The sequence below is a fragment of the Malus domestica genome, chromosome 06, assembly GCF_042453785.1.
Source record: "Malus domestica chromosome 06, GDT2T_hap1".
NCBI classification, from domain to species: domain Eukaryota; kingdom Viridiplantae; phylum Streptophyta; class Magnoliopsida; order Rosales; family Rosaceae; genus Malus; species Malus domestica.
Window position 1 is genome coordinate 20,440,052 of NC_091666.1, and position 57,029 is coordinate 20,497,080.

The window sequence follows — 57,029 nt, forward strand, 5'->3', positions numbered from 1 at the left end:
TTAATTCCTCTTGGACCCAACTTGGATCTCTTAGGATCGAGTGCCTTATAAAAAGCTACACAACCCCATACTCTAAAATATGACAAATTTGATTTTCTTCATTTCCAAATTTCATATGGTGACACATGTGTCTTCATAGATGTAATTCTATTGTGTATATGGCATGCAGTAAACAATGCTTCACCCCATAAATATTTTGGAGTATTAGCATTAATCATCATAGAATTAATCATTTCAGTGAGTATCCTATTTTTTCTTTCTGCCAAACCATTTTGTTGTGGTGTATATGGTGCAGTTCTTTGATGTACAACACCGTGCTCTTCACAAAAATTATAATATTCACCACCTTTATCATTATGAAGGCATTTAATTTTCCTTCCCTTTTGGTTTTCAACTTCAGCTTTATAGCGCTTAAAACACTCAAAAGCTTCATCTTTATTAGACAATAAATAAACATAAGTGAACTTAGAACAATCATCTATAAATGTGATAAAATATCTTTTTCCTCCTCTTGTTTAAATACCATTAAATTCACATATGTCAAAATGTATTAAGTCTAATAAATTTGTATTTCTTTCAGCAGTTGGAAAAGGTTTCTTAGTCATTTTCGCTTGAATACATGTTTTACATTTATCATTGTAATCATCATTGCAAGCAAATAAACCAAGTGTATGCATGTATTTTAAAGATCTAAAATTTATATGTGCTAAACGTAAATGCCATAAATGAGAGAAAGATTCAACAATATAAGCAGAAGAATTCACTTTATTATTAATACTTAGTTTGAACATCTCATCACAAGAATACCCCTTCCCAACAAACATTCCATTTTTCGACATTATTAACTTGTCGGACTTTAGAACAGTCTTTATACCATTCTTACATAATAAATTTGCAAACACAAGATTCTTTCTAATTTCTGGAACATGTAGTACATTGAGCAACGTCAATTTCTTCCCAGAAGTAAACTGAATTTCAACGGTTCCTTTTCCTAGAACTTTGGCGGAATTATGATTCGCCATTAAAATCTCTTGATTGTTCGTTGATGCTTCATATGTCGTGAATTATGCCTTGTCATTGCACACATGTATAGTAGCCCCTGAGTAATCGGATGATTTTATTGTTGCTGCCATATTTAGTTCGATAATTATGCCAATATGCATCATTGATTCAATTGCAACAATGTTATCAATTCTAGAGTTTTCCACCATATTTGCGCTATTGGTCTTATTGGCATATTCCTCACTTGCTTTTCTGTGTCTACAATCACGAATGTAATGACATTTCTTTCCACAATGGTAGCAAACACCATTTGCATTCTTTTGATTGTTGTTGGAATTGGTCTTCTTAAACTTCCCTTTGTCAATTTTGACTTTGAAGTTCTTTTTATATTTGTTTCCTTCGACAATGTGAACTTTAGAGAAATCTTGATTTGCAAAATTCTTATCACGATTTCGAGTTTCCTCTTCAATTTGAATACCCTTTTGCAAATCCTCCAAACTAATATCTTCCACCATGTGTAGAAGTTTCTTTCTATAGTCATTCCATGTTTGGGGTAATTTTGCCATAATCGCCCCAACTATCATAGGATTTGGAATAACTATTTTGAGTTCACGAAGCTTTGAGATCAAGACCAATAATTCATGAACTTGGTCTAGGATGAGTTTGTTATCAAACATAGTGAATTCATAATATTTGAACATTAAAAATTTATTGGTACATCTTTTCTCCGTTGTGTACTTGTGTTCAAGTGCTTCTCAAATTTCCTTCGGAGATTGAATGTGGGCGTACAGATCATATAAGCGATCATATAATGTGCCTAAGATGTGTCATCGACATACCAATTCATCTTCTTCACGCTTCTTTCGATTTACAACTATTTTGTCCGAGTCTTTGTCACTTGGTTCACAAATAGACTCTAATTTCGGGTCCAACACATATCTAACATTTAGAACAGTAAGCATGAAACGCATCTTGTCCTTCCATTGGGTGAAATTTGATCCATCAAATTTGTCTAACTTGTAGACATCTTGATTGATAATCTTCAAAGCCATGTTATCAGATTTGTTCTCCATGACGAATATAACACTTTAAGATTGTTAGAGTTAATGTAGAAATTTAGAGAATAATCCGAATAATGACTTTGAGGTGCGACTTGAATCGTTTCCTTAAAGTGTTATTTGCTCCCACTCGAATGAGTTTGCTAAAGGGTTCTTGGCAAATCACTTTCAGGATACAACAAAGTATGGAATATTCAATTAGCAAAACCGAATTGTATTCCCTTAGAAAGAACTAGAAAGAAATTGTATGAATGTGATGGAGAAAATAGAGAGTAAGGAATGTAGAAATAAATTTCTGAAATTGTGTATGAAACACTATGCCATAATAGGTATTTATAGGCATTAATGCACCCGTTCATTGAGTCATTTCAATTCAGTTGAAGATATACAACTCTTCTTAAAAGTGTTGATCCAAAAGACATATCTTTTATTTAGAATTTTCAGAAAATAAATATTGACTAATTATATTTTTTAATTCTACTCATATAATTTGAGTAAGCATCATGTCTTTTAACCAAAAGTTGCAACCATTCAACAAAATATACAAGGGTTGAATGAAACCCAACCTTTTGTGCCGACTGTACATATGATGCACAACAATACAGCACCAAATCATATACATACATACATATATATATATATATATAATATACATATTCATGAAATATTATATACATATATATATTATTATATTCATGATATATATATATATATATATTCTTGAAATATTCAACATCTTTTCCACCTCACAGTTTAATGTCAATTCTCATACTAACATTATAAAATATTGTGCCATAAACATGAGTTAGTAGAGAGTCCAGAAGAGTCTCCTTAGCATTTCTAATGAGGTCAATCTATTAGTATCTTACTCAATTTTTTCAGACTATTGTGGAAGTAAACTTGGCATTCGTGTCGTGTTTCCTATGTTCGTATCGTTTTCGTGTCATATACAATATCTTAACATGTCGTGTTGTGTAACACCCGTTAAAATGAACGGGTAATATGACTAGACCCGAAATCGATCCGTTAATATTAACATGTAATATGACCCGGCTCATTACTAGATCTTTCGAGACCTTTCACGTAGGCTTGGTAATTTCTTGGTAGGTCGAGTCATAGTACGCGTTAATATTAACGAGTTGAGTTCGAGTCGAGTCATATTACCTGTTTATTTTAACAGGTGTTACACGACACGACCATCTAAGATATCGAGTATAATACGAAAAAGACATGAACACGAAAAACATGACATGAATGCCGGTTTCTTAAAACAAACAAACAAAAACAAAACGGCCGGCCGGACAACGAGAAAAGACGTCGACAACATGTCATCAACCAATAAAGTAATCCAATCCATCCTGGAACTAAATTCTTTGTTGTATCATAGGATTCATCGGATTTCCACGTCATTAACTTCTGCGGTTGAGCATTTAATTATTTTTTATTAATAAATAATAATATTATAATTATTCATGTAATCTTCTTACTTGGCTTATTACATTTCTTTTGTCCTCGTGCATTTGACTTCTTAAAACGGAATAAAACTATAAAACTCTGCTTGGAAGACTTTAAATTTCACAATTTTTCCAATTTTCCATTGGCTTTTCACTTTTCCAGATCCTCTTCTTCTTCTTCTCCGATTTTTTGAGTGAGGTGTGTTCGGACGACCAGCAGAATCAATAGCCATGCCGTCGCAGGAGTACATGGACAAGTTGCAGGCTCGCCAAAACTACCGAAATCTCTGGCACTCCGACCTCATGGGCACCATTCAGGCCGACACTCCCTGTAAAAATCTCTCTCTCTCTCTCTCTCTCTCTCTCTAAATTCGATCGATTTAGTATGTGATATGGTATTGTGAATGTTGTTGCAGATTGCTGCTTTGCGGCGTTCTGGTAAGCTTTGCTTATTTCATTGCTACTTTGCATTGTTAATTTTTTTACTGGATTTCTCAATGTAATGTGAGAATATTATTTTCTTGTGGAACCAGATCATAAATTATTCATACTCTAGCCACTTAGTACTACGGTCTAGTGATATTCCTATTCATTTGTAAGTGAGAGGTTTTAAGTTCGATTCTCGCCAAAGACGAATTTGAACCATTATTGCTAGCTTATTGTGAGGCTAACTAAATATTAGTTTGGTACTGAGGTGCTTTTATAAAAAGTGAGTATCATAAAAAGCTGAGCTCAAAAAGGTGTTTGGTAAACATTTAAAAACATCTTATTTTCACAGTTTTGAAGCAGTTTTTTTTTCTTTTCCAAAGTACAGCAATACCAAACCAGCCATAAGTCCACTTCCTCCCCCTTAGTGTAGATAATATCGTTTGTTAAAATTTTTTTTATCTATACTCGAATACTATTTAATCGTTATACATATAGTGTGGCTCGAGTTCTTTTGCACTGGATAGAGGCTAATGATTTTGCAACAAAAAAAAAAGACTTTAAAAATTCATTGCAAATTAATTTAAAAAAAGGCTTTGAATTGTCATAAAACTAGAATTTGATTCAGTTTTTTTCCCTTACTCTTGAATTCTTTTGACTTTATCCTTTGTTTTTTATTAATATTGTTGATGCACAAAACCGGAGGGGTCTTTGAACAATGTAAATCTGACCGTGAATCTGCAAGAAAGTAAAGAACACAAGATGTATCGTGGTTCACCCCCAATGTTGGGCTACGTCCACACTGATGTTGATATTGTTTCACTCTTAATGGTGAATATACAAGGAGGCTAGAGGCAGTGTGCTCTCTAGCCTATTTTCTGTGTTTGCCCTCTTTGAGATGTTTTCTCTCTTCCCATGGCCTAAACCTTGACCTCCCCTAATGAGGAGAGTGAGGAGTCCTTTTATAGAATAAGGGCTCCTCACTTATTACATAGTTGCCCCTTTATTTATTACATAATTACATTTGAGTCCCCCGAGTATTTATACGAGGTCTAAATACGGAGGCCCTAAATATGGTACAAACAAATATATTAGAACACTGTATGTCATTATCTACATGCACATTAATTTACCTATAACAATTATACCATAGGTGTAATATAATATCTCTTTGTTAAAATGATGCAAAATATTGTATATACTAACAACAAAACGTGCCTAACATATGTACTAATACATGGAAAATAATTTACCTATATTAAGAAATGTAGTTTGATGCATGATATTAAAAATATTATGTTACACCCATGTATATACAACAATAAAACATGCCTAACATAACTAACAATACATGGAAAATAATTTACCTACAAGTTAGAGAAATGTTATTTGGTTGGGTGTAGTATAATTTTTTTTTAAATAATTGGAACAAATTAAATATAACTAGGAGTAGTATAATTTTTTTATATAATTTAGAAAAAAAAATAATTTACCTACCTACTATTTGAAATGTTTATATCCAATGATGCAAAATGTTCATTACCTACCTGCAAATTAATTTCCAATAATTTACCTGCAACAATTATACCATGTGTGTAATGTAATATCTTTCTTTACAACGATACAAAATATTGTATATACCAACAACAAAACCTGCCTAACATATGTACTAGTACTCGGAAAATAATTTACCTATAACAAAAGAAATGCAATTTGATGCATAATATTAAAAATATTATGTAACACTCATGTTTATACAACAACAAAACGTCATGGAAAATTATTTACCTACAAGTTAGAGGAATGTTATTTGATTCAAAATATATAATATAGGTGTAGTATTTTTTTTTTTGAATATTTTTTTTAATAATTGGAACAAATTAATTTACCTACAAGTTACAAGAATGTTATTTGATTCAAAATATATAATATAGGCGTGGCATTTTTTTTTAATAATTGGAACAAACTAATATCACAAAAAAACATAAATTTCTAGTATGACATGGATACAATTAATGCAAACATTTTATATATTTTATTTCCCTTTTTCTACTACTTTGAATTTGGCATAAATTTAGGAATTTGGGAAACAGACCATAAAATATAAGTGGTATGGGTGTAAATAAATTGTATTAATAGGTCAATAGTGTTTTGATGTGGTTGCGAATTTTAAATTTGAGCTTATATTGGATTTTTAAAGAAATATGAGTTTTTATTTAGAAATAATAAATTGTAAGGGCCAAAATCTAAATCACCCAGGATTTTGACCATTCGATCAGGCAACGAGTTTTTTATCCCATTGTGGTGATATTAATTTACTTTGTTTTGCTGTAGTGCGCCATGTGCATCATACTTGCTCCGGAAACGAGCACTTTATAATGACATGTCAAGGTGGTTTATACTTTTGATTTTGCTTGAACCCTAATATGAACTGAGTGACCCTCCTTTGATATGAATACAGTGATAATTGTGCTTTTGTTTATCGTAGATATGTTTGCTGTGCTGGTTATATGCCCTGTAGCGGAAGGTGTGGGGAAAGTAAATGTCCTGAATTCTGCCTGGCAACTGAGGTATATATAAAATGAATGTAATTTTATGATTTTTTTATGTAGCCTTCGTCAAATCCTTGGTTTAACATCTATGCCCTTTGTTTCATAGTATTTGTCCTTTTTCTGGTAGATTTTACCACATTCTTGTTTTTTTCTTACTATCTTAGCTTCATGCCTTTTGTATAGAACGGACAGATTAATAGCTAATTATATATGAGTTGAGTATTTCTGAAAGTCCAAAAATCCTGATAGGAGACCGGCCGATAGAAAACGGTGACGATCCTGATGTCGTCCAACGAATTGATTAGCTAAATTTATGCATCTGAAAATGGTTAGATTTAATTTGGTTGCATCCCATGTAGCTAAAAATGCTCAAAGTTCAGCTGTATGGGATAGCACTAGGTGAGTTTGCCTAACGTGTGCTTTTACACAGAAATTTATTAGTAATCAGAAGAAGTATAGAGAAAAAGAAGATTTAAGGTTTTTTTTTTAACTTTTGAGAATTCATAGGCAGAGTGAAGAATAAGGAAGAGAAAAGAGAGTAAGTACAGAAGCAGATATCAACAGAACCAAACCAAGCCTTGAACAACACCTTTGTTTTGTTTAATTCGTCCAAGTTCAAACTTTTAGATGAGATTTCTTGTTTATATGCTTCAAATAGAATCCCTACTGACCCTTAGAAATACTAAAAGACTCTTAACTAGTAGAAGCTCTTAAAAAAAAAATAAAAAAACATAAGTTTTTAATATCACACCTACATTTGCTCTTAATAACATCACTAACTCTTAAGTGACCTCTAAAAATAGACTGAATCCAAATTTTATTCAACGATTATGTAAATTGATGGATATTTTTTGTATTTTTTATTGCCAACGGCGTTTCACTTTGGACTGACTGAAGTCTTCCAATGTGTTTAATCTTTGGCTTTTAGAGAACCTTGGTTGTTTTCCTAAGCAAACTGGTATTCCATCTTCTGATAAATTCTCTTGGCACATGTGGTTTGGCTAATTAGGCTCCTCCGAAACATAGAATGATAGAATATAATGAGAACTAGTGCAAATAAATAAATAAATAAATCATAACAAGTTGCTCAAATTTGGTTCTTTTGCCTATTGGTGCCTGTCTTCTAATGGCGTGATCAGAATCTGGTTCATTTGTTCAATGCTGTACAAACCAATCCATATGTTATCCGAATTTCATGGGTCATGAATATAATGACTTTGCTCAAATGCGGCTATAGTGCAGTTCAATTTATGCCCAATAAAGTAGGGTTTTCAGTTCATGGAGTTTTCCATAAGCAATCAATTATATGGAAAGAGTAAATGAAGCCTTGAAGGTTAATTTGCTTTAGGGATTGAATTTTAGTGGACAGACTGCAATGGACTTGTTTAGGTGTTTTACTCTTTCTTTCATTTGTGTACGCAGACAATCTTATTTAGGGTCAATTGCATGGTTGCCATTATTTTATTACTTTAAGTTGGAGCTACACATAGCTTCTCTTCCCGTAGTTTCTAATTTTCATCCTATGCTCGACGTTCCAGGTTTTCCTGTGCTTTGGGAATTCAGTGGCCTCAACCCGCCATCTGTTGCAAGATGAATTCAATATACAGACAACGCAGTGTGATAATTGCATCATTGTAATCTCTCTTGCAACACAATATTCTGGTTTATAAATCTTTGTAGCAGAGCTCCATTGTGCTTTCTAATTTATAGTAATATGTTATTCAGCTGTTAATTACATTTCTCCTTGTTAACAGGGTTTCATGCTCTTCCTAAAACAAATTGCGTGCATCTTTTCCATAGTTGCGATGATTGTTGGAAATCAAGAAATCTCACGAGCATCTCATTTGTTGAGTTGTCTGTCTGACATGGTGTACTGCACGTAAGTTCCTTTCTTTTTCCATTGTGTTAAAGTTCTAATTGAAGTGTTTTTAGTTGAACGAGAAGTAGAAATAAGGATAAGCTCAAAAACTCAAATACAATGGAGAGAAGATTATGATGGTGGTGCTCTCTGTTGAAACTTGCACAGAGAGTAAACTGCATATATATTTGCTTCACACACTCTGTGCACAACGGTTGGGTTACAAAGCATATAGAAAGAGAATGATCTCTGCCACACATCTAGATGGACACAAGGAGATCTTCACACCTGTTACAAAACCCTTTTTACAATATGACCTCTACACTTGGTTTAATTACCAAAGTGAATACACAATTAGACACAAGACTTATTTACTTCTAATATTCATGTAAGCTCAATAGCTTATACACTAACACTCCCCTTTAAGCTTTGAGCTGATATAACTCCAAGTTTGTCCCTGAGATAGTTGAATCTGTCCTTTGGTAATGCCTTGGTGAAAATGTCTGCCACTTGTTCTTTGGTAGGACAGTAAACCAAGTCAATTATCCCTTGCTGCAAGGCATCCTTGATGAAGTGATATCTCCTGTCAATGTGTTTTGTCTTCTGGTGAAACACGGGGTTCTTGGATATTGAGATTGCAGATGTGTTATCACACTGCAGAGGGGTTGCATCAACTTGTAACTCTCCAAAATCTTCCAGAACAAATCTGAGCCATATGGCCTGAGCTGTGGCTTCAGAAGCACTGATATACTCGGCTTCTGCAGTAGAAAAAGCAACACATTGTTGTTTCACAGAGGCCCATGAGAACACTCCACTTCCAAAAGAAAATGCATAGCCTGAGGTGCTTTTGCTGTCTTCAAGAGATCCTCCCCAGTCACTATCGCAAAAACCAATTAAGACTGCCTTCTTGCCTTTCTCATACTTCAAACCATAGTCCAATGTGCCCCTAACATATCTGAGCACTCTCTTAGCTGTTCCATAGTGTTTATTGGTAGGACAATGCATATATCTAGCTAATAAACTAGCTGCATACATTATATCCGGCCTTGTGGCAGTGAGGTACAACAGACTTCCTACAATCTTCCTGTACTGCTCCTCATTTGCTGCACCACTTCCATCATCTTTACTTAATTTCTCAGAAGTAATGAGAGGTATGGAGACAGGTTTACACTCCTTTAGACCAAATTTATCCAATAAGGAAGAAGCATACTTCCTTTGATGGATAAAAATGCTAGTATATGTTTGTATAACCCCCATCCCCAAGAAATGATGAAGTACCCCGAGATCTGTCATCTCATATTTATCTTTCATGTCTTCTTTGAACTCATCCAGCATCTCCTGGTTATTTCCAGTGTATACTATGTCATCAACATAGATAGAGACAATTAGGATGTCCTTATCTCCCCTTGTCTTAATATAAAGAGTTGCTTCACTCAAGCTCTTTATGAATCCACACTGAGTGAAATAACTATCAATCTCTCCATACCAGGCTCTAGGTGCCTGCTTCAATCCATACAGAGCCTTATACAATCTGTAGACTTTATCTTCTTTGCCATTAATCACAAATCCTTCGGGTTGTTCAACATAGACTTCTTCCTGTAGTTGTCCATTCAGAAATACAGATTTAACATCAAGTTGATATAGTTTCCAGCTTCTCTGTGCAGCAAGAGCTATCAAAGTCCGGATTGTATCTAGTCTAGCAACCGGAGCAAATGTCTCATTGTAATCAATTCCTGGTTTTTGCACATACCCCTTGGCAACTAGTCGTGCCTTGTTCTTTTGTACTGATCCATCCAGGTTCAACTTGGTTTTGAATACCCATTTCACCCCAATAACATGTTTGTCACTTGGTCTATCCACCAATTCCCAAGTTCTATTCTTCTCAATCATGGTCAGTTCTTCTTCCATAGCTTTTATCCAAGCTTGATCTTGAGCAGCTTCTTCGAATTTTTCAGGTTCCACAATACACAAATTGCACTATGCCATAATATCATTTATGTTTCTCCATTTTACTGGAGTATGATCATAAGACTGAGGAATCTCAACAGATTCTTGAATGCTGCTTTCTTGTTCTTCAGTATGAGAGAATGTAGAGGAACTGGAGGCACAGTCTTGAATTTCACCCAACCCATGTGAATTCTGAATGTGGGTCACAGCAACAGAGTTCTCTGAATGTTCCTTCCAATTCCAGGTCATAGTTTCATAAAAAACTACATCTCTTGAAAGAATTAACTTCTTAGTGCATGGATCAAACACTCTGTATCCCTTCTCACATGTAGCATATCCAACAAACACACATTTGACACTCTTAGCATCTAGTTTCTGTCTCATTTCAGATGGTATATGCACATAGCAGATTGATCCAAATACTTTTAGGTGACCAATTCCTGGTTTTCTGCCACTGTATGCCTCAAATGGTGTCAGATTATCCAGTGCTTTTGTAGGTGATCTGTTTAGAATGTACACTGTTGTATGCACTGCCTCAGCCCACAGAAAATATGGCATGCTTTTATCATGAAGCATTGTCTTGGCCATCTCTACAACTGTTCTATTCTTCCTCTCCACTACTCCATTTTGCTGTGGAGTATAGGCCATAGACAGTTGTCTTTGTGTTCCTTCAGCCTCTAAGAATTGGTTGAATTCATTTGATACAAACTCACCTCCTCTGTCACTTCTTAGGTACTTTACTTTGAAACCACTCTGCAATTCTACCATGGCTCTAAACTTCTTGAAACAAGTTAGAGCCTCAGATTTTTGTCTTAGGAAGTAAACCCATGACATTCTTGTATAGTCATCAATGAGAAGCATAAAGTACTTATTCCCAGAAATTGATTCATTTTGCATAGGACCACACAAATCAGTGTGTATAAGCTCTAGAGGACTGCTTGCTCTCCAAGCTTTCTCTTTTGGAAACCAATCACGATGTTGTTTCCCAAACTGGCATCCTTCACATACACCATCAATGTTTTCAAGATGTGGAAGACCATGTACCATTTCATTTTCTCTGAGTTGTTTAAGGCTCCTGAGATTTAGATGTCCTAATCTCTTGTGCCAAATCCAGGTAGAATTTGTATCGGTGCTAGCTTTCAGAACAAGTTGGCTGTTTTTCCACAGAGAAAGAGGATAACATCTATTTTCCTTCTTCTTAACATTGATCACAAGATTATCAAGAGAAGGTCCATCAAATACACTACACAAGCCTCCTCCAAACAAGAGATAGTATCCATGCTCATCCATTTGCCCAACGCTCAGTAAGTTTTCCTTTAATCCTGGCAGATGCATAACCTCCCTGATATACTTCTTGCCTCTATTAGTGTCTATTTCCAATGAACCCATTCCAGCAACATTCACTAACACACCAGTAGGCATTTGCACTTTTCCAGCAACATTTGTTTTTATGTCAACAAGCAGATTAGCATCTCCTGTCATGTGGTTACTACAACCACTATCAATATACCAGTTTCCATTGACATTTGACTCTGAGATCGCACTATTAGCATAGAACAAATTCCCTGTCACTTCCACTTGATTTGCAGAGTTTGCCTTTTGCACAGTCTTCCCTACAGTGCATTCTCTAGCCCAATGACCAAATTTATCACAATTATAACACTTAGGTTTCCCCTTATATCTACATTCACCAAAATGGAATTTGGAACACACTCTACACTGTGGTTTAACTGCATCTTGCTTCACATACCCAGAAGAGTTTGAGTTCTGTGTAGGATTAGTGAATGACCTCTGTTGAAACTTAGGCTTAGATTCCCATTTCTTTCCCTTCGAATTCAAGTGCTTATAGGATTTGAATGTACCAGTTTGAGCATTTCCACTGGTTTGTCCTTTTGGACTCACAGAGAATGAGGCAAAAGCCTTTTCAGTGACATCAACACTATGCAAATCAAATCGTTGTTCTTGACTCTTCAAAATTGCTACAACCTCCTGCAGTTCTACAGTTTCTAAGCACTTGGTATTTTCAATAACTAGACATATGGGATCATATGGTTTACTGAGACTAATGAGAACTTTTTGTACAAGCCTTTCATTAGACAGAATCTCACCAAATGTTTTCATCTGATTGATCAATTCATTTAGCCTAGTAAGATACCCAGACAGAGTTTCATCATCACGCATCCTAGCATACTCAAATTCACGTCTCAGATTTTGTAGTTTCACAGATCTTACCTGATCACCACCATGATACTCACCATATAACAGATCCCATGCCATCTTCGCAGAATCTGCATTGGCTATTCTAGGGAATATTTGATCCGAGACCGCATTCTGGATAATACCCAGAGCTTTTGCATCTTGCATATATGCTGCGACCATTTTCTCATCGTCTTCTTCTTCCTCTGAGCTTCCTTCAACCTTCTTCTTCTTTGTTTCTGAGACCGTAATCCCCTTTTCAACTAATTTCCATAGCCCGTGAGATTTGAAGATCGTCACCATCTTGATTCTCCAGAACTCGTAGTTCTCACCGGAGAAGATCGGAGTTCTCACCTCAGAATTTCCAGATCCAGCCATCTCTTAGCTTAGACGAGACGAACACAAATCGAAATCGGATTCTATGGAATTTCGGCGACTTCGCCTGAACCGGAACGAGCTCGAGTGTAGCTCGATTGCTTCACAGTTTACTCCCAGATCTCAAATGATCGAACAAGGCTCTGAGGCCATGTTAAAGTTCTAATTGAAGTGTTTTTAGTTGAACGAGAAGTAGAAATAAGGATAAGCTCAAAAACTCAAATACAATGGAGAGAAGATTATGATGGTGGTGCTCTCTGTTGAAACTTGCACAGAGAGTAAACTGCATATATATTTGCTTCACACACTCTGTGCACAACGGTTGGGTTACAAAGCATATAGAAAGAGAATGATCTCTGCCACACATCTAGATGGACACAAGGAGATCTTCACACCTGTTACAAAACCCTTTTTACAATATGACCTCTACACTTGGTTTAATTACCAAAGTGAATACACAATTAGACACAAGACTTATTTACTTCTAATATTCATGTAAGCTCAATAGCTTATACACTAACACATTGAACATTCTCAACCAACGTTTGTTGGAAGTTACTAATTTTGCATTTGCTTTTTTCTACAGGGTCTGTGCATGTATGCAGGTAACCAAGTGGTTTTTTTTACTCGTAGTTCAAATTTAAAATTCCGAAATGTGAAACTAGAACGAAAATCAGATGAACATCATCGTCAGCTGACTTCTGACTTGGGATTTTGCAGACACAACACAAGATTGAAATGGACAAACGAGATGGCCAGTTTGGACCGCAACCTATGGTAGTGCCTCAGTTTCTGCAGATGTCTCGCATTGATCAGCGAGTTCCACCCTCAGTTGGATATCCACGATCTGGCCTTTAAGTCTAGCTGATTTTAACACATTTATGCATCCAATCTATGGCGGTCGTTTTGTTCTGTTGTGTTACATGTTGGTTTGCAAGTATTGTCACTTTGAAGTTCCAACTTTTGTGTCTTCTTAGATATACTTGCAAGAGGGTTGACTGATGTATTTGTTATTCATTTATATGTGCTTTGCTTTTTATGATTTAAAATTTAAAACTTGCTCACCCTAAAATACAAATGCGAGCTTCTCGTCCATCTCTCATCTACTTCTTTCCTACTCATGGGTGTTTGTGTGGATTTGTTAAATATGTGAAATCGTCTCTCATACTTATCACGTGTTTACCTATTTGTAATTGGAATCAAGTTTAAATCCGGTTACGAGTATTCAAGTGTTTACTAGTTCTAGAGAAATTAAAAGTAAAATAAAACTATAAAAAAATGGTTTTCCCAAACCATTATCTTTTCTTTTTTGGGTCTTCGTTACATATGTATAGAAGAGGTGTTTGCACACCTGCGCACTTGGGTTGTGTGCATAATCCAGGTGGATGTGTATTAACAGCATATCCCTACCATATTGATATTATATACTTAAGCCAATCAGAAACTTGGACTGTCAGATTCGGGTGATCAATCATATATTGTTAATAAAATGGGATACACCATAAATACGGATCATGTGCAAACCGCAAGTGCGCATGTAAGCATTTGTGAGTCATAGAATATCGAAATATGTAGAGCATAAATCCACAAGCAAGCAAATCATTCCTCAATCCGCCCGACCTCGACGCTGTTATTGTTGCCTATACTGTAATTTAAGGCTTACAATGGGTGATTTAAATTGTTGGATGTGTTTTTTTTTTCCTACATAAGCTTCTTTGATTGAAAAAAAAAATTGTTACAAGAGATAAACATAAAAACAAGTTATAAATAGGCAAGTGGACATAAATGCCCAAACAAAGCACTTGATGGCCCAATTAGACTCAGTCTCGACACAAGTCGTTTCCACCATAATCACCATTGACCTCGCCATGTTACCTATAAATTGTTGCATGTTATAGTGGTGAGAAAACGATCCTTTGCCATGCCCTTTTCAACAATCATATGGTTTGTTCTATAAGATGAAGACGAATTAGAAAACTTACTTGTTAGCGTGCTCATAGATTTTCTCTGTTGAATTTTTGTTCCTTTGTAAGGGACGAAAGTGTCGAGAAAACCCATATTTTTGTTTACATCCTGCGTAGCCATGCTGCAAATAGTGCAAAATGTTGCTACAGATGGCTGCTGCTATGTAAAACCTGTTATCTGTTGTAGAATTATGTCAAATTTTGCATCAATTTTCTTCTCCATTTTTTCCATTTGTGCAGACATGTTAGAAGAACCTACTGATAACTCAAAGATGCCCCTTTTTTATGAATGCTCTGCTGCCCACTGTTGATATTCTGTGGCCATCATATCAAACAATTCAAACGCATCTCTTGTAGATTTATTTGACAATGATCCTCTAGCTGATGCATTAAAATGGCTCTTAGATGTAGGATTAAGTCCACAAAAAAAATATTCATTTGTGTATCTGCATCAATATTAGCACGTGGACATTTCACGTACATATCTGTATATCTCTCCCATGCTTCATGAAACTCCTTGTTAGGCTTTTGAGTGAATGTCATAATCTCTCTCTTGTAATTCAATGTCTTGATGCTGGATAATACTTGTTCAGGAACTTTGTATGTAATTGTTGCCAAGTAGTAATGTTATTAGCTGACACGTGAATAACCATGTTTATGCCTTATCCTTTAAAGTGAAAGAGAAGACGGAGTTTAATAGCCTCAGTAGAGAAACCTTGATTAAAATATTTTTGCAGCCCACTATGAACTTTGCAATGTGTATATTCGCATCCTCGTTTGGCAGCCCACAAAATGTTGGTAAAATTTCAAGCATATGATGCTTGATCTCAAACGCATTACACTATTCCTGTGCGGGGTACACAATACAATTTGGAACATCGTTTGCACGAGTAGCTAATGACTTTCTGAGTAGCCTGCCTGCTGTAGGTAATGCTAATGCTATAGTACCCTCGTTGTCCACAAAATCAGCAAACAAATTATGCAGAAAAGTGTCTTGCAGTGAACAGTCCCACTCCAAATTACTTTCCTGCAACCGACTTCGTAATGTGTGCTCCGATTCTGGATCAAACTCTGTAATCTGGGCAGTTTCTGATTTGGTCTAGACCATGCAAGTTGCAAAATTTGCAACAAAATGAAAATAATAAAAAAATTTGAATTTTTTTGAATTTTTTTTATTTTTTTTGACTAAAAATAATTAATCAAGAAAAGTGTAAACACAAATTATGTAAAGTAATCCCTGGCCGAGGTGCCAATTTCTTAATAGGATTTTTAGTACCTATGTAAAGAAGGTTAAAATCACACAAAATACTTGCAAAAGTACAATGTTGTTGTAGTATATATGCTCATGCAAGATTGTTCTCCACAAGGACTATTTAAATAGTTTATGTAAAGCCAATTCCTAATTAATTACATAAATCTAGAAATTGGGAAAGGAGATTTTCAATTTGGGTAATATTAAAAACGAATTTTAATTAAAAACCAAGTAGCAAATTTGGTCAAAATTAAGAAGATAAAAGAAAAGAGCTTTTTAATACCAATTTATAAAAGCACTAGGGTTCCGCCATCACCTAGCAATCCTATGTATTGTTTTTACAAATTACTTATGATCTACACGTCCCACTTTGAAAGTTAGGTTTTCCAAATATATATTTTACTTGGAACCTCCAACATAGAACGTATGTCTAACATACAATCCGTCCGGAAGTTCGGATCAAATATGAATATGAGAGATTCATTATGTTTTGTGAAAACCTTTTGAAAAACCATGCAACCCCTTAAGACGTGGTGTTCATCTTAAATGAAATTACAATTATTAACCACAAGAAGCCATTGTCAATTTCAAGGAACATTCAGACCAAATTTGCATCAAATTACTTTTCTAAAGATCCTAATGGTGATCAAGCATTAAAACAATTAGATAGTTTAAAACAGTAATGAATAATTCAAAGCATGCATGTAATCAATCACAAGTAATCAAATAATTACATATTCATGCTAAGGCTCAAGGCTAAGCCCTAGCAAAACGGATTAGTTACGCATATTCATAATTTAAATCATAGAAAATATTATAATGAAGAAAAAGATCGAAAACACCTTAAAGTAAAAATGAAATTCTCCAAGAACCCTAGCCAATTTCCTATCTCTAAAGTCGCATAAAAGAAGAAGAGTTAAAAAACTAGGGCCGGCCAAAGCCTTATATTGCTCTACATAAACGATCCCTCAATAAAAGTCTTTGGATCCAACTAGGGTGAAAAACTTGTGTGGGGCTTGGCTTGCCACTGAACGATGCTGAGTGGCACTACTATCCACTCAAATTGCCATGTGGTAAGGTTTAAATATAATTTTTACCATATATTATATTTAAATTTTTCATAATAAATATTCCTAATTAATATTCTAATTCATCTAATCTTCTATAATTTTCCTTTCTTTATCTGTCTCATTTCCTTCTCAGCTTGTCCCACTCCTTTTCTTGCATTTCTTATAAATATATGCAGGAATAAGGAGAAAAAAAAAAGAATTCACTTTAGAACCAAAAAAACCATCAACCATGTTTTGATTGAGATAACCGACCACCCTATAAAACCATTGCCTAAATGCATTTTGAATGAACCAATAGAATCATGGATCTCTTCTTATGGGGTTTGAATTTTTGTACAACAAATTACAAGAAAATTTTCGTTTGAAAATGGTAGATTCAATTTGTATCATCTTTGTTGGATATAATAGATTTGTGTGTTAATCAATCAAGTCAAGTTCATATGATAAAATATGTTGCCGAATTAAAAAAAAAGGATAAAATCGGTTGCTTTCTAGTTTCCATGATATGAAAAGTTAGAGAATGTGGGTTCTTATTTTATTTCAAATTTTTCAATGAAAAGTAAGGGGAAGAGAAGAAACAATACGCGAATGGGAAGAAAATCTAACAAGAAAAAGGAGAGGAGGAATTGAGTAAAAAAGTGGGAGGTGTAATTATTTAATAGAAAATTCTATTATGAAAAAATTAAATATAAAATTATAACAAATATTGTAGATAAAGCTTCTAAGTGGCATGGTTTGAGTGGATGGTAACGCCACTCAACATTATGCAGTGGCAAGTCAAACCCCATACAAATTTTTCTCCCAACTAGGAAACCAAATAATAATAAAATATACTAGAAAATAAAGTCCTAATTAAGCTAGGAGAATCTACAAGGGAACTGTCCAGCCACATTTTAGCCTTAAATCCCCTCCAAATCTGGTCCATAATAGCTTGTTTTAAAGACCATAACATTTTGGACACATCTCCAGAAGGGGCCGAATCGAAAATCGGTCATCTTGAGCTCCAAAACTTGCAATTAAGCCCAAAACATCACTTTTCCAACACCGTGCACTACTCTTTTATTCTATCTCCAGAAAATAACCGCTTGGTGGAAAAATCTGATATTTTGACATGATCAAGCTAAGCGATTCACGAACATCTTCCAACTAAAATTACTCCAAAATGCATCCATTTGATCATGTTTTGCTCTAGAGGAAGTTGAAAGTCCTATATTGAAAATACAATTCAAAATATCAAAATTCTTCTAAAATAATAACGAAAATAAACTAAGAATAGGGTTAAATATATAATATAAAATCTACTCATCAATGGCCTTTGAACAATTAAATCCATATATGACAACAATTAAACCCACATTTTCATAATATACTGAACCCAGTAGCTACACTAAAAATATATACCATTGTTATTGTACCCATTTAGAAAAACTACCTATACAAATATCTAGGGCATATCCAATAACTTCCAACAAACGGACTAATAACTTGCAACAAACTTACCCAACCATAGAGCAAACGTATCAATACTTCCAACAAACATATCAAACTATAGCTTCCAGCAATGTTTTTTTGGTACCTTTTTTCTTATTTTATTCTTGGGTGCATTTCTTCTCAAAAGCTTAGGTACATTTGAAGGCATAATAGAGTTTCATTACAACCTTTAGGTATTTTAGGGGCATGGATGTGTATCATCATGTTTAATACACACCACCAATGACAATATATATTGAGGCAAGCAATAGAAAGAACCTCAAACTAAAATAAAATTGTGAACAAAATACAGAACATGCAAAAAAAAAAAAAATGAAAGAGACCCAACCAAATTCAAACAAAGAAAATCTGCAAAATCCACGCCAGAAAAAAAAAAATCTCAAACAACAAACAGGATAAAATTAGAAATTAATATACCACTTTGAGTAAAAGACAGCACACAAATGACATGTAAAATAAATTAAACCTAAAAATATTGACGTGGACAAGATTCAAAGCACTTTAATCAATTTTTAAAAGAGACAAATGTTTAATTATAAAAATGAGAAAAAAATATGTTGGTAAATCTAATTTTACCTTATTTTGGTGTATAGAATGGTTCTATAGATTAAAAATTTAAGAGATTCACACTAAATTCCTCTCTAGGGTTTCTTTATGAGAGTGGTGGGGTTAGAAATTATGACGGCAACTGTAGAGTTTTCTGTTTGATTTTCCATGCTCCAGGCGTTGCGGGGATCAAAGTCGGTGGACTCGACTACTTAGGAGTGTATGTTTCTCCGAATAGCACGACAAGTGGGGGGAAAACTCTATTAGATTGATCGGACCAGTCTGCAAGTCATGCAAAGGCTGATGGATGACATGGTTTTGAAGTTTGCAAAAAGGTTGGCTCTCACTGCCGAGGAGCAAAGGGTGGTGGTGATCGATGATAAGGAAAGTGCTTTGGTCAGAGCCACTAAGGTTTTCTTAGTTGGGAGAGTGCTTACACGTAAGGCGTTCAACAAAGATAGGTTCAAACGACAAATGTTGAATCTTTGGCGCCCCAAGGCTAGGGTTACGATTGTGGACTTGGATGTTGGCTTGTTTTCATTTGGTTTCAATACCAAACGTAGAAGGGCAATGGTGCAGAGTGGGTTTCCATAGCTGTATGATAGTGCCTTGTTGGTGTTGGCGAACGCGGATAACCTGGCGCACCCAACCAGTATTCCATTGTGTTCTTAGGAGTTTTGGATTCATGTTAAATGATTGCACCTTGCATATATGACTTGCCATATGGGATAGTTCATCAGGAATCAGATAAGAATACATGTTTTAATTGATCAGAATAGGAAGGGTGATCTTCAAGGAATTATATTGCGTATTCGTGTTGCAATGGATATTACGAAATCTTTACGACGAAGCTTACTGTTATCAATCGAGGGCACCGAGGTGGGGATTGATTTGCGCTATGAGAAACTTCTAGTAACTTGTTTCTTATGTGGGATTATTGGACACATATAAGAATAATGTGTGCAATTTAAAGGTAAAAACGATGATGATCTTTCGAAGCCGTATGGTAAGTGGTTTTAAAATAATGTTTTGGGTGATAATTATCATAAACCGCAAGGCAAACGTTTTAGGTTGGATCCGTCGCATGGGTGGTCAATGAAAGCTAGATACGATGGGGCAGAATATGAACTTTGTGTAGTTTAGATTGGGTCCAAGTCTTCCAGATCGTGAGAGGTTTGGGTTTGGCTTGGATCTGTTCAACCACATGCCAATTATAGAGCATCACCAGAGGGTTAGGAAGAGGAAACAAAGAAGAGGGAAACATTTTCGTGGCCTCTTTTCGAGCAGCATTCAATCCACTGCTAGGGCTTCTGGTGGTGTACCATTATCGAAACTCAAGAAACGGTTGGTACGAGAAGAAGAAAAATTGGTGGCACGGTCTGGTGGTCGAAAGAAGTTGTTAGATAGCTTGAAGTTGTTCTGTTCATCGGTAGAGGTTGACTCGGTTCAACCCTGCCGCCAGCAATAAGTTGTTTAAGTTGGAACTGCCGGGGGCTTGGGAACCTCCGGGTGGTTCATACGCTTCAACATTTAATTTCTAATCAAGATCCCACTGTAGTGTTTTTGTGCAAGACAAAAAGTAATACTTGCTACATGGAACTTTTACGTTTAAAGTAGAATTTTGCTCGTAGTTTTACCATTGATAGTAAAGGTAGCTCAGGTGGTTTGTGTGTTTTATGGAAGGAGGAAATAAACTTATGTTTAAGGTCTTATTCACAGAACCATGTCAATTTTGATGTGGGTGTTCCAGGGGATATGTTTTATTGGCGCTTTACTGCTTTTTATGGCTTTCCAGCTACGAGTGATGGGTATGTCTTAGCGGCTGTTAGTCTCTATATGGCAATAAGTCCAAACGTTGGTTGTGTGTTGGTGATTTTAACGAAATCTTCTAAGCCAACAAGTAAGAAGGGGGTAATATTCGGCAAGATAGACAAATGGAGTGTTTTTGTAATGCGGTGGAGCATTGCTGGTTGATTCACCTTGGATACTCAGGGAACAAATTTACGTGGTTTACGACGAAAGGGGGTGGGATCAAGGTGAGGTTGGATCGAGCTTTAGGTAACGAAGAATGGATGGATTTGTTTCCTCGATTTACAATGTAACATTTGAATAAGTCTACGTTTGATCATGTTCCGGTGTTGATTAACTGGTCGAGACGCACTTCACTTCGAGGTAAAAAGCAATTTTGTTATTAGGAATTTTGGCATTTGCAGGAGGGATGTTCTGAAGCGGTACGAAATGGGTGGGAACATGCTGTTGATGGCTCGTCAAAGGAAAATTGGGTTAAACTTGGTGATTGCAACACCAAATATTTTCACTAGAAAGCAAATAGAAAACAAAAGCGCAACTGTTTGTATGGTTTAATGGATGACAATGGGATTTAGCGTGAAGACCAAAGTGGTATGGAAGATGTTGCGGTGTTGTATTTCTCAAAGCTGTTTACTTCTAATGGGGTAGAGAATTTTAATGAAATTTTATGCCACATCACTCCCTCGGTAACAGAGGAGATGAATACATCTCTTGACAGCCTTTCACAGATGAGGAGATTAAATGTGCAGTATTTCAAATGCATCCCACAAAAGCGCCTGGACCTGATGGTATGTTCCCTTGGTTCTACCAAAAACATTAGGGGGTGGTTGGGGCAGATATATGTAATGGTGTTCGGACTATGCTTTTTATGAGGAAAATTCTACGAAAAATTAACTATACACATGTCACGTTAATTCCCAAAGTTAAGGATGCGATGATGATGACACAACTACACCCTATTAGTCTGTGCAATGTTCGATACAAAATTGTGGCCAAGGTACTTATGAACAGGTTGAAAGTTATCCTCCCACGTATTATTTCTCCGGCTCAGAGTGCTTTTATTCTGGGGCGCTTAATTTTCGATAACTATTTGGTAGCCGCTAAAGCTGCTTATTATATGCATAAGCGGTCATCAGGGTCTAATGGGCTTATGGCTCTGAAATTAGATATTAGTAAGGCATATGATAACGTGGAATGGAAGTTCCTTGAGGCCATGATGCATCGCATGGGGTTTTCAGATCGATGGATTCGTATGGTTATGTTATGTATTACAACGGTATCCTATTCTTTCAAATTGAATGGTGACCCGGAGGGATATGTGCACCCAGAAAAAGAAATTTGGCAAGGGGACCCCCTTTCTCCCTATTTGTTTGTTATGTGTGCCGAGGGTCTATCGACTTTACTAATGAAGGCATAAAGCAATGGGGGATTTGTAGGGGATTAAAGTTTGTCATGATGCTCTTAGTATCCACCATCTGTTTTTCGTCGATGATTGCTTTCTTTTCGCTCGAGGTACTCTTAGCAAGTGTCAGAACATTAAACATGTGTTGCAAACGTATGAGGTGGCCTCTAGACAAGCAGTGAATTTTGAAAAGAGTTGCGTATCGTTCAATCCTAATCTTACGAGTTATGACAAGCAGTTGTTGGCCGACTACCTCGGCATGAGGAGGGTGGAATTTCATGATAAATATTTGGGTTTGCCAATGCTAATTTAGAAATCGAAGAAGGAAACATTCCCGTATGTGAAAGATAGGCTTTGGAAAAAATTACAAAGTTGGCGGGGTGTACTTTTGAGTAATGCGGGACGTGAATTATTGGTGAAAACGGTGGCTTAAGCTTTGCCTATGTACTCCATGCAATGTTTTCTTCCCCCTACATCTTTATGTGAAGAGTTGAATATGATGATAGCAAAATTCTGGTGGAGTGGTGATTCGGGCAAACTGAAAATACATTGGCTTAATTGGAGATGTTTGTGTAAGCCTAAGAACGAGGGAGGTCTCGGTTTTAGAGATCTTTATGCGTTTAACCTTGCTTTGTTGGCAAAACAAGCATGGCAATTTCTTCAACAACCTGAGTCGCTTACTTTTCGTGTCTTCAAATATTGGTATTTATCTATGACAGGTTTCCTGGAAGCACGGGTGAATGCCTATAGTTCATATGTTTGGAAAAGCATCGCATCTTCGTGACCGGTGCTTCACAAAAGACATCGTTGGCAACTGGGGAATGGAAAGAAAATTTGTATATGTCAAGACAATTGGGTGCCAAGAGTTTTACTTTTGGATTTTGACCCCACTACCGGGGCATTGTGATATTAAGGCCACGGTAGACGGTCTTTTTTGGAATGAGTCAAAGCATTGGAATTTTCAGTTGTTGAATGATCTATTTCCCCAGAGGAAGTGGAATTAATTCGAAGCTTGCCACTTAGTGTGTGGGATGTTGACAACCGTCGGATATGGCATTATGAACGAAGTGGAAAGTTCACAGTTCGGAGCACCTATCATGTCACACGGGGTATAAACGTGAATAACGGTGATGGTGTAGCTGGTTCATTATCTTCATCTAGTGGTGCAGTGGAGAAGTTCTGGAACAAATTATGGAGTGCATGTGTTCCGAGGAAGGTAAAGATCTATGTTTGGTGTGTGTGTTTGGACTCTTTGCCCACATGCTTGAATCTTTGCAAACGGCGAGTGATGAGTGAAGAGTCATGCATGGTTTGTGGTGTGCAAGTTGAATCCATGGAGCATGTTCTTAGAGAATGTAGCTTGGCGAGGGCGGTGTGATCTCGAAGCCTGGGAATAAAGGAGGATACCGACCACAAATTGTCTCTAATGCAATGGTTAGCCAATATGACTATGCAATGTCCTTCATTCGGTTTTGAGCTATGTCTGATGTTGTTATGGGCACTATGGAAGCATAGGAATGATGTGTTATGGAATGGTACTTTGCTGCCACCACATGAGATTGTGCTTAAAGTCGAGGGAGGGATGGATGCATGAATTTCACAAATAGCATAAGCCTACTACAAATAAGGCTTCTCAAGAGGTCTAGAAGTGACGGAAACCTGAGGAGGGTTGGATAAAATACAACTTTGATGGGGCATGGATTCAAAGTGGCCTCCTGGGGAGGGGGAGGGGGTTTGGGGTCATGCTTCGCATCATTTGGGAGAGTTTATTGATGCTGCTACAGGTCCAATTGAGAGGCCAACATCAGTTCTCCAAGCTGAGTTGGTTGCAGCACGCTCTGCGGTATTGGTGGCTATGAGACACTGTCGTGAAGGTTTAAAGATTAATTTTGAAAGAGATTCTAGCTTGGTGATGGCTGCTATGAAGGGTCAAGGGGATGACTACTCATTGGTTGGTCCTATAATAAATGATTTGAGGTTGGTGTTCAACCATGTTCAGCGAGAAGGTAACTCGGCAGCGCATCAACTTGCTCGGATGGGCCTTAGTAGCTCTTAGGAGTTTGTGTGGTTCGAGGAGACTCCGGATTTGATTCAAGACATTTTAGTTGAGGAGGAATTGTAATTTTCACTTCTATTGTTCATTTGAGGATAGGTCTATTGTTGTGTGGGACACTTTTTTCCTTTGTCCGGGTTGAAATCTCCAACAATGTTTTTATCGAGGTCCATTATGCACACTATTCTCAGTTTGTACATATTCTAAGTTGCTTAATGAATATCGTACCTTTCTTAAATAAAAAAAAATTTGAGAGATTCACCAATATGATACTAAACATCTAAAACCTAAGCTCGATATAGTAATTCACAAGCTAAATAATCAATTATGTCAATAAACAGAATTAGAACTGAGAAAGTTATAAGCCAAATTTTCTGTACGCGTTATTAATGGAACTTAACAATTATGTCAAGCTGCCAACACGAGCTCAATAGAAGTGCGACTTTGGTTTTATTTCTCTCTCTCTTTTTCTAAGCAATTACATGGACTAAATAAGCATTTATCAAGCCCTATAACTCAACTAACCCAACAACCCATATGAGATAACTCAAAATCTTGAACACGCACATCAACCAGTTGATGCTGATGCAGCTACCAAATCCATCGTTTTAGCTCATGCTTTACGTTTAATCTAGTCTCTCAAGTACGAACTATACCTCGTCGCATCGTGACCAAATAATTAAACTATATTAGCTTTAACCACCTTGAAATTTCCTCGGATCAAATAATATAATTTAACTACTTAGTCTTGGCAGTCCTGCGTACGTACGTATATGTTTTGATTATATTTCTCACTTTTTGACTGTTTTCTTATTAAATTTTTAGCTTGCAGATTTCATTGTCGTTGTGATCAATTTGTCAACTAATAGTTTTCGTGTAGGTTTCCTCTTCTTCCAGAAAATGAAAATACCATGTAATAACAGTGTAACATGAATCAGACGTTAATTAATATGATACAATCTGTTGTATTTTATAATTTCGTAGAAGGTTGCATGCGTATGAATTCGATGAAATGCAAAAAATGATGTATATAAGATTGAACAGGTTTTTTTGCACGCATACGACAAAATGCAGAAAACGTCGTACGTCAAACTATAATATGTAAATAATTTGGTCAGTAAAATTGAGAAAACTCTAGATAGCACTATTTGCCCTTCCGTAAACGCTTCTTGTAAATCCATAGAAGAATTCGAACAAATTACCATTATAGTGGTTCTATCTAAGCTTTTCAAAAAATAATCTTACCAACAACCTATAATATATTGTGTCTAAAACCACCTCAAGAGTCAAAAGCTTTGATGACTAGTATTTCTGAAATACGTATGTGTCCCGTACATTTATCAATAACACATAAGCATACATTCAATTTCACACATTTAATTTTTTTATAAGAAAAACTAATGAAAATGACTTTAAATCTTTACATTTTAATAAAAAAAACCATACACTAAATTTTATTTAATGATAAGGACAAAAAAATAAAAATAAATAAATAAACTTAAAAAAAATCCAAGTGCGCTGAGCGCACGTCCCTCACATCCCCTCCCCCCTCTTTAACACCAACTCACCCTCCTCTATAAACCCCATCACAATCCCCTCTCCCACAGTATGTATCGTCTATCCCTTCTTCACTAATACCACTATTTCCGCTATGAGATCACCCCCATCCTCCATGCCCGTCGCTTGTTACTCCTCGCCATCATCAATTTTCGATCCCCCAGCCTTTACATAAAGCTTCGCCTACGACCCATCCTCCCAACACTTCATCGTCAGCTCCATCCACCAACGCACCATCCTCTCTGTCTCCACGCCTCCTTCCAAGACAAAGCCTAGCAAACCTATACCCTAATTGCCTAACCTTCAAATCAAACCCAGTTTCCTCCGTGCCTCATTTTTTGGAAAGCTTTAGCTTGATGGAACAAGGTTGCATAAGGGAAGGTTTGCCAATAATAGAAGGGAACAATATCAAATAAAATCAAGTCCATTAACTGCCTTTTTCAATACAAAGTGAACTGTTTGAGAAAATTGCAAATTCTGATAATCCATGGTATCACAGGTTTTAGATGGTTGGTAACTCTGACTGTATTTTTATAAACAGTGTAGTAAGTTTTATAAACAATGTCGTAAGTTTTCATAAACAGTGTAGTAAGTTTCATAAATAGTGTCGTAAGTTTCATAAATAATGTAGAAAGTTTCATAAACAGTTTGTGCGCGCATTAGATTTTTTTTTAATATTAAAATTATGTCTTTTTCATTAAAATTTAAGTTATTTTGTCCTTTTTATTAAAATTTAAGGGTTTTTCATTAAATTTTAAGTCTTTTTAATTAAATAAAATTATAGCATGGTTTTTTTTTATTAAAATAAACTTTGCCCAAGCCCTTTTCATGAAAGTTCCATTTTTTTAATTATTTGTTTTCTGTCATTCCTAAATTATTTGATTCCTTACTTTCCTATTATTGATAAGTGAACTTAATAAGATAGAGATTTCAAACCTGGATACAGAAGGTGAAACATATTACTCTAGATAACTTTTGATATCACGTCTCGAAATTTATTGATTTATTTATTCTACAATTCCGGGAAAAACATTTTACGAGCGTTTTGGTCATTTTAAATTTTACTTTCTTGTTTGGAGGTGGGTTTAGAATAGATGAATAGAGTTCAATCCCACGAGCGCATAAGCGCAAAGCAACACCTAATTCAAAGTTAGAACGAAGAAGTTATGAGCCTTGAAAGTGAATGGCATTTTGCTCAAATTGCACTTACTACAAATAGAAGGTTTCTTTTTTGGGAAACCTAAAGATTTCCAAAATAGAAAGTTTTCATTTCTAGAAACCCAATCCAGATAGCATCGACCTAGAAAACTAGACTCACTGGCCTACTGACCTATTCCCTTCAAAAATTTACGACGTGAATTCTGGTCATCTCTAGTGGAATTGACGGGCACCACTTACCTAGAATTGAAGCCTCACTTGCCTCTACGAAACCCACCCAACAATCACCTCGATAGATCATGACACATGGCGGTGTGAGGCTGCAAAGTTCTAGGGTTCCGCCGACCCTATTCCTTTTTTCAGTGGATTGGCTAAGTGGAGACCGACGCAACCACTTGAGTTTTTTATCTCATTATCCCATGAGTAAAATACAACCAAACTTGACCTCGTTGGACCATTATAAGAGATGGATCACCGTTGTCATGTTAAAGGCACCCCGTGGTCTTTACAGGCGAAATCAACCATCTTCCGTCAACTTTTAGACTTCGTGGTAGTTATAAAAGTTGTTCCTCGTGTTGAAATCTATTAGCATATAAAATTTGGTGAAATTTGGAGTTAGTCAAAAAATTAAGTTTCCGTTCGCTAGAAACCACCGCGCAATGCGGTGCGTGTGGCAATGTGTGGGAAAATCTAGTGACATGGATTTCAAGCATAAAGATATTCTTGATGCCATGAGCCCATATTCGAGGCCCGTTTGTTGAAACTCGATACGATTGTTTGATTATTCAATTTTTGAGATAATTGTATTGTCGTTCAATTTTCGTAATTGACTACAATCCGACTGTTAGATTGTCAAACAAATCTGACCTTTAGATCTTCCACATTAACCAAAGATTAACTTTTTAGTCAACGTGCCCTAAATTATTTTGGTGTCTCGTGAAGGAAAACTTTTGAATATGCTAATTCATGGCAGAAACATGCTTGTATGCACTTAAAAACAAAACTTAACCAAGAAACTCAAAGCCTAATAGTTGTGAACCAAAGACCCAACTCAAATTCACAAAGAGAGTTGATATTTTTTTATACCTTTAAAGATCTTCTTTGCCTTGAAATGGATCATTACCCAAAGTGAGGGCCTTCATTCCTCTCCTTGAGTTACACTTTATAACTTTATCTCCATCACTTTGATCTTTGGGTTCTTGGATTGGGATGCTTGAATGGATTCTCCAAAAGCCCCCAAAGTAGAAGACCTTTAACTTTCGACACCAATGATAATTGAGGAAGAAGATGAGTGACATGAGAGAAGAATATTACTAGTTATCTTCTCCAATGCAGTTTGCCTCCTAGAGTGAGAAGAGAGAATTTTGCTCTCTCATATTTCCTTATATAAAAAATCCCTTAGTGAGGGAAAGGTTATAAAGTTATTTATAAAGGGTTCACACTTAAGTGAAACCCTTCCCTCTCTTTCTGTAGCCTTCATCCCAAAACCCTTTTTATGTATCTTGAGTTTTAGTTGTTAAGTTTGTCATACAACTTAAGTTAATGGGCTTGACTCTTCGAAACCTATTTGGGCCTTGAGTCTCATTGTGGTTTAAGTTGTCACACAACTTAAGTTAATGGGCTTGACTATTCAAATCCCATTGCGCTTAACACTAACTCAATGTCTAAAATGAACTTATTTGTTTGATGAATTAACATATTAATTAATCATGGTCATAAAACAATTAAACCATTTAATTGTCCTTACTCAACTTCGTTGTATTCTTCAACCATTACCTTACACAGTGTATGATCCATTAGGTTCTAGTTAGCGAGGTAGTAGGCGGTTAGAACTGCTACCAATTGATTGGTGAACATAATACTTCTAATTATCTCTTAGTGATTGTTAATTATCAGGGCTTCCACAAATCATGAGTAACACGTAGTAATATGTCATGGCTACTCAAGCTAAGCATAAAAGGTTGGAGAACCTAATCAGTTAGGGAATACAATGCAATACGGTCCTTCTCTAGATCAATACTCTTGATCACATTGCTTAGGTGATAGTTTATTCATGCATACTATCCAATGTGATTATCTTGTCTATATAGTTACCTTGAATGTGATTTGGAACGTACCTCCTATATCTCATTCAACGTACCTCCTATATCTCATTCATACTTTTGGCTAGAGATTCTTAATCATATCATAGAGTATTCTCCATCAATGTTTTGAAGGTTAGAGATCCATTGTTGTGCATTCACATGTCTACATGGTTAAGTAGCTTAACAACAACTATTGCGTGGACACTCTCTAATAGAATGCCTTTCACATAATTAAAGATTAAGGCCGTAACCACAAGACAACTATGATGCCTCAGGTCAAATGACTACTTTGCATTATCCAACTAGTGAGTTCTTGTATGACATGAGTATGAGAACACCTGGTCGGCTGCATTCAGTGGACTCACTTTGATTGAGCACTTACATACTTATCTTGGTGCCTTTCACACCAATGACTGAAGACCAGTCGCTCTTCAGGGAGAAAGACATAGTATATATTGATCTACTAATTGTCAATACCTAATTGGTAGTCTTACAATCAAGAACATTTAGAATATGTGCATAAAAGAGAATGGTCTTATGAATCAAACTTATTTAGATTACATTTATGAATCTAACTTCTTTAGATTACATTTATGAATCTAACTTCTTTAGATTACATTTTGTTAATTACATATTCCATGGACTTATTGTTTAAGCGTCTAACATTTAATGAGACGGCTTTAAACAATAATTTTTGCCCTTACATTAAACTAGATTAGTTTAATATGTGAAATGTTCGTAAAGTATCATCCTATGATTGGCTTTATGACACATTTCCAATTTCTCGTTTATCTATAGAATTCTGAGTTAAGACTTGTGTGTTTCCTTAGGTGTTGGTCGTGTCTGAGTGCTTTGATCTTCGTGCTAGAGTTGTAGTATCTTTGACTTCAGGTGAGTGATTTTAATATTATATAATAAACTATTATCTTTGTATGCTTTCTTTCTAGTTCCATAAGTGTGTCTGGAACCATAGATTCTATATTCTTTCTGGTTTCATGAGTTGATTTGAAAACCCTGCTAATATCTTCATTCTAGGTATGCCATGAGAAAGTCTGGGCCTATAATTCTTTATGTAGCCATGAGAAAGTCTGGCATTAGAAAATGTGAAATCTAATATCTACTTATTTCTTTCTAGTTCCATGAGCAAGTCTGGAACCTTGTGCTTGTTCCCGTTATCCGATTCAATGAGTAGGTCTGGAATGCAGAACTTATGGACTCTTTCACTATAGCCATGTTATTTTATTCAATATTTGAAAGAGGTGATTGAGTGCTTGTAGGGATCAATCATGAAAAGTCATTTGAATTTATGTGTGGTATTCAATTGAGATTTGTGAGTGAGGTTATCTTATATATGAAAAGGATTGTGAAATATTTTATAACTGAGATCAAACTTTTAAATCACATATGTTGTATGGATAATGCTAAGGAGACTAAATGTGTAGAATAAATTTTGTAAATTAAATGACATACACGTTAATGATTGGATTATTATATTAATGTGCTTATTTCTTATTGGTGACACATCATTTAGTTTGCAAATATACTCTACAAATTTAATCTACCTACCATAACTTATATCGTATTATTGTCACACACAAGAGCTTTGTAGCGTATCCAGGTTTTTGCTTTGCCCAGTGTAGGGCTGTTTCTTACATAGTACAAGTAGCAGTTAAAGAAAGAGGCACTCGAAAGTAGGATTTGTGCCCTTTATTGTAGTTTCATTTTCACAAAATATTTGATATATATTATGTATGAGTCCCAGTTGACTCTATGTAATTATTGCACTGTTACTTTCAGCTGATACATGTCGATTTTTGGCGTATCTCGAAATCAAAGCATGACATATCTTGACTAAATTCAAAAAAGTTATCATTTACAACTGTTTTGATGAGCTGGCAGAAATGAGTTGGCAATGGTATATTCAACAACCTTTACCCCCTACTTATACTGTCATTTGTACCATATCTCTAGTAGAGATAGGAACCAATTGCATTTACGGACCTTAACTCTATTAGAGAGATGATACAAATAAAAGGAAAGTGTAGCATTACTCGGCTAAATTTTAAACCATATTTGTTGGTGCCGGCAAAAGTTTGTTGCAAAGTGCCATAAGCTATTTCATTTTATAATCTTGGATGTGCTTGGTATTAGGGCATAAACTATTTCACTGCATGTATATATTTTGAATGAAGCATGCATTTCCTAAATTAATTTGAGGCTGGCCATTGATGCTTCATGCTTGATGTTATTGGAAAGAAAAGGGGAGAAAAGAGAAGATTCCCGGGACACAAAAAGAAAAAAAGACTCCCGGAAACCTGGATATTTCTTTTTAGTAGTAAAGCCCTTGAAGTCCAAACTGATGATGTTTTCATCTTTTAAAAGTCTTCATTTTTCTCGTGTATACTGACAAGTGTAGTTCACATACACCCATCCATAATAAAAAGAGAAAAAAAAATGAGTAAAAGCGACGACCCTATAATATGTAGGCGACCTGTTACTTATGTGTATATAATTTCGTACGTGTGAGAACTGATGTACCAAATTTTTTTTTAATACAAAACTACATCATCTCAACCTCTTTTTTCTTTTTCTTTTTTTCTGCTGTTTTTCTTTTTCAAGTTAGTAGACCCAATTGAGTGTGCGATATATGTAAATGACCACTCATTTACGTGTATCATATTCCGTACATTTGAGAGTTATCTTATCAAAATTTCTCTTCATGTAAAATTGCACCCTCTCCACTTGTTTTTTTATTTATTGCACTCTTTTCTTTTTTCAAGTTGGTAGATCCCATTTGATTTAATCGCATTTGAAATGCTTGGAGGACTGCAAATACATTCATGTCAGTTGAATGTTAGAGTATACAAGGAACAAACGAACTAATTGAATATAAAACTTTATTAAACGAAATTGTCAAGAAGGCTGCATGAACCAAAGATGCTACATCTTGACTCACTTATTTGTCAAACTAAATTACAAGCAATATTTATAGAGAACTAAACCTAAGAAACCTTAACTCGGATGTGTTAGACCCAATTCCTAAACTAACAAGGAAAACCCAAATACTAAAATAGACATAAATACTAATATTTTCTAACACCCCCCGTCAAACTCATGTCGGTACACAACATGAGTTTGCCAAGAGACGATGTGAATACAAGCTTGTTATGCTAATTTCGGATGCCAATTTCAATACGAAATTCCATCGGTGCAAGTGCAAGATTCCAAATTCCAGTGCTAGTACAAGATTTCCATGCCAATTGCGAGCCTCCGAACAAACCTGAACAAACAAGCAAAAAACCCAACTTTCACAACGTCACTCGAGTAGTCACAAGTCCAAACACTCGAGCAATCGCCACAGAGGACAACAATAGACTCCAAATCATTCATATAAACCAACAGCCTCTATGTGTGCTTCAGAGACTTAAAAAAAAAAAGTAAATCTTTTCTCCTTGGTTGTGTGGGCCTCAAAACCTAACAAATTTTTTTTGAAAAACTTTTTTTTTTTTCCTTTGTCCTTTATTTTCCCTCTTTTTTCATTTTTTTTTTCCTCCCTCTTTTCCTTCTTTACTCATGCTTTCTTCAATTCATGCAGCAACCAAGTCAAGCAACATAAAGGGATTGCAACAGATGGTTTGTGCAGGGTGGTGGTGGCGACAAGAACGGATTCGACTATGGATGCTTTGCACGACAAACAAGCAAACAGATTTTTACCACAATGAACAACGACAATTTCCTAGATGAATCTAAAACGGAAACACAAACAGCGGAAGATGACGAAACCAAAACTAATACAAACAAATTGACATCCATCAACAACAGATTAAATCCTGAAGGATCCAACATGCTCTGATACCAAGTTGGATATCAAAGTACGCCACGAACTAACTGAATACAAAACTTTATTAAACGGAATTGTCAAGAATGCTACATGAACTGAAAATGCTACATATTGACTCACTTATTTATCAAACTAAATTAAAAGCAATATTTATAGAAACTAAACCTAAGAAACCCTAACTCGGATGGACTAAACCCAATTCCTAAACTAACAAGGAAAACTCAAATACTAAAATAAACATAAATAGTAATATTTTCCAACAATGTCTTCCATGACCAAAAATTTGTCCAATGTGAACCCACCAACTGACAATGTCACGCTCCATTTCATAATTAAATAATAACCCGTTGATCACCAACCTTACAAGTTACAATAGATGCCAAAAGCCAAACCAACCCTACACCAATTTTATCACATTTAACTTACCTAATAAGCCTAATATTCGTGGATGTAGATTAAGTCAATTAATTTTGATTTAGCTAATGATAATATTTGCATAATAGTCGTATATGTCGATTAAGTCAGTTAATTAATTTAGTTACTATTCATATACATCAGTTAATTAGAACAGTCTGGCATAACTCTATCCATTTAGATTTAAATACAGAATACTGTCTTGTGAAACAAAACTACACGTAATAATACTTCACAACAGTTACCATCACTCAAAAAATTAGGTTCCAAAACCGAAATGTTAACATTTCACAAGGATCTGAATCTCTTCCAACATTAGGCAGATGAATATCATGAGATCAAGAACTAATTGGGTTTTTTTTTTTTTTTTTTTTTTTTTTTGGAATCTAAGTTACGACATAGAACACGAATTTGCCATCCCCAAATTCTCATTTTCCACACCAAAGAAAACAAAAACTATACAAAATCATCTCATTTGCACTCAATTCTCATTTTTTTTTCTTTTTCATCCAACAATATCCTATATTTACATATTAACATCAACTTCGGAGTTTCCTATAGCTCCGGTAACTAACTCCGTGGTAGAATCTACATTCACAATAAGACCATGAGTTGGATTCTAGTAATCCTCTCGTAAATTTCTCTGTCTTCAAAGTAAAAAGAAAAGTAAAAGACTTTGAATTTGGAAGTGCTACAATTCAAAACCAAGATTAGTGTGAGAATAATCGTCGTAAAAATCGGGGATCCCAGAAGCGGCCCAAAGTCTCTCATTGAAATCGCCCTGCATATCTTCCGATATGAACGGCGTACGACACAGCGGGCACGTCTTCTGCTCGTACCCGACCCACCGGTCCACGCACCTTTTGTGGAAGACGTGACAACAGTTCGTGAGCCGTCGTATCTCGTCCTCGCTCTCGAACTCGCACAGGCACACAGCGCACGACTCGGGCGGGTCGACCAGGTCCGAGAACTTCGCCAGGGGAAGGATTTCCCGGATCAGAACGGCGGAGACAGAGTGGAACTCCGGGAATCGGATTGGCGGATCGGACCAGGCATTGTCGGGCTCGATGAAATCTTGGAGACCCAGCAGGGAGAAGAAGGTGGAGATGAGCTTTCGGATTAGACCCAGCAGAGTGAGTGTGTGGATGAAGAGCTTTGGGAGCAGAAGCTCTGTGTACCCAACTGGAAAACCCATTGGACAGCTTCGAGCTTTGATGTTTTGGGTTGTGATTTGGCTGTGGAGTTTCGAGATACGAACTGGGTTTTTGTTTAAATCTGTGTATTTTGGAGAGAGAGAGAGAGAGAGAGAGAGAGAGAGAGGGGGGGGAGGGGAAGAGTAAGAGACAGGATGTGGAGAGTAGAAGAGGATGGTTTTATAAAGCCAAGGATGAGATGGAGAGGGTCTGACGATGTGTAAAATGGCATTAATGCCCTTCAACTTTGCGCAAAATAACACACCATCAAAATTGTATTCAATTTTCACGTTTGTATTTTGTACATATAGTAGACGTTAAAATAGCTTTTTGCCTTTTGTTTACACCTCTTCTTATTTTTTTATTTTTTTTTAACAATCGATATTATTTACACTAAGAAATGAGAGAGTTGTCTAAGCCTTATAATGAGCGAGCCATATAATATGGTTCAAATTTGCCTTTGGCGAAAATTGAACATAAAACCTCTCACTTATAGGTGAAAAGGAATACCGTACCGCTAGACCGTAGTACCATCTTACTAATTTCTGATTAATTCATGCAGGACTAATTAAGTTAACAGTTTAGTAGTATTCTTCTTCACTTGTAAGTAAGAGGTCTTAGGTTCGATTTTCGCCAAAAGTGAATTTGAACTACATTATTACTAAATCATTGGTATTCCTCTCCACAACTGATGACTACAAAACTTTGAAATCATTTATAATGTGATCAACACATGACATGGTGACAGAAGAATCTAGCTAGCGGTAAAACAATCTAAAGATAATAATCGCTCATGATACTAAGATTGAATTTTGAACCTTTTTTTTTTTTTTTTTGAACAAGAATTTTGAACTTAATATGGGGGCAAAGTGTAGTATTTTTTCATTGAACAAAAGAAAAACAAGATTGCAATGGAGAGAATTCTTCACAAGTTTAAAGCTACAATTAGGAGGGTGTATTCAATTGAGAATTTGAGAGATTTTAACGCATTTATAAATCCATGAATTTTTATGGAGTTTAATTGATTTGTAGAGATTCCATGTAAAATTTTGATTCAATTCCCTCGAAATCTCTTGGGGGGAGGTGAGATTTGTGGATGCTCAAAATACACTACGAAATCTCTCCAATTCCCTCTAATTCCTCAACTTTCTCAAATTCTAATTGAATACACTTGGAATGTTATAAATTTCTTTAAAATTCTAATTGAATACACCCGGATTTCTAAGGATTTTCATAAACTATCTTAAAATCCTGATTGAATACACATTGAATTTCAGAGAATCACTTAAATTCCTGATTGAATACCCCTAGATTCATTAAAAGAATTAAAATCCCTCAAAATCCTAATTGAATACACCCCCCTTATATTCATTCTATATTTGGTCCTGTTTTGTCAAATTCTACTCTCACAAAATAGTTGGAGCCAACAACTTGTGTTTTGACAAACAAAGAAATAAAAAACTTAAGTGCTAGAAATAATTTGCTAGTGAAGTGAATTAGTTGAGGATCCTATACATAGAGGTACTCGAGAGATATAAACAATGAACAATGTACAATTATGATTTATATTAGAAGATTAAAACAATGTGCAATTATAACTTATAAAGCCTTTAAGTACAAGGAATAAGGAACAAGGCACTACCACTACTTGCCTTTTATGATTACACATGAGTCGCAAATCCTACGATTTGAAAGAGGCATTTCCATGAAACATAGTGTCGGCTCCCCTAACTCATAAAAGTGATCATACAGTATTATCACAAACAAACAATGTTTTGGAATCCATATTTATGCAAGGAGACATTACTTTGCTAATTCGAATTGAAGGGTGATATACAATTGTGTCTATGAACAGCTAAGTATCAATGTTTTCGATAGGGTTCATAGTTTAATAATGGATAAACCATTTTTCAAAATGAAGTTAGTGATAATTAAACCTTTTTTCTGGCTTAACTAAGTAATAGTAAAGCCATATGTAGTAATAATTAAAAGTTAAAGCCATTAAAATCACTTAGTACTATATAATTTAGTGATATTATTTTTTAGTTGTAAATGAGATGTTTTCAGTTTAAAATTTGTGGATGGTAGGTTCGATACTAATTTATTCTCTTATCTCCTAATGTAAATATATTGTTGTATAATATTAAAAAAAAAATCATTATTAAAATGGTTTGATGGTTGATGATTAGGGGGATCATATCAAAGAATTATTTGTAATGGGCCAAAAAGGGAAAGGAAATCATGGTGCTCAAATGCTATAGACATGAAGTGGGGCTAATGTAGACATTAAGGATAAATAGATCAAGTGAATCAGGATAAGAAGTGTTTAGTCATGAGTCTCATGACTAGTAGTGGTGAATAATTTCACAAATCATAGTGTCATTGTCCCATCTTAAATGGGATGTTAAATGGGGGCACCACTAACATATCATATGGCCTTGTGATTTTGACTTGAGACAACCTTAAGGTAACCATCACTTTCTTTTTATCTCCTCACGTCCACACACATAAATGCACACCCATCCACCATATAGGTAATAGACTAACTCTTGATGGACTAATTCTATATAAATGTAGTTATATACAACTAGTAGAATATTAATAAGAATTCTTAGAGGATGAATTTTCTTTAATCTCACATAAAACGCATTATATAAACTCAAATAAATTGGACAAAAAGTATATATACATTCGACACACGTATATTTAATAGATGATTGTAGGATATATTTGGTATTTAGTCAAGGACATTGATGGACTCTTTATAAGTCATTTCTTCTTACACGACGCCGTGACATTATTGTATGATATAAACGCATAATTTGAACCGTTCATTCTTTTAATCATGTATTAGACGTAGATAAGGGGTCAAATATTATCTTTTAGTCAATACTTTTAAAACAGACGAAACATGACGTGCTAAAGGAATCAAAAGGGTAGTCATCACCTTGACAAATCTAAGTTTCTCTCCCTTAGGGTTTGATTAACAAAATCTTTAATGAGGTTAAACATAGAAAAAGAAAAAGGTTTTTGGCAGAAATATTACCCTGTCAAATTCCATATTGGTTCCTTGATCGCTGTCAGGCCTATAATACCAAGTTAGTAAATAATTGGTTGGAGGGACCAATCATTTATAAAATGATATGGAAAACTCTTTCGTGTGTGTGTGTGTGTGTAAGAGAGAGAGAGAGAGAGAGAGAGAGAGGACAAAAGATCTGACAAAGAGAGTTGGGGGAGGATGGTGGCGAGGCTGAACCAGCCAAGCAGGATGGGCTGGAATCTGGTTTAGATGCAGCTGAGAGAAAAAGGAGGGGTGGCAACATTTGAGCCCAAGTGGGTGGGGGTGTGCACCGAGGTGTTCTTTGCCAAACTGCCTCTGACATGTGTCTGATGCATCCAAGACACGTCTGGCCCAACAGACACACTGAGACACACAGCCAAAGCTCCATATGCCACCCATCATCTTCTTCAATTCGTATATATTCATTTGCAGAGGGAGAGAGAGAGAGGGTAGGGGCCAAACCCTCCTCACTCACCCCGACACCAAGTCACCACCCCCTTCATTTGTCTCACTCTCTGTCTTTGCATCGAAACATGCCTTTCAGTCCTAGGCCATATCACAATCACATTGACCTTGCTCAACATCTGTCTATTATCAGATACACAAAGACTGGGCTTATAATTTGCTTGTGATTATGATCTTACATCTCAATGATAAATCATTCGTGTTATGTACGAGCTAGATGAGGGTGTCCTCGGTCCTCACTGAAAAGTATCGTGCGCATTTATTTTAAAATAAATTACCAAATTTGTGGACTAAATTTTAAAAGCTAAATTTGTAGATTAAATTTTAAAGAAGGTAATGCTAAGGAAACTAAATTTTAGAAACTAAAGGACATGAAAAGTGATGATTTGTTATTACTTAAGTGGTAATAAATGTGCTCATTCCTATTAGTAACACATCATTTAGTTTGTAAATTTTATTTTCAAATTTAGTCTACTTAGCATTACCCTTATAAAAACTCAAAATCTTTATCTATTGGAAGGAATAGCTTTATTATATACATTCATGGAGAGACTCAAAGTTTTGTATATTCGAGAGCAAAGTTTGACTCTCAACAGTTGCATGAGTCTTCAAACCTAGAACGTCTGAAATTAGCTTGTTTCATGCTCACTTTTATTGCGAAATCATCCATGCAGATATCCCTTTCAGATATATTTATCTTCGTGCCACAACTATGTCATTGTTCTTTTAAATAATAAGCTGTGACTACCTTCATGGACTATATCTGGTGCTAGGCATGCCTTTGGAACTTCATTCTTCATGAAAGATATAAAAATCTACACCCAATTATTGAAGTTAATTTGTCGATATATATTGCTTTTTGCAACCTCGTTTTATATTGCTTTACTTTTCATGCACGTTTCAACTTTTAACCTTGAGGCCTAATTCTTAAAGTTGAAGGTGCAACTTGATTAGGGAAAACTTAATGAATTGAAGCACTAACTAATAGTAGTAGGCAATTTGGTGAGCTCGCTCACTGGCATTTATTTGGCCCTAATAGGATCAGATTAACATACAGGTAGGCCAGCTAATCCAACCATGATTAATTATTTAATTCTCTAAGCATCTTGTACATTCAAGCAAAGACTGTACCATCTTGCATATTATTTTAATTTAATCAGTCAGGGAGCATGTTTAAAAAGCATGATTTGTACGGGCTTAGTGCCAAATCTTGCTTCATAATATATATGAAAACTACGATAATCTATGCAGGAATTGCCTGCCGTTAGGTCTAACCAAGCATCGCAACTTGTCTGCTGGCAAGCTAAAAGATCAAATTCCATATCCAACCTTGCTTGTCAGATATTGTCTTAAGATTCATATCAATCTCTTGAGACTAACACAGAATTAACACATATTTAATGGGAAAATTAGGAACCACTTGCATTAATTGTAAGGCAAATTGCAAAATGGTCTCCAAGGTCAAGCTACTTTCGACATGTGAGGGCATGATGATGATTATATTTGGTGATAAACCACTAATCTTAATTCTTATATTTAAATCTTTTTTTACCTCCAGCTAGTTAGCTTAACAACCTTTTACTGGCCTGCACTAGTCTGGTTAATTATAAAAGACAGAGGTGTGGCTCACTGCTCTAATCTGTATACCCACGATTTGCTTGTGGAACAAAACAATTCCTCTAAATTTAAGTAGAAAAATTTCTTGCAGAAGGAACCCGGGCTATAAGTTTGGGTGTTACTAAATTTTATGGCCTGCAGTTCGGTATTGTCTTTAGTTACCATAATGAGTGAGCTTTCATCTTCTAATTTTTACCTCTAAGTTTCGTCAATATCGCACTTGACTATAATTATTTTTTTTCTCGTACTTTCATATCTAAAATTTAGTTTTTCTAACACTTTCATACCTTCATTAATTTTCCTGTCAAGCAGTCTATTAAGTGATGATGTGACCTTGATTTGATCCACCAAATTTGCCACATGGAAATAAATATTAAATAATAATTTTTTTTAAGGATAATACTTGTGTCACCCTCATGAGGACTTATTTGTATCAATCCCAACATCATAATTGTTATGTGTAAAAAATTATTCAATTTGGGGATCTTTTAGATATTCATATGCATAAACAAATGAACGGTTCATCATGAGAATGCTACTTGATATCAAAACCATTGATTGGTTCAACTTTTATGGATGGCTAAACAATCTCAAGGTTGAATGATCTTTTGCATTTATGATCTTTAGATGGGATAAAGAGAATGAACAATTTCGATTATGATGTTTGAACTGTAAAGACTTGTTAATCGTAAGTAGGAGGACAAATAAGTCTCCATGGAGGACATAAGCACATTATCCTTTTCTTAATTCTCTTTCAGCCATCTGTCTCTCTCTTCGACTCCACTACCTCTCTAACCCATCCCCCTCTGTCTCTTAAACACTCATCTTATCTTCAAAATAAACTCGTTTCGTCGTCATATTGTTCAAATGAGAAATCACTCATATTCGTGCTCAATGGTTGCGTAACTCCACTGACGTTACCATGCAACCTCCTTATCGCCGACATTCGCCCCAACTTCGGCGTAAACATCCCGATATTCTTTCCTTTCTCTCTTTCTTCTCGTCCCCCGCTTTTTCTATTTCTCTCGATCTCCACCTCACTTGCGTTACCCTTCTCAAATTCAACATTACCTGGTTTAGATGTCAAATCTCCTCGACGTTTTTCCGAGGCGAATGAGATGTCTCCTTCAACTAAAAGCTTAGTTCAATCAGTTGAAGTTTTGCGGTAAAGGGAGGAATTTATTTGCATCATCACTATCTTCAAATAAAGTATTTTCTACGTACACCATGAATAGCGCATAACAGAGCAGTGCCCAAAATCATAGCAACTCCAATCATATGAAATGGGTTCAATGTCTAATTATGAAACCCCTAAATAAGAGGACGAATCGAAATATAACTACTACACCAAAATCCAGCTAGCCAGCCCCATTAATTGGGCCCTGCTGAATTTTTTATTTATTTTTTAAATGAAATTAAAAAAAATTAAAAATCCCAATTTTTTACCTATAAATACCTAAGACATTTCTACGCCATGTCTCACATCCTTTTTCACCCTTCCATACAATCTTACTTCATTTTATTTCAATTCTTCACACTATCTACCTCAAACACTCTTTTCAAACACACTCATTTCTTACCTCTTCCAATAATTTTTCCTTTAATTTTTTCAATAATTTTCAAATAGCCACATCTTCAAGTGGCACTCAAAATATATCTAAAGGCTTATTCATTTAGCGAGAAGTGGCAATCAAAATATTTCCAGAAACCTTATTTTAGTATGGTAATTTAATTCAACTAACCAATAAAATTAAAGAACAAACTTAAAATAATAAATTATGCAGGGGATAAAAAAAAATAGCTCCCTTTAGTTGGAGATGGTATATAAATACGACATGTCATTGTTCATTAAAAAATAATTTCTTGCAGGGCTATAATCTAGACGAGGGCTAAACATATTCTCTTCGGTTGGAGATGGCTTTAGTTGTGCCCCCTTGGCTAAAAGTTTGTTATGGCATGCAGCCTACTTCTACTTTAACTACTCATAAAGTGTTTAGTGTATGACGAGTGGCTAGTGCTTCCTTTTAGTGCTGCTTTATTGATAAAGAAGAATATTAATTTAAAATAAATATGGAAAATGTATTTACAAGTGAGGAAAATTTAAAATGTACGAATGTTTAATTAAAAAAAACTACAATAAAAAGTCATCAGAGTCAACTTCTGCGGTCAGCTGTGCTGGGTCGGGGGCCTGGGAGGTTGAAGTAGTAAGAGGAGATGTAGCGGCGGGGATGTTAAAGCCAGACAGCTGAAGCGGGGCAATGATTTAGGCCATCTTAGACTTTTGGGCAGCAATATGAGTTTCCTAGGTGGTGATGTGGGCAAACAGCATCGCAATGAGTTTATGTTGAACCGCCACCTGCTGCCCGAGTTCCGCTACTTTCTCCGTGAATGAAGCGACCTGTTCCAAGGTAAAGGTGGAAGAGGAGACTCCCGTCTCACAATGACAGGCATTTTCCATACCCCGATACACCTTCCCTGGCCTAGGATCGAGTCTCTGGTCGAGGGTGTCTGTCATGATACGGAGACCGACATCCTCCCAGGGGGGACCCTCCTTCATCGGGGTGTCAATGGGAAGTTGGGAAGCCATTTCCTCAAGGATAGTCTGGCTCCTCTCCATCATAGTAGTCGATAATTATAAACGCAAGTTAATTAAAATTTATATATTTATTTAAAATGAATAAGAATTATAAATTTAAAAATTACAAAAACTTACATGGAGCCCCTATGTGAACACATCCCCAGGCCACACTTACACTTCCTTGAACGTGTTAATCTCCAGAAACTTCGAACCCCTTGCATATTAAAAAATAATAAAAATTAGTTATTAGTTGTGTAATTTAGAGTAAGAGTAATAACTTTTTTTTGAAACAAAATGTGGTTATCCAACGTTGTTCCTCCATTCTATATGAAAAGCGTCGGGAGCCGGAGTTGTGGAGAAGCTTCTTCTTCAACCTATTTATTATATTGGCCTTGGCTCTTTTCTGTTAAAAAGAAATCAACCGTATTAATGCCGATATTAATTATAAAGTATTAAAATAAGTTAATAAACGGAATTGAAGTATTAATAAAATATTATTAATCCATAATAATTTATATAATTCACTTAACAAGTATTTTTCGTCCTGAAAATGCGTGCATAGCTAGGCCCAATTTTCAGGGCGCTTCACCAACTCGAATGGGCACCCGCGTACTAGAGCGTCAGCCGGATCATCGAATTTCTCGAAATACTTGTGGAGATCTCTCTTCCACTGAGTGAACCAGCCAATGAAGAGTTCTTGGATGTACTTGGCTAGATTGGCATCAAGGTCCTCAAGGTCATAGTGATGCTGCAAATACGAAACAAATTAATCAAAGTTAACAGTTATTAAATTTCACAACTTACAAAATAATGAAAAAAAAAAACTTTACTAATCGTTAGCTCATGAAAAACGGAGTCCTTGGTCTCCTGTGGGACAAGTCTCCAAGACTCCCATTGCATGTGGCAGTGGTGACGCACAATGGAGCCAACATCGTGGACTAAACGGTTGTGTTGCTCCTTTGTTGTTGCCGCTCGATGTCGTTTATCCCATGAAATCTTTATACACTCTTAGGTGGTGCATGTGAGATGTGATGTGCCCATGAGTCTGCATGGACCTCTAGTTTGTTTACGACCTACAAAATGAAATAAGTTAGTGTAAAAAGAATTTGAATAATTTGCAGAAAATTTGACAGAACTTCCCCTAAAAATACAACATTTCCCGTAACCTACAAACAAATAAGCAACACAACCTACACAAGTACACAACAATTCACATATAGAGAGACTAAAAAAAAAGTATATTAAATTTATTAAATTAAAAATTTGGAGAAAACAATGTATTACCTGCATCGGCTCTCTCTCCTATTGTGGTGGAAGCCAATGCAGACTCATCAACCTCGTCGATAGGCCAGGGTCATCGATGAGAGCGTCGAGCGCTCAGTAGCAGATGAGTCACCAAAGAAGTCGATAACTCAGGCATTGCCGACATCGTGGCCTGGGGAGGATATACAACAGCCTTCAACGTCGAGGCTAGTGCTGGTGGAGCGGTAGCGGCAGTAGTAATATGAGGTGGAGGTGTCGAGGGGACCCATTGACTGACCTACGCTGCCTAATCAACTGCGGCATCTACAAAATCTAATTGAACGACCAACATTTAAAACTATGTTATTAATACCAATTTATATAATCAATACAAAAGCCTAAAATTTAAAAAGTAAAAATTTAACCTTATAATTCTACAAGTAACACAAAATTTATGAACTTGCAAAAGTAACCATAAAATTAATTAATTAATTAATACAACAAATTTCAAATTTATACCTACAACCTAAATATTAATCCTAAATTTATAAAATTAAATTAAAAGTGTAAACCTACAAATGTTTAAGTTAAGAAATTTAACTAATTTAACAAATTAATCCCAACAAAAAATACTTCATGCAATTTTTTTATTTATTTTAACCCTACATTAATACTATTATATCTATAACTAAAATCTTAATTCTCAAAATTAAAAAAAAAATAAAACTAAACTTCTAAACCTATGATTTTAAAGTTAACAAATGAACAAGTAAACTTACAAAATATAAAATAATTCTACACCCATAATTGTAAAGTTATAAAATAATCCCTAACACTAATATGTTAATCCTAACATTATAAAAAAAAACCCTAAAGTTACAAAATTCAAACAAAAAAAATTATAAACTTAACAACTTAACAAATTTAAGTAATTTAAATGAAATTTGTTAACATATTGAATAAATTGAAAATTAAATGAAATTTGCATAAAAATTATAAAATTTTAACCCTACCCAACCCCCACCCTGCAACACCCATCCCCGCGCCACCCTGACCCAACCCTCAATGACTCAAGCACCGCCACCCCAACCTAACCCCCACCCTCACCATCCATTCCCTATTTTTGAAATCCCTAAACCCCCAATTTCAAAATCCTTGAATCCCTAAATTGAGATAAACCCTAAATCACCAAAATGAGATAAACCCTAAATCCCCAAATTGACAAAATCCATAAATCTATAACCCCTAATGCCTAATACCCTAATATGTAATCAATCCACAAAAACCATACATCTAAAATAATTAACAAATGAAGAAAAAAAAATGAATTACCTTATAGTTGAGAGCGAGAGAGAGACTTGCAGGGAGCAAGAGAGTTGCAGAAAGACAATTCGAGTGAAAGAGTTCAAGGGAGAGAGGTTTTGGAAAATGAGAGAAAGAAAGGCTTTTTGGAACTAATAATGCGAAGGACTTTGCACAATGAACACATTCGTCACTCAGTTGTAATGAATTTAAAAATAAATAAATAAACCCTTATTTTTGGTTAATTTGAGAACAATGCATGACAAAAGGAAAACATTCGTCGTGTATAAGTAAAAAGCGTGATAAATATAGCACATTTCGTCACGCAATATTTAATGAATTTTTTTTTAAAAGGCGCCTACATTTTAATTTGAAAAATTTGAAGGACCTGTAGCGACAAAGTTATCCCATACATCACGTAATACAGTATTACACAATGATTCACCCTCATTCATCACCCAATGTTTAATGAACAATTAAAAAAAAGGTGCCCATATGCATTGGGCAAATTTTGAAGACTTTTGCATTGCGCAAACCACCAAATGCTACAAATGTGTCCCTTGCATGGTGCAAACCTACCTTGAGCAACAAATTTTCTTGTTTTCGTCGCGTTATTACGTTATGTGTGATGACTTTGTAGTGTTCATCACTTTGAATTGACTTTAATTGTCTTTTTTAATCCTTTATCCAATTACAGATTTAATAAATTAAAATTTGTTTATACACAAAAAATTAAATACACTTAATTGCATTGCACATAAGTTAAAAGTCCTTAATCCTCGTCCTCGGTACAATAAATCTCACTATCTTCACTTTGATCACTTTTAGTCTATCATTCATCCTCATCTGTTGGTACATCAACACCATCATCCACACCCTAAGGTAGATTGTATCTTGGGAGACTTCCAAGATCAATTGTAATTGAATCTATAGGAATATTGTTTTGAAAACCTCCATCTACCTGAAATGGCTCTTGGACAATATTAGTATCCTGAAGCGTTTCTGCACCAATTTGTGTCAAAGTTTCGAGGAGTTGGTCTGCAAAGTTGTTGTCATCGTCATTGTCGTCAGGATCTTGGTCTGGAATATCATACACCCTTCTGTGATCAATTCTCTGAACAACTTTCCATCCCCTCCCGACCTTTGGATCATCGATGTAGAAAATTTGCTTGGCCATACTTGCCAAAATGTACGGGTCTTCACTGTACCAACATCGGGTAGTGTTCACCGATAGTAAACCATCATCCCGCTTAATACTCCCATTTCTACTAGAGTCTGTATCGAACCAACGACACTTAAAAAGGATGACTTAGCAACAATCTTTGTAAAGCAATTGACCACACTTGTTAGTTTGCCATAGAAATCAATATATGCAATATCTTCCGCTTCTGGGACATGTACACTGCAATTTTGAGTACAAAGCTTGTCATCACGCTCAGCTCCCAAGAACTTTATGCCGTTCACATGACACCCTGAGTACAGTTCCAATCATAGAGGTCTAATAGCCAAGTTGTATAATTCATCAGTATACGCGGGAGAATTGGTTTCCTTTAGTTTTTTTTTTCACCTAATTTATACCAAAAAATTTAGATGTTTGTTTTACCAAAATTTAAGACAACTGACGTGCAATTATAATTTAGGACAAAACCAACAAAAAAAAAAACCTAAACAACTTAATTGTTCGCAAAACCAACGAGGAAACAGGTCACGGTGCTTCATGGCATATAAATGCGAATGATGTTCCTGCTTCATTAACTCTTCATGCTTATATAGGTACTCAATTATCTTGTCGCAATTGTTAACTATAAACCAATGAGCTACTTGCATGTCCCTTTCGGAGAACGAATTGCCTCGTACTGGTTTGCTATATGGTCGGGCGATTTAGGCAAACACAGATAGTTTTTACCTTCTCACAGCACCGTCATTATTACAGTGTGGTCAATTGAATGTCGTCTCAACGTCTTGTAAGTACATAGCACAAAACATATTCGTCTCAAATGCCACCCAAGCCTCCACAAGATCATTCGAGCTTAGCCTTATTCCTTACACTCTTCTTTAACTCACCCAGTAATCTGCAAAAATAAAATTGTGGTGATTCAAATAAGTTAAATCATCAATTAATAAGAAATTAATTAATGACTAAGGACTTTATACCTTTCAATTGGATACATCCATCAATAGTTGACAGGTTCGACAAGTAATGCCTCATCAGGCAAGTGAATCATCAAGTGGATCATGCTTGTAAAGAAAGAAGAAGGAAATATTTGTTCAAACATGTATAGGACTTCAACAATGTGAGTGCGTAACTATTGTACATCACACTTTCGCAACGTCCTAGCATATAATTGAGAATAAAATATCATCAACGATAGAATTGACTCCATCACATCTTTTGGCAATAGGTGTCGAATATTAATCAGGAGCAGGCGTTGTAGTATGACATGACAATCGTGAGTCTTAAGCCCAGGAAAATTTCCCCCATCTACGTTTGCACATCGTCCAATAATTAAAGCATACCCATCTGGAAACTTTACGTAGGATAGAAACCTTAAAAACTTTTTCCTCTTCTTCGGTTTTACTGAAAAAATGAGCTAGCCCCTTTCTGGCTATCTCACATTCCCTCATCATCTATAAACATGGCCTTATTCCCATTTGCTCCAAATTGATGCGAGCTTTGATCGTGTCCTTTGTCTTTCCCTCAATGTCTAATATAGTTCCAACCAGTGTATTAAACATGTTATTCTCAATATCCATAACATTGAAGTTGTGGCACAGTTTCAATTTGGACCAGTACGGCAGCTCAAACAACATACTCTTGTGTCTCCAAATGATTCAATTGCGCTAAAATATTTTCTCCAGACCATTCCCCAAGTCTTGGCTGAATCTCTATTCCGTCAAAGATGTTGTCTCATTATAATGCCATTTGTGGTCCCACGGCAACCATCTACGATGCCCTAGGTAACAAACTTTCTCGGGTGTTGTGTTCTGCTTGCAAACTGGGCATGCCAAATAACTCTTAGCACTCCACCCGGACATCATAGCATACTCAAAAAAATCGTTTATAGTCCACATCACTGCTGCTCACAAGGTAAACATCAATCCAATTGATTTATCGTATTTCGAAACTCTGTTTTCCCACAAATCTTTCAACTAAACATCGATAGACTTGCCCAGATCCTTGGTTTTCAATATAGTCATCATCATATATTCTTTCTTCATGTATTTCCAAGGTGGCAAATTATACGGAATTGCGAAGATTGGCCAAGTGTTGTGGTTTTGGTTTAATACCCCGAACAGATTAAATCCGTTTGTGGGCAGCCTCAATCTTATGTTTCGCAGCTCTCATGCAAAATTGGTGTATAAACGATCAAACTCTTTCCATGCCTCACCATCATCTGGATGCCTCATCAAATCGTCATCCACCCATCTGTCCTTATGCCATGTCATGTCGCTAGTAGTGTTCGTCGACATATACAAACGCTAAAACCTGGGCTTTATTGGAAGGTAACGCATAACTTTTTGTGGAATCTTTGTCATTTTGTTTTGAGCTATCATTTTAAACCTCGACTCTTTGCATATACGACATATATCTACCTCTTCATTCTCCTTATAGAACAATACACAATTATTTTTACACACGTGAATTTTTTCATAGCCCAATCCTAGACCATTCAACACCTTCTTTGCACTTTTGTGATCTTTAGGCAAACAATTGTCCTTTGGAAGCATTCAGACCAAAAAATTATCAAAGCACTTATTGGACATACAAAATTTTATTTTTCCATGCATTAGCTCCCCAATAGCCTCCAGTACTGAAAAAGCCTCGCAACCAGAGTATAATTTTATTTTATTTTTTGCCATTTTTAATAGTTTTTCATAATTTTTAAAGCTTCCACTATTCATGCTTCGAGGGACGCCATCTCCCCCTTCTTGATCAAAATTGGTCAAGGCGTCTGGAAAAGCATCATCTAGGATATCAATAATTTGTTCGTTTAGATCAACATCCAATTTAACTGCCTCAACTAATGGGGTCACAAATGAAGATGAAGGATGTACTCATCGTTCCCCATGATTTTTCCAAGTGGCATACGTCTCCATCATACCATGTCATAGGTATCGAACATTTTCATAATACTTAACCATTGAATTGTTACTACTCCTACACAGACACCGAATTGGAGGTGAACCCTGGTTATTTGCCATTGCAAAATCAATGAACTAATTTATTCCATCCAAGTATTCATCTGCACATCTATTAGGATTCTATATCCACTATTTATCCATATCACCTGCGAAAAAAACAAAATCACAATGGTTACAAACACTTTAATTATAACATGCCACCTTAAGCCTCTAGTAAGGGTCATATCCCATTCAGGAATGCATGGCTACATGTCGTATTTTACGGCTTTATCAGATTAGATTTTGATGTTGAAAAAATTTGGCATCATATCCCTGCAGTTCTTCAAGCGCAACATGTGTGTACTAAATACTTGTGCAACACTCGAAGAACGCACATACATGCTACCAAATTTCTCCTTATCGAAATCTAATCCGTGAACCGCAAACTACAACACATAACTATGCATTTCCAAATTGTCCAAAAATTGAGACAATTCAAGAATTAATTGGACCGCAGTCATGATTTCGTATCCATGCGCTAAATCCAACTAATTCTCAAACAAGAAAATAAGTTTTCATGAAAATAACGTATGAAGTTAATGCTTAACTTCGTACAAAAATGTTTGCACACAAATAAATTGTATCACATAAATACTAAAAAATAAATAAATTAGGGAATTGTTATTAGCACTCCAAAAATCTCATTCTACACTTCTCACATGTGTAATTTTCTTACTAATTATAGAAAGTTTGGAGTGCAAAATGAGATTTTTGGAGTGCCAATAACAATTTCCAGAAATAAACTACATTTAATGTTAATGAAATAGTCAAAGAAAATATACCTCCTTATGTGTTCCTCGCCGATAGTCGTTAAAAATAGCATCTACACACAACAAATTTAATTTTGTTAGTTTCATTGCGTAATTTCAAAAAAAAAATATTGACAACAAATTTGCTTACCAAATGATATATAGGTAATGAAGAGCGGGAGCACGAGACCAAGTGATCGAGCTAAGGGAGAGGAGAGACAGTGAGCTGAGGGATAAGAGACAGAGCTGCAATGAATTTCCAGTTTCTGCCTCTCTATGTCTAGGAAGCGGAATTAAATTTCACACTCTTGCGCGACAAAGCATTCGTCCTGCAAAATCTATGCATTCGAATACATGGCGCTAAATCTGTTCTCCTTTACCGCCTTTTTTTACCCACCATGTGCGTAAAACATATGCGTTCCACATTCTGGGGCCAATTCATGGACAGTCCCGCATTTTCTAATAACCTTTGCGTGACAATGGTGTAGTGTCGTACAATTCCACTTTGAGTGACAAAAAAGTAATTTCATCACTAATTGTTTTTTTTTTAAATGCTTTTTTTCATTTATTACTTTATTCATTTTAAATCACATACACACCTAATAAACAAAGTATTAAACTACACCCAAACAAATCTACAAATATTTAAATTAATTAAACATTCATGCATATTTAATTGATATAATCGTTTATTACAATAATATTTTATTCAACAAAAACTTTAAAATTGCATATTAAAAAGTAATGTTCATAAATAAAAACTTAAAAACCAAATGTTATTATTTAATTAAACATTAAAAAAAAACATAAATAAAATTCTATTCCGCCACTGATGGTTCTGGTATTCGGTTCAATTCTGTCTCACGTTCAACATCAAACTTCCACTCTCGAAAAGATGATTTGAATATGTTGTCAATGCACTTCATAAAATTTGGTTCACTTTGGTCAATGTCCTAATCAGGCTCTAACTCATCGACCAAGTGTGTCTTTATCTCCTCAGGGAAGACTCACCAAGACTCCCAATCTGCACTGCATTTGTCATGCATTAATACCCGCACATCGCCATAAACTTTTGTGCATATCCGACTTCTGAATTCCCATCAATTCTTCATAATTGATTCGGTAGTAGTTCTCTCCAAAATTGTATCGGACCATGGGTGCAGCTTTTTTTTTTTTTCTTGTCTACTAAAAAAAATTATATTAAAAATAATAATGCAAAGTATAAATTGTATAGAAAACACATTATTAATTTAGTGGGTATTACCTTTTCCACAACTCTCGCCCTCCATCCTCTTCGATGAACAAGCACCTGAGTCGGCAATCGTGCTTAAATTTGAATAATAATTAGAATTGTAATCTGGAAAAATGTTTCAAAAATATGGAAACCGAAACTGGTTATTTATAGGAACCTTGGTTGACACACCCCGTCCCGAAGGAGAGCATGCTGGCCGTCACGTGAGAGTGATGTAACCATTTACACAGTTCGGAAGCTTTAAAAATATACAATTACTAAGATGAAACACCCGAGGGTGAGTCCTACTTTTGTGAATTCTGTCAGAACACCGTTGGATTCCTCGTGGCCACCAAAGCTCTGCTATCTAGAACCTGGAGGGGCGCAAAACAAAATTGTGTGGGTCAGTAAAACAAAGTTTTTCGAAAACATTTCATTTAAAACATTTCTAACCCCTCGCTGTAAAACCTGTATACTTTCCCTGAAAATAACATAATAGCATATACCTTCAAATATCTCAAATCATCAATCTTTATCAAAACCAGAAAGCATGCCATGCCATAATGTCAAAAACAGAATATGGATGCATCAATATAACAGGTGAAACAAGGAATCAACCGGAGACCCTGCAGTTGGTCCTGTACGGTTAATTCTATAGCTCAATATCCAATCCAACCGGAGTCACCACGGTGACCTATACGGTACTACTCTGCACATAAGTCGGAACTACCTGAAGTAGTCTGTACGACAAGAATGGTGTAATAATACGCTCTAATGTTTCTCTCATTAATCATCTGTGCACATAATCTAAGGTCACCTACCAATCGGAACCCTCTATCGGTCTATACGACATGCACCTACTTGGATCCAAGGTGAGCATGCGGTGCGGTGAATAATATAAGCACTAACACCAGGGGTGCATGTTATGAGTTCTCAACACAATTCACATCATCAATGATTCACATGAATAACATAAAACTCACATGTGCGTCCACAGCACCAATTTACATATATATATGCATCAATTATCAATTCATATATCTCATAATATGCATGCATGGCATTTTAAAACGTACTTTCATTTAAACTCAATTTCTGGGAAAAATATCAATAGTAAATAATTATAAACAGAAATACTGCCCACTCACCTGGAGTTCGCCCAACAACTCCCTAGCACAACACATCAAGGTGTCATGACGATCGGCGCCTAGAACAATAATCAAATCCAACCACAGAAATCATATCGATAGAATATATAACTTATATAAAACACGTCACTACGTAGTTCGATCCGGAAGATCTGCAACTCAGATTTCCAATCCATAACTTCCAGAGGTTCACAATATACCTCTAGGACAACATCCTAAAATTTCATTACCATCCAACGGTCGGATCTCCGTCAATTTCCAAAACCAAGTAACAGTTAACATTCTATTTTATGAACTTACAACTCCAATTCCGAAAGATCCGTAAATCAGATTCCCGATCCATAAGTTCCTATAATAATCAAATATTACGTATTACAACGTATCAAAGTTTGGTGACGATCCGACGGTTGGATCGTCGATTCACATTTTGGCCTAACCACGAATCGTAACGAACTTAGGTTCAATTACTCAATTTACGTCCATCAATTATCAAAACTGAACCTAGAACCTTAAACACATGCTAAGAATAAAATTGGCCGGCCATTGGCCACGCGCCGCCGCACAGGCCGCCGCGGGTGGCGGTTGGCCACCCTGGCTCGTCGGAAAATCCAACTATTTTCAAAAATTCTCAAAAAAAATACATAATTGAAGATCTCAATGAGTAGAGTAAACTTTATACCTGAGGCCAAGGCCAATTTGGCCTGGAAACACTTCAATTTCACCAAAATCCGTGCGGAACCCTAGAATTGGGTGAGTTCCAATTCGTCTTCAAATCAACTCTGTCGTCCCAACCAATGTTTGGGCTTTGTTCTAGGTCCTACAGGAATGCCAAAGGTGTTAGTAATTGAAAGAAAACATTTCAAGATTTGAAGAATTTGAACAAGAAAGTCGCGGCACCCACGGGTGCGTTCTTCACCAAACCACCATCAAATTTCATGATTTTTTGGGTGAAACATGAAGAGGGAAGGCTTAGGTGTTGATTGGGAGTGGTACCTTGATCCAATTTGTGAGAAATCCAGTGAAAATCGTCGGAAAAATAGAGATAGGTGCGCGGGTAAACGGGTTGGGGGAAAACCCGTTTCTGATCTTCTCTCCTCTGCTTCTCGCCCTCTCTCCTTTCCTCCTTTCCTCTGTTCCGATTGGTCGGCTTTTCTCTCTCTTAGTCCCTCTTGATCCCTTCCTTTCTCTTTTCCCGATTGGGCATTTCTGCCCAATCTCTTTCCTCTGTTTCTTCTTTCTTCACCAGTCACACACACACACAAAACCTCCTTTCTTCTCATCCCAACAATCCATTTAATTCTTCATTAAATCTAGGCCGTCCACTTTCATAAAAGAAATTCCAAATTTTACTAAATTAAAATTCCTAAAATGCCCAAATTTCAAACGTTAATAAATTCTTCGATATAACTCCAAATCACGCACCGTCTGCGCCCACGCGTCCGTAGCGATGAGTACTACGAGGATATGTCAAGAAAACAAATCTTAGATGGCACGACACAACGATTAACCTCGAATAATGCGCGTGCCTCAAAGGACATTTTTGTAAAATCCTTTATTAAAACTTTAAAACTCTTAAAATCAGGAACGGGCTGTCACATTGGCCACCTTGCGCAACGAAAGCTTCGTCGTGCAAAACTCAATTCTCTTCAATAGCATTGAATCCTCTAACTCAGAGGACTGACCATCTGGAGTAAAAATCTTGCGCAACAAAAGTTTGTTGCACAAAACTTCGGCGTCGTCGTCCTTTGATTTCACCCTTATGTGACGAACGTTTCGTCACTCAAAACGTACAGACTCGAAATTTGGCGATAAATTTAACCGCACTTTTTACGGCCTTTATGCAACGAATACTTCGTCACAGAAGGAAATATGCGAGACAAATAAGTAATTCATCGCACGTACTTATTGCGTCAAATATTTTGTCGCACAAAATGTTTAGTGATGAACAAATACGTAATTGATTATAATTATAAAATTTACGTAAACATAGATCTTTATAATCTATATTTACGTAAATTTCATAATTACAAAGACTTATTCAATTATAATATTTATTCTAAAAATAATAGAAAACTTAAATAAAGTAAATTAACCAATTCAATTATTTGAACAACAAAACATGAATTAAACGCTAATTAAGTCCAAATACATAACTTAAAATAAAACCTTAAAAATATAAATTTAAAACTACTCCGCTGGTCTTCCATTCCGCTCCACGTTATAACCCGACTACTTGTAACCCCTCTTCAATGCCTCATCCATCAACTTAATCAACTCTTCATTCGTATCATCAAGAGTATAGTTACAATGTTACACATATATGCAAATAATTATTTACAACATATAAAAATACAATTTCACAAAATTAATTATTTTCAACATTTGTCACACTTACTAATAGTTGATCCATCACCGCCTTCTTCACGTCTCGGGCATAAATTTCCAAGAGCGCTACTCAGCACTAAGACAATTGTTCTGCACTGCTGAACGAATCGAATGCGCAAACTCCACATATTGTATTATATCAAGGGGCTCAGGGGCGTGCAGTTTCTTTCCACCATTTGATTCTGGACCGACGCTCTCTTAGTATCCCTATTATCGGCAATCAGATATACAAAACAATGTGAAGAAAACTACAAAACAATATGTGCTTGTAAAGAACACGTAACACTTTACTCGACGAAGCCTTCATCGCGCATAATCTTTGAGCTACAAAACCTTCGTCGTGCAAAGTATGAAATAAATATGTAATAAATGCCACGATTTCAACGCCACCGACCATTGCTTTGCGCAACAAAGTCTCGTCCCTCAACATTATGCGCAAACAAAATTTTGTTGCGTAATTAAATGGTAATACACAGTAAATACCAACTGTTTCACAATATTTTTTAGCGATGAAATCTCATCCCGGAAAGGTTTTAGCAACAAAAGTTTTGTCAAGTAAAGCCTTGCGCGATTAACTGAAAATATTTATTTTATTTCGTCCCGAAAACAGTTTCTCAACAAAATAATGTCAATATTATAATATTTTTGAAATCTGTTCTCGAAATGAAACAAAATAAATACAGTCCATATAAATTTATTCTTCCATATTAATAATAATTTAGTGTCATTATTTAATAAACCATAAATAGACTAATAAAAAAAACTATCCCAAAAAACCTATCCTTGCCACTTTGCGTCACGTTCAACATCAAATTTCAACTCCCAAAAACGATTCTTGAACACGACGACGATGAACTTCATCAGATTTGCATCACTTTTGTCAATGTCCCAATCAGGCTGATATGCCAAAATAAATAAATTATACATATCACTATTATATTTTATCTAAAGAATTAAATTATTATTTAAGTAATTAATAATTTACATGTGTGGTTAATGCATCGATCATGACCGTCTTTATCCCCTAGGGGACATCTCTTCAAGACTCCAAATTCATCCCACATCTGTCACGCACCGATACCCCGACGTCGCCCCTAAACTTGTTCACCATATCCGACTTCTGATATCCTAATTCACGCGATGAAACATGGTGTCGTTCAAGATGTTTGTCCCATTAAATTATTTCCGACGAGTTTGCACGACGAGTTTTATGTCGTCGCATAAAGTTTGTTCGCGTAAATGGGTTTTTCTACTAGTGTAATGTGCCGAGATGAGGGATAAGAAGATCGAAAATAATCAGAGGAAATGGTGAAGGATAAGGAATGTTTAAGGTCTTATGTTTATCAGCCCTAGGCCGACGCTGGCGATGCGACTCAGAGGTGGAGATGCATTTCTTGGTTGCTGGGGTGGGGTTTGTTCTTTCTTTCTCTGTTTTTATTATTTATTTTTGTTTTAGTTTTTTAGTTTTGATTTTCTTTGTTTTTCAATTAAGATTTCTAGTTTTTCATTCCACGTGCCACAAATTTTGGTGGGTTAAGAAAACTAACAGAAGTACGAAAGTGTTAGAAAAAACAAATTTTTACTATGAAAGTGTTAAGTGCAATTTTTACAAAACTTGAGGGTAATAAACAAAAATAACCCTTTTATTTTATATATACGCGAATGCTATAGCTCTCGATTTTGGTTTGTTTTTCTCACTCAATGTCACTTTGCTCATCATGAATTCTATGTTAATTAGATATCCGCAATCATCACATTGTTCACTGTTCTCCTATGTTAATTCTATCTTATAACACTCACTTTCAAATTTATTATGTTGCTCCGGAGTATTAAATATTTTGAACTTAGAACTGTTAATTTTTTTATTACAAATACAAAATTAAAATTTAATCATTAAAAACCAAACTATATATTCTATACTCAACATCATAGATTTATTATGTTACTCCGGAGTATTAAATATTTTGAACTTTTAACTGTTAAATTTTTTATTACAAATAAAAAATTAAAATTTAATAATTAAAAACCAAACTATATATTTGGTACTTTTACCTTTAGATTCACAAGAGTAAAAGCAAATAGGTTTATTATTTGTACGTGTTGTTTATTCACTTTCCCTCCTGAGATAAAAAAAACATAGTGATTATTCACTGTTCGATTTTAATACACCTAATCAATTGGATAACTTGAGTACTAACCAAACAAAACTTGTTGAGTAGTGAAGCGAAGAATAAGTGGTGGTCATCTACCTTTTTATTCCATTGCCGTTAGAAAATAATTTCTCAGAGGGATATAAGAAAATTATATCGCGATTGAGGCTGTATCTCGATGAAACAATACACCAATGAAAAGTTAGTTAGATAATTT

At 35.7% G+C, this 57,029-nt stretch overlaps 2 protein-coding genes across 2 annotated transcripts; one reads left to right on the forward strand and one right to left on the reverse strand.

Annotated features, from left to right (window-relative positions):
- Positions 1 to 3,745: 3,745 nt before the first annotated feature.
- LOC114825660 (uncharacterized) lies at positions 3,746 to 13,726 on the forward strand. The gene is made up of 8 exons (XM_029104693.2): positions 3,746 to 3,845; positions 3,931 to 3,952; positions 6,275 to 6,331; positions 6,429 to 6,510; positions 8,031 to 8,126; positions 8,247 to 8,371; positions 13,455 to 13,473; positions 13,589 to 13,726. Exons 1-8 carry the CDS (start codon positions 3,746 to 3,748, stop codon positions 13,724 to 13,726), a joined length of 639 nt encoding a protein of 212 aa, XP_028960526.1.
- Positions 13,727 to 33,966: 20,240 nt separating this feature from the next.
- LOC114825661 (brassinosteroid-responsive RING protein 1-like) lies at positions 33,967 to 34,853 on the reverse strand. Its single transcript, XM_029104694.2, has one exon. It carries the CDS (start codon positions 34,702 to 34,704, stop codon positions 34,201 to 34,203), a length of 504 nt encoding a protein of 167 aa, XP_028960527.1. The 5' UTR covers positions 34,705 to 34,853; the 3' UTR covers positions 33,967 to 34,200.
- Positions 34,854 to 57,029: the final 22,176 nt, after the last annotated feature.

Excerpts from the sequence above, each read along its gene's own strand:
- LOC114825660 (XM_029104693.2), top strand. The coding sequence starts at position 3,746 with ATGCCGTCGCAGGAGTACATGGACAAGTTGCAGGCTCGCCAAAACTAC. Across the intron at positions 3,953-6,274 it reads TGCTGCTTTGCGGCGTTCTG|TGCGCCATGTGCATCATACT; the intron begins GTAAGCTTTGCT and ends GTTTTGCTGTAG. Across the intron at positions 8,127-8,246 it reads AGTGTGATAATTGCATCATT|GGTTTCATGCTCTTCCTAAA; the intron begins GTAATCTCTCTT and ends CCTTGTTAACAG.
- LOC114825661 (XM_029104694.2), bottom strand. The coding sequence starts at position 34,704 with ATGGGTTTTCCAGTTGGGTACACAGAGCTTCTGCTCCCAAAGCTCTTC.